Below are 65,228 nucleotides of genomic sequence, written 5' to 3' on the forward strand. Positions count from 1 at the left end.
CCAGACAAGGATGATGGGTGGTAGCATACCTTGACCAGGACTGATTAGTCAAGCATACCTCTTGCCCTCTATTTAGACCTAACCCTTACATTAGAACTCCAAAGTTGGACTTGTGGACATTGATCTCTTAGTTCCTTTCCCCAGTACGGCCATGTCAAATAAACCTCTGCATCTTCCCAATCCCTTTGTCATCTCTCTAGTTGGCCTGCTGGATTCAGGTGGCCCAGGCTGGCTTGGTCAACCACTAGGGCCCAGGCTTTAATCCTAACTGCTCCAGTAACAAGTTGACTGGACTAAGAGATGCCTAAAACTTTGGTAAGGCATATTTCTAGATGTGTCTTTGAGAGTGGTTACAGAGATGATTGGGATGAGTATGTGCGGACTGAGCTGGGGGACCCTACTGGATGTAGACCATCTCGCAGACTGGGAGCTTCCAGGGGAACAAAAAAGAAAGGGAAAGCTTAAGCTCCCATCTTTTTACTCTTAAGTAGGTTTTTTTTTCATACAAAATATTCTGATTATGGTTTCCCCTTCCCCCAATTCATTTCAGATCCTCCCCACCTACCCAAATCCACACTCTTTTTTTTTTGTTCTCTCTCATTAGAAAACAGACAACTAAAACAAAAAAAAATTAAAAAAAGAAAGACAAAACAAACAGGAAAAAAAAGAGCCAAAGAAAAAGCATGAGAAACAAACACATAATAGATGTAGAGACACACACATCGCTCACATAGAAATTCCATAAACATACAAAATCAGAACCATAATATGTTTGTGAAAGACCTGTAAGGGGGAAAAAAGAAGAAAAAAAAGAAAAAAGAAAGGCCCAGACAAAACATTGAGACAAAAACAAACAGACGAACAAATATAAAAGACTCCCAAACTACCATTGATTGAGTTCATTTTGTGTAGGCCGCCTACTGCTGGGTATGGGGACTGCCCTTAGGTGTGGTTTGTGTATCCAGTGAGACTCCCCTGGAGATAACTAATTTTTCCTTTTTTGAGTCATTGTCAGTTGGAGATAACTCTTGGGTTGGGGATGGGGGCGTGTGCCCACTTCCCCCTCTCTCAGGATCTCACTCTTGATCCTTCTTGAACAAGCTCAGTTTTTTCCTGTGGCTGTCAACTGTTCTTCAGCCTTTGAACACTGAGTTGGGCTAGAGAGGTCTTCCATCCCAGCCTGGGCCGGCATCATTGGTTCCTCTTTCCAAGGCTCCCAGCTTCTTGGCCAGGGCAGCTACTGGCTTTCCTGGCTCTGTAGCCTGTAGACATCCATTATGAGACATTCCAGCCCCTGCTTATGCAAGGCAATCTAATCAATCCCCTCTTATAATTATATACATTCCATTAGCTCTTTTCCTGTGGAGAACCATGACTAATACAGACACCAACTTTAAATTGCTTTCACCCTGAAGTGTGAATGATTTCCATTAACTCAAAATCTCGAAGCTTCAGTCAAGCCTACAACTCAAGTATGTTATAGCCGGTGGATTTCAAGAGACCATAGGACCAGGATGAGTCTGCTCAGGGGCTGTGTGTTGCAGAAAAGGATCAGGTCACAACCAAAGTGAGATGATTCCTAAACAAAAATGAGGGGCAATGTCTAATCCAGAGGTCACCAAGAAAAATACAAACCACACCTCAACCCAACCCCCTAAAAGTGAAGGGAAATTATGGGTGGTGTGAATGATGGGGGGCTAGGGTCAACTTCACCTGAAAAAAAAATTATTTTTCTTTTGAGACAAGGTCTCAGGCTAGCCTCAAATTCCTTATGGAGCCAAAGATGACTTTGAACTTCCCTTTCATCTGTCTCCACCACCTGAGTGCTGGGATTACAGGCAGGAGCCACAGCACTACATTTTATGTGATGCTGAGGATTGCAGCCAGGGCTTTGTGTAGACTAGGAAATCACTCTTCCCACTGAGTGACAGCCCCATCTGCTTTACTTGAATTTTAAAGGAAGGTATTAATTCACATGGATTTTGCATTTGAATTCTATTTCAACAAGCATGGTTTTCAATTCACAGAATCTCGTAGAACGCCAGACCTTGTGGGTGCACAATTCAACTTCTCATTTTGCGGTGGAAACCAGGGCTTTCAAAGGTGGCGCCCTTTGCCTCAACCCCAGCCTCAACTTTTCCGCAATTAAACAGGAGGTTTTTAGCTTTTCGTCTTCGAAGGCTTGACTCACATTAGAAAGACATATTAGATACATGGATTCTGCAGCGGCACAGACCACATTAAACTGCAGCACTTTCCCACACTTGACAAGTCACAGAGGGTGGGACAAGCTAAGGGGGGCAGAAACTCAGCGTGGATCATGGTAAGGGGCACTCAGCTAACAGCTTGCTAAGAACCATCTGTCTTCCTCCTGTGTTGCTCTGACTTGCTTACATGCCTGCTCCTAAGAAGTATACAGTCACTTGGGTAGGAACAACCTACCTGTTTATTAAATATTCAAAGCTTTTTTTCCTCAAAGGGGAGAGATGGTAACTTAGCAAGAGAGAAACTATTTTCTGGTTTTCAACACTTAAGTCAGAACAAAGGTAATATTAACTCAATGAACTGAGAGGATCTGCAGTTCAGCCCCAAATCTTCCCCTTATTTCATCAGACACCATTAAAATTAAAATTAAAATTAAAATCTGGAGCCTCAGCATTTGGTCAGCCAGCAATGCTGCCGAAAGACTTCTTGATTTTCTTTTCTTAATAGTAAAAGGTATGCAAAAGCACAAAAACTTCTTGTCCCTTTGTTGAGTAAACAGGAGATAGAAGGTGATGGCAAGTTAGCCGAGTAATCTAATATTCAACATTTCTCATAATGAACTGACCCAGAGCCTCTGTATGGGTTATTAAAATTCGCATTTTGTGTATAGACCCAAAAGGGAAAATTTTAAAGTGTGTAAAATTAATCACACATCTTTTTTTGTTAGAGAAAAGTGTGCTGAGCTCTCTTCCCATTCACTTAGCAACCTCATAAGTCGAGTGTCCAAAGGAAATAGGTTTTTTGTTTCAAAAGGTTTAATTTCTATTTAAATTCCTTCTGGCATCAATGGTCCCAGGCTGGGAAAGGCTTTAGTAAGAACCATGTGCACCCTCTGCTGGCCACACCAAGGTCAAGCAATGTGCTTCCACTCTGAGCCAGTAAGGACCAAAAAGTTGAGATTCTTACTTCCGTTGGAAAATACATGATGCGCCAGCGATTCCATTCACAGCAGTGTTTCTCTTTGCTATAATATTTTAAAGTGTAGTGTAGAAGCTGAACATTCTTTATAACTAAGCTGAGCTGCACAGACCTGGGCTATCCACAAGAGGCATGCACAGCTGTAAGAAAAGCCTGGTATGTCTTGTTTGGATAGACTCTCTCAAAAGAAAAAAACAAAAGGGCTGGTGATCCCTGAGGACCAAAAGATCTATTTATTATAGGATGCTGTCCCAGTTTTCTCCTGTTGTTGTAAAAACCACTCTAATCAAAAGCAACTTAGGGGAGAAAAAGCTTTATTTGGTTTCCATTTCTAGGTCACAGTCCATGACTGATGGAAGTCTGAGGAAAATCCTGAAGGAGAAATCATGGAGGAATACTGCACACTGGCTTGATCCATACCTTATCCTCACTGGTCTTTCTTATAGCATCCAGGACCACCTTAGGTGCTTAGGGAATGGTACTGCCCACAGTGGGCTGAGCCCTCCTACATCAATTAACAAGACAGACAATCCCCCACAGACATTCCTACAGGCCAGTCTGATCTAAGCAATCCTTTCCTCTCAGATGACTCTAGGCTGTGCCAAGTTGACAATTAAAACTAACTATGACATATACTTTCTAGGCACTGTGAGACTCTATAACCTCTGCCCTTCCCCAGAGATTAAAGTCCATGGAGCTAGAGACAAGATTTAGAATCTAATGAGAGCACGCCAGACATCTTCTGAGTGAATGCCTTGCTCTAAAGAAGGTTGGGTTCCAAGTGCCTACATCCAAGACTTGGATAAAAAGATAAGGCAGGTTTTGAAGATCACACTTAACTCTGTTCATTAAGAAAATCTAATGAGCGTAGCAACTTGTGTCTCAACAGCTGTTATAGAAGGAGTTAATTATACTGCAGATTTCTAATATAGCATAGCAAGTTACAGAATGGCTTTATGAGCATCTCACTTGATTTCAATCCAGTCCTGAGAGATGCTCATTGCCTCTGTTTTCGAGAAAGGTCTCCAGCTGATGAAAGTGGTGTGGCACTCTTAATGATGACCACATTTTCTGTCCTCAGTCCCCAGCCTCCCCCCCCCATATGATTTACTGATTGTCTCGAATCTCTGAGTTGGCCAAGAGACAGTCACAGCCTTCAAAGTGGAGCCTGGTAAGCCATATCATGAACATCTCCTTTGATTACTCCTGACAGCCAGATGATAGGAATTACCAAGGCTGGGCTGCATGACACTAAATGAGCTAACTATCTCTTTAATAGCTTGCTTTTTCCCTGGTCATCCCCCAAGGCATTATGCATATCCACAGAGCCTCCTACAATCACACAAGTTTGCTCAGGGTGAAACTGTCCAACACTTCCCTCAGAAAGCCCGCTGGAAGCTGGAAAAAACTGAGCAGGGTCAGCGGTCAAAGACATTTACAAGTTGGGACCAGAATGATCCTGGAGTCTGTTTGCTCATGACATGGTTGGTGTGTTTGACTTCCGAAAAGGCAAACAAAAAAGCCAGAAGCCAAATGTTTGCTTAGGTCTGGGTCTCACTGAAAGAACACACCGGTAAAGTGTGCATCTGCTACCAGCAGGAGTCATTTCAGGCATGGGCTCACATTGTCCCCTAGGCGTCTCTTCCATTCCTACCTGCCCTAAACACCCTTATTCAGCCTGCAAGACACAGAACAGGTACTGTGTTTTTATAGCACCCTCCCTACAAGCACCCAATGCTGCTAATACTCTTTCTGAGCCCTTCCTCACTCACAGTGCTACATTAGTTTGTGTGTCAGTTTCTCCAAGGGACTAAGCATTCTTTAGGAGGAAGAAGCTACATATCTTATCTCTGCCTAAAAGAAAAAAAAAAAATTCTGGTATTCATAGTCCAATCTCAGAACCCCAGAGTACAGGCAAGTTGTTTTCCAACCTTTTGGATCACAGTCACTAATAAACACATGCTATATCATAATCCAACAGCAAATGCGCCATAAAGTTGTGATGGTTGGCTTTCATTGTCAACTTGATACAACCTAGAATCACCTACAATGAGAGTCTCAGTGAAGGGTTATCTATATTGGCATGGCCTGTGAGGATGTCTGTGGGACATAGTCTTAAGAGATGTGGGAAGACCCAGCCCACTGTGGGAAGTACCACTCCCCAGGCAGAGAGTCCTAAATGACCTAAGAGTGGTGAAACTGAGCTGAGGACAAGCAAGCAACTGATCATGTGTACATCCATTTCTCTCTGCTCTTGACTGTGGATGTGGATGCTTGAAGTTTCCACCTTTACTTCCCCACAATGGTGGGCTATAATCTGGAATTGTAAGTTGAAATAAACTCCTCTCACCCATAACTTGCTTTCTGCCAGAGTATTTTACCACAGAAATGAAACTAAAACACCAGTAACAGGCATGTAATAGATATCTTTCAGATAGATCCACAGCCATGAAGCTAGCTCTGAGTGGAAGATGCCTACAGTGCTAACTCAGCTGTGCTTAAGTGCAGGCCAGCATGTAAGCAGATAAATGCGTAGATTTGTAAAACAAAACTTCATAAATGATTGTTTCATGCTTTTCTATTATCAGGGAATTTTTTTTATCCAATTTGTTCTCGGTCATTTTTTTTCTCTGTATAGATATTTTAAAAATTTATTAATTTATATTTATATTTATATTGATTTATTTTGGTTTTTCAAGACAGGGTTTCTCTGTAGCTTTGTGCCTTTTCCTGGCACTCACTTGGTAGTCCAGGCTGGCTTTGAACTCACAGAGATCCGCCTGTCTCTGCCTCAGAGTGCTGGGATTAAAGGCATGAGCCACCACCGCCTGGCTATTTTTCTATTATCAGCTTGATACAGAACAAATTCTTATGCTAATAGTGAAATGTTTCACTGAGGCTTGCCCAGTAACTGAGTAAAACCAAAACTTATTATAAGCCAAAGTTATCCTAGGGTCCCCCCTGCTATGTAGCCTCCTTGGTTCTGTGGGTTTCAGTCTGATTGTTCTTTGCTTTATATCTAGTATCCACCTTATGAGTGAGTACATACCATGTTTGTCCTTCTGGGTTTGAGTTACCTCACTCAGGATGATATTTTCTAATTCCATCCATTTGCTTGCAAATTTCAGGCTGTCATTGTTTGTCTCTGCTGACTAGTACTCCATAGTGTATATGTACCACATTTTCTTAATCCATTCTTCAGTTAACGGGCATCTAGGTTGTTTCCAGGTTCTGGCTATTATGAATAGTGCTGCTATGAACATACTTGAGCATGTATCTTTGTGGTATGATTGAGCATTCCTTGGGTATATGACCAAGAGTGTTATGGCTGGGTCTTGAGGTAGATTGATTCCCAATTTTCTGAGGAACCACCATACTGATTTCCACAATGGTTGTACAAGTTTGCATTCCCACCAACAGTGGAAGAGTGTTCCCCTTGCTCTGCATCCTCTCCAACATAGACTTTCATTAGTGTTTTTGATTATAGCCATTCTGACAGGTGTAAGGTGGTATCTCAGAGTTGTTTTGATTTGCATTTCTCTGATGATTAAGGATTGAGCATTTCTTTAGATGTCTTTCAGCCACTTGTGATTCTTCTTTTAAGAATTCTCTGTTTAGCCCATTTTTAAATTGGATTGTTCAGTATTTTGATGTCTAGTTTCTTGAGTTCTTTATTTACTTTGGAGATCAGTCCTCTGTCAGATGTGGGTTGGTGAAGGTCTTTTCCCATTCTATAGGCTGTCATTTTGTCTTATTGACCATGTCTTTTGCCCTACAAAAGCTTCTCAGTTTCAAGAGGTCCCATTTATTAATTGTTGTGCTCAGTGTCTGTGCTGCTGGTGTTATATTTAGGAAGTGATCTCCTGTGCCAATGCATTCAAGAGTACTTCCTACTTTCTCTTCTATTAAGTTTAGTGTAACTGGATTTATGTTGAGGTCTTTGATCCATTTGGACTTGAGTTTTGTGCATGGTGACAGATATGGATCTATTTGTAATCTTTTACATATTGACATCCAGTTATGCCAGCACCATTTGTTGAAGATATTTTCCTTTTTTTCCATTGTATAGTTTTGGCTTCTTTGTCAAAAATCACGTGTTCATATGTGCGTGGATTAATGTCAGGGTCTTCAATTCGATTCCATTGGTCTGTATGTTGGTTTTTATGCCAGTACCAAGCTGTTTTTATTACTATAGCTCTATAGTAGAGCTTGAGATCAGGGAAGGTGATGCCTCCAGAGGTTGCTTTATTATACAGGATTATTTTAGCTATCCTGGGTCTTTTGTTTTTCCATATGAAGTTGAGTATTTTTCTTTCTAGTCTTTGAAGAATTGTGTTGGGATTTTGATGGGGATTGCATTGAATCTGTAGATTGCTTTGGGTAAGATTACCATTTTTACTATGTTAATTCTACCTATCCATGAGCATGGGAGATCATTCCATTTTCTGATATCTTCTTCAATTTCTTTCTTTAGAGATTTAAAGTTCTTATCAAAAGGTCCTTCACTTGTTTAGTTAGTGTTATCCCAAGGTATTTTATATTATTTGTGGCAATTGTAAAGGGTTTTGTTTCCCTGACTTCTTTCTCAGCCCTTTTATCATTTGTGTATAGGAGGGCTACTGATTTTTTTTGATTTGATCTTGTATCCTGCCACTTTACTGAAGGAGTTTATCAGCTGTAGGAGTTCCCTGGTAGAATTTGGGGGGTCACTTAAGTATACTATCATATCATCTGCAAATAGTGAAAGTTTCACTTCTTCCTTTCCAATTTGTATCCCTTTGATCTCCTTTTGTTGTCTTATTGCTCTAGCTAGAACTTCAAGTACAATATTGAATAAATATGGGGAGAGTGGACAGCCTTGTCTTGTTCCTAATTTTAGTGGAATTGCTTTGAGTTTCTCTCCATTTAATTTGATGGTGGCTGTTGGCTTGCTGTAAATTGCCTTTATTACGTTTAGTTATGTTCCTTGTATTCCTGATCTTTCTAAGACCTTTATCATGAAGGGGTGTTGGATTTTGTCAAAGGCTTTTTCAGCATCTAATGAGATGATCATGTTTTTTTCCTTTCAGTTTGTTTATATGGTGTATTACATTGACAGGTTTTCGTATGTTGAACCATCCTTGCATCCCTGGGATGAAACCTACTTGGTCATGGTGGATAATTTTTTTGATGTGTTCTTGGATTTGGTTTGCCAATATTTTGTTGAGTATTTTTGCATTAATGTTCATGAGGTAGATTGGTCTGTAATTCTCTTTCTTTGTTGCATCTTTGTGTGGTTTGGGAATCAGGGTAATTATATAATCATAAAAGGAGTTTGGTAATGTTCCTTCTGTTTCTATTGTGTGGAACAATTTGAAGAGTTTTGGAATTAGTTCTTCTTTGAAAATCTGGTAGAAGTCTGCACTGAAACTATCTGGTCCTGGGCTGTTTTTTGTTGGGAGACTTTTGATGACTGTTTCTATTTTTTTAGGGGTTATTGGTCTATTTAAATAGTTTATCTGGTCTTGATTTAACTTTAGTATGTGATATCTATCCAGAAAATTGTCCATTTCTTCCAGATTTTCAAGTTTTGTAGAGTACAGGTTTTTGAAGTATGACCTGATGATCTCTGGATTTCCTCATTGTCTGTTGTTATGTCTCCCTTTTCATTTCTGATTTTGTTAATTTGGGTGTTCTCTCTCTGCCTTTTGGTTAATTTGGCTAGGGGTTTGTCTATCTTGTTGATTTTTTTTCCAGGGATAAAGACCAAACCCAGGGCCTTGTGCTTGCTAGGCAAGCGCTCTACCACTAAGCTAAGTCCCCAACCCCTATCTTGTTGATTTTTTTCAAAGAACCTACTCTTTGTTTCATTGATTATTTGTATTGTTCTCTTGGTTTCTATTTCATTGATTTAAGCCCTCAATTTGATTATTTCCTGGCATCTATTTCTCCTGGGTGAGTTTGTTTCTTTTTGTTCTAGAGCTTTCAGTTGTACTGTTAAGTCATTGGTATGATATTTCTTCATCTTCTTTATGTGTACATTTAGAGCTATGCATTTTCCTCTGAGCACTGATTTCATAGCGTCCCATAAGTTTGGGAATGTTGTATGTAGTGGATAGCCATCCCAGCATTGGCCTGGAAGTTCCAACCTCCATTGAGGCTTCAGTAATGATCACGCCCACAAGGCGGGGCAGAGGAGGGAGCAGAAAACCAAGGAGCAGGAGGAGGTGGCTCGCTTGGTTCCGGGACGCTGGACGCTGGAAGTAGACCGAGCAGAGTTCTCCAGAGAACACCGCCGGACTGCCCTATACCTTTGCCAGACCCTGCAACCTACCCCTTCATTTGTAAGTTACCCCACAAAATAAACCTCCCTTTTAACTACGTGGAGTGACCTTAATAATTTCACCAATAGTTGTACTTTAATTTCCATTGCATTCTAGGAAATCTTTAATTTCTTTCTTTATTTCTTCCTTGACCCATTGGTGTTTCAGGTGGGTATTATTCAGTTTCCATGAGATTGTAGGCTTTCTATAATTTTTGTTGTTGTTGAAATCTAACTTTAAGGCATGGTGGTCCAATACGATACAGGAGGTTATTCCAATGGGTTTGTATCTGTTGAGATTTGCTTTGCAACCAAGCATATGGTCAATTTTTGAGAAGGTTCCATGGGATGCTGAGAAGAAGGTGCATTCTTTTGTGTTAGGATGGAATGTTCTATAGATATCTATTAAGTCCACTTGAGTCATAACATCTGTTAGGTCCTTTATTTCTTTGTTAAATTTCAGTCTGGTAGATCTATCTTTTGGTGAGAGTGGTGTGTTGAACTCTCCCACTACTAATGTGTGGGGTTTGATGTGCGATTTAAGCTTTAGTAATGTTTCTTTTATGAATGTGGGTGCCTTTGTATTTGGGGCATAAATGTTCAGAATTGAGACTTCATCTTGGTGGATTTTTCCTGTGATAAATATCTAATGTCCATTCTGATCTCTTTTGATTGATTTTAATCTGAAGTCTATTTTATTAGATATTAGGATAGTTACACCAGCTTGCTTCTTAGGTCCATTTTATTGGAAAACCTTTCCCCAGCCCTTTACTCTGAGGTAGTGTCTGTCTTTGAAGTTAAGTTGTGTTTCCTGTATGCAGCAGAAGGATGGATCCTGTTTTCCTTTTTCCTTTTTTTTTTTCTTTTGGTTTTTCGAGACAGGATTTCTCTGTGTAGCTTTGTGCCTTTCCTGGATCTCTCTCTGTAGACCAGGCTGGCCTTGAACTCACAAAGATCCGCCTGGCTCTGCCTCCCAAGTGCTGGGATTAAAGGTGTGCACCACCACCACCACCACCACCACCACCACCACCGCCGCCGCCGCCGCCGCCCTGCAGATCCTGTTTTCTTATCCATTCTGTTAGTCTGTGTCTTTTTATAGGTGAGTTGAGACCATTGATATTGATGGATATTAATGACCAGTGATTGTTAATTCCTGTTATTTTTTTGTGGTAGTGTTGTGTTTTCCTTCTTTGGTATTTGTTGGTGTGGGATTATCTATTGTCTGAGTTTTCATGGGTGTGTTTAGCTTCTTGGGGTTGGATTTTTCCTTCTAGTGCTTTCTGTAGGGCTGGATTTGTAGATAGGTATTGCTTAAATCTGGGTTGTTTTTTTCTTTCTTTCTTTCTTTTTTTCTTTTCTTTTTTTTTTTTTTTTTTTTTGAGACAGGCTCTGTGTAGCTTTCCACCTTTCCTGGAACTCACTCTGTAGACTAGGCTGGCCTCGAACTCACAGAGATCCGCCTGTCTCTGACTCCCAAGTGCTGGGATTAAAGGTAGGCACCACCACCACCCGGCTTAAATCTGATTTTATCATGGAATATTTTGTTTACTCCGTCTATGGTGATTGAGAGTTTTGCTGGGTATAATAATCTGGGTTGGCATCAGTGGTCTCTTAGTGTCTGCATAACATTTGTCCAGGACTTTCTAGCTTTCATAGTCTCTATTGAAAAGTCTGGTGTTATTCTGATGGGTCTGCCTTTATATATTACTTGGTCTTTTTCCTTTGTGGCTCTTAATATTTTTTCTTTGTTCTGTATGTTTAGTGTTTTAATTATTATGTGGTAGGGGACTTTTTTTTTTCTTTTGGATCCAGCCTATTTAATGTTCTGTAAGCTTCTTGTATCTTCCTAGGTATTTCTTTCTTTAGGTTAGGAGAGTTTTCTTCTATGATTTTGTTGAATATATTTTCTGTGCCTTTGAGTTGGTATTCTTCTCCTTCTTCTATCCCTATTATTCTTAGGTTTGGTCTTTTCATGGTGTCCCAAGTTTCTTGGACGTTTTGTGTTTCAACTTTTTTGTCTTTAGTGTTTTCTTGGACTGACGATTCGATTTTCTCTATTGTGTCTTCAACATCAGAGAGTCTCTGTTCCATCTCTTGCATTCAGTTGGTTATGCTTGTTTCTGTAATTCTTGTTCGTTTAGTCAGAATTTCTATTTCCAGCATTCCCTCAGTTTGTGTTTTCTTTATTGTCTCAATTTCAATTTTCAAATCTTGAACTGTTTCCTTCATCTGTTTAATTATTTTTTCTTGTCTTTCTTTGATTTCTTCTAATTTTTTTTGTTTGTTTTTTCTTCCATTTCTTTAAGGGAATTTTTATTTCCCCTTTAAGGGAGTTTTTAATTTCTTCTTTAAGGGTCTCTATCATCCTCTTAAGGTCATTTTTAGGATTGATTTCTTCTGCTTCTTCTGCATTGGTACATTCAGGTCTTGCAGGTGTAGAATCACTAGGTTCTGATGGTGTCATATAGGTCTTTATGTTGTTGTCTGTATTTTTGCACTGGCATCTACTCATCTTTTCCTCTGCTTGGTGTAGGTGGTGTCTGTGTCTGAGGGTGCCTCTCTTGTTCTAATTGTTAGTCTTGGTCCACTAGAAGTTCTTGGTCAAATCAGAGCTGTTGGTCTCTGTTTCTTCAGGAGCAGCTTAGTCCAATCAGTGTTAGTGGGTTCTGTCTCAGGGGGCAGTTGTTCCCAATTGGTTTAGGGTGTGCTTATGGTTCCAGTGGTTGTTAGGTTCATTGGTTTTTTTGTTTTTTTGTTTTTTTTTTCTTTTTTTGGTGGAGGACCAGGGAAAGGTAGCTGTCTGGTCCCTGGGACTCCAATGGGTAGGGCCTAAGGGCTAGAGACCTGATTTTTCAGTCCAGAGATGGGGGCTTACCTGTTCCCAGTTGGTGTAGGGTAAGCTTATGATTCTGGTGATCTGGTTCGGTGGTTGGGTGGCGTCTTCTTTTGTGTTCTCAGGTTACGTTTTGCTCATTTGTCAACTCCTCAGCTGATCTTGTTTCCTCAGACTGCAGACTGTAGGATTCTGAAACCTCTCCCAAATGGATCTCAGCTGAGCAGGTTGTTTGTAGGGCAATCTCACCAACACCTCCAAGTTGTTGGGTTTCACAAGATCGGCAACTGGGCCCTGGGTTGGCCTCAGGCAGAGTGTTTGGATCCATTCTAACACAGGAGTTTCATAGCAGATTCCTAGCTCACCCTGCTTTCCTCACAGCTCACACTGAGCACATGGAACATGAGGGTCTCCCTCCCCAAGTTGTGGAGCAGTAGGTTCTCAGTCATTTTTATAAAGTGCATTGGGGTGCCCTCCATGGATTTTACGACACTCCAGTGAGTACCGTAACTTTCAGTGTGAAAATATGGGTGTAGCAGACATTTGGTTTGGCATCCCCCTGTCTCTACTTGTTTACTCATTTTCTATTTGTGTTTATGGAATGGAATGCCTTCCAACTGGGGGGTTTTGACTGAGGGGAACAGCCATAAAGAGAGAGAAAGAGTAAGGACAGCATGAGAAGAAATAGTATCCTCTGTCTTCACCTTGTATAGGGTTTGAGCTCCCTTCCAAGTAGGACTGAGTATCACAAGATAACCAAAGTGTACACAAGAAACTTGATTAAACTTGAACCACAAATAGGGCTGCTTCCAAATCAAAGGTCTATAAACCACAACCCTTGGTCCAAACCTGCCGATCTACCTGTTTCAGTAAGGGGCGTTGCAAATTCATTTACATCTCACCTGTGGCTCATTCTGCTCCAACTGTGGGGTTGAACAGCTATGATCAAAACTATATGACCAAGGCCAGGCATGTCAGAGCATGCCTTAAATCCCAGCACCTGGGAGGCAGAGGCAGGTGGATCTCTGTGAGTTCAAGGCTAACCTGGTCTACAGAGTGAGTCTCAGGACAGCCAGGACTGCATAGTGAGACACTGTCTCATTCGCTCACTCCTCACTCACTTATTCATTCACTCACTCACTCCTCAGTTAATCAATCAATAAGAAAAGACTGTATGACCCACAAAGCCAAAAAGTATTTGCCATCTGGCTCTTGGCCAACTCTAGTGTAGACAGAATGTGTTCTCTGCCTCTTGGGCAGGAAGACACACACATGGCTCCTACACACAGGCAGGGGAGTAGCTTCCTCTACATAGCCCTCCTGGGCACTGTCAGGCAGGACAACCCGAGCAGAAGATGCTGAGCAGGCGGACTCTGGGTGGGGACTGCAGAGGGAACTGACTCTGGCAGCATCTGGGGGCACTTGTCATACCACTGGGTCTACAAAGACAAGGGCTCTTGAGCCAGCTGACATTGGGGCATCATTTCCATCCCCAGGACCTGGCACCATGAATAAACATGGAGGGTGCTAAACACATGTTTGCTGGATAGCTCTTGAATCAGAAGGGAACTGGTGGCACGAGGTTTGGAAACTGTTTTCTTGTTGGATGCTCTTGACAGCCACAGCAGTGGAGAGGCCCTCTTCTACTGGGGATGGAAACATCTCTTCTCAGATGCTTTGGCAACTGAGAGCAAAAATGGGAATATGATGATTGTAGTGATAATGATGATCACGATCGTTAACATTTAGTAGATGCCCACTGAGTACCAAGCATTCCTCTGGATTCTTTCTAGCTTGTAATTCCTTTTCATTATCTTAACAAGTGGTTTTATTTCAGTCTCATTTTGCAGATGAGGAAACCGAGGCATGGAGAGGTTAGATAATTTGCCTAAGGAGTGATAGAATTTGAAAATGAGATGAGCTTTGGAAGAGAAAAAAAGTTTGGATCACTGAGATGAATTGGAAAAGATGCAGGTCAGCTGTCCTCTGGTCCCTGAAATCAGACTGGTGTTGGGGGGGAGGGTTGGGGGGGAGTCTATTAGAGACTGGCTGAGCCCAGAGCAGATTCATCAGAGGCTTGGGTGTGCCAGTCTGTCCAGGAAGAAGGCAAGTGAAGGATACAGCAACTCCCTGGCAGGTTGACAGTGGATAACTGACATCTCTGTAGGCAGGTGTGGGCTTGAGTCACACATGGTTCCCAGGTGTGGCCGTAACTGCATGTCTGTGGTGGTGAAGCTTCTTTTGTGAGTACAGGTAGAGGAGACCAGATGTCTCAGATACTCACCTGGGGGTCCCATAGCGTTCATACGTGTATGGTACAGCAAGGAATGGCCCATGAGCTCATCCTAGATTGCCCCGCCCACCCTGAACCATGGGCACCCCACCCCCAGTCAGCTTCTACACCACACAGTGAACACTGCTGTCAGAGCCAGAGTCTGAAACAAACCAGCAGGCCTTTAATTGGAATCACAGGATCATTCAGCTCTACCTGGCTTGCGCCCCACTAGGGAGAACAGTCCTTCATTGTTGGCCGTGGCAGAAGAGTAATTCTGAGAAATCACCTCAAACCGCTCGATGGTGTAACCAGCCTCCTCCACGGCGTCTCGAACGGCCTCCCATCCCAAGGGAAGGCTGGAAAACCTCTGCTCTCCAATCATGTAGTAGCTACTCTTCAGGGCGTCCACCATCACCAGGAAGCCCCCTGGCTTGAGCAGGCTGCCCAGATTCCTGAGGGCAGTGCGGTAGGTGGGAAGGTCAGGGCAGGCAGCATCCAGACACAGTGTGCTTAGCAGGCAGTCAGCAGGAGGCAGAGAGACCTCACCCAGAGGCTGGCTCTGAGTCACATCACACTTCAGCACCTGCTTAATAGCCCGCCTCAACTTCTCCTCCTTCTCAGGTCCCTTGGTCCTGAAAAACAGACACGGACCAGCATCACTCACTGCTCCAGACATGGGGACCCCAGATCTCTTTGGTCAAGGCTGAGAATGTATGTCAGTGTGGTCCATATTGCAGTCCTTTAATTCATCCTAATCTGGTATCTGAATGTTACCCTATTACCCCAAGCTGGATCAAAATTCTTTATAAAGCAAATAATGACATTCAAACAATTACAGTAGCTCCTGTCTGCTTCTGAAATGAGCTATCCTTCATGAAATTATACTTCTCCCACTCTTTTATTATTGCATATTTTTAAATTATTAGTGCTGTCCTTGACTGCTTTCTCAGACTACAAGGTGGTAGCTATAGACTCTCACACAGTAAATAACAATGGGTTTAAGTGCTGGACGATTGTTACAACTGTTAATGAGGGGATGGGAGCCGACATAGACTGATTTAGAGGCTATTGATCAGAGGGCCTGGGGATTTGGTTCAGTTGACAGAGTGCTTGTCTAACATGTATTATGTCCTGGGTTCCAGCCCTAGCTTCATAAATACGGTGTGGTGCTGCCCCAATTTCAGCACTCAGGAGGTGGAGGCAGGAGGATCAGAAGTTGGCAACTTATCGAGTTCAAGGTCAATCTGGGCTACAAGAGGCTGCAGAAAAGAAATGGCACCAAAAGATCATCTTACCACAGAGGCCAGAGTCTCACGTCAGTTTCCCCCTCCTAACTGTAGACAGCTGTCTATTTCCTAGTATCACCTTCTGGTAACCCATCAAGACACCTGTCTCTTTCTGCCAAACCAATGGAATTTCAACTAATCAATGGAGATGAGAAAACAGGGACCAGAGATGAGGTCATACATGGTTCATATATGTCCTTCAAAGGCTTGTCTTGGGCTCGGTTCTATTGAGAGGTGGTGGACCTGTTAGAGGGAGGGGCCTCGTGAGACATTTCTGTGGACATGCCTCAAAGGGGAGTGTAGGGTCCTGGTGTCTTCTTTCTCTTCTGGTGAGTGGCTTTTCTCCATCACATGTTCCTACCCTGATCTTCCACCATAGACTTATAAGCAACATGAAACTGTGAGTTGAAATGAGTCTTTCTCTTTGCAAATCAACTGTCTCAGTTATTAGCTATAGAGATGGAAAGCTGACGGACATGTGTGGTCTGTTAGGGGAGAAAAGAAGGAACAAAGTAAATAAAGGTGTAAAGCACACCATAGAATGTGAAGAGGGGAACCAGAAAAGGAAAAAAAATAGCAGAAAGCCAGAGCACAAGGGAAGAAGAAATGAGTGTGTGAAGTACCCAGGGCCCCGAGCTTCAGGAGACCTGACCACTGGTGCAGAACCCTTTGAAACTGGCTGGCAATGCGCCTGCCGAGAGCAAAGCTGTCTGACACAGACTCCAGGAGATGAGATGAGATGAGATGGCCATCTGAGGGCAAAGCTTGATGGGAACAGGAGAGGGTGGTCCAACATCAGCCACGAAAGAAGAGCTTAAATTTCTTTGAGGAATTACAAAAATATTCTAAAATTATTTGAGCTGAGGTCACACAACTCTGTGGATACACTGAAAACCACTAGGCTCCACTCTAAATGTAAATTTATTTTAGCATTTATTATTAAATAAGTTATTATTAAGTAAATTATTTAACATAAATTTTAACATACTGTTGATGGTATGGTTCTAGCTTGGTAAGCCACCCTATCTAAAAAAAAGGCCAACCAGGTATTGTGACATACACCTTTAAGCTTAGCTCTCACAAGGCTGAAGTGAAGCAGGAGGATTATGAGTTCAAGATCAGAGTGGGTGATATATGAGTCCAGGTCAACCTGGGTTCTGTAGCAAGAGTGTGGAGAAGAGAAGGGAGAAGAAGAGAGAGTAGAGGGGAGAAGACAGTGAGAAATACACAGAAAGAGGTAGGTGGAGGCTTAGCAGATGCTAAGGAAATTTCCAGAACCAGTACACTGGTATCTACATCGGGTATGAAAAACGGAGACTGGAGAAATGGCTAAGAGTACACTTTGGACCTAGGGGTCAGGGCCAAAGGAAACTCCAATTCCCCAAACTTCAAAGGGCAGTCCTATGAGCTCAAGCTGGACTACAGGAGGATTCTGGCAGTTAGATAAAACCCAGCATTCCTCTGGAACTTGTGACACTGATTCCATCTCCTAAAGGAGTCATTTCCCTTATCTCTGGCAGAAGGAACATATGGCTACCTGTGGCGTCTATTTGCATGTCAAAGCTCATGCTGACCTCCAGCCTTCCTCGGTATCACAAGTGCCTGTTTCACATTTCAAAGCCCATGCTAGCTAGCATCCTAGCCCTTCTCACCCCCAACCCTACCCTAAACTTCCCCCAGCTCATGGACTTCCCTCTCCCCAGGTACTCATTTTCCTTATAACCCTGCTATTCTCACCATGTTTGCGCTCTCTCTCTCTCTCTCTCTCTCTCTCTCTTTCTCTCTCTCTCTCTCTCCTCTCCCCTCTGTCTCTCTCTCCTCTGTTCCTGCTGCTCTCATTTTTCTCTATCCTCTGCTGTTCCCCCCTCTTTTGAAGATAGTCCTGGCCATGTCCAGTCTGCTGGCCACGTTCAGTGCACTTCTTTCTCTGCTCTGGACTCCCCCAGATGCTTCTGGCTGTTCTATCTCTCCTATCTACATTAGACCTCCTTATCCATACCATGGAATGGTCATGTCACACACCCATGCTGGGGTATGTCTTTCTGTACACTGTGAATATATGTTGTTCCCATTGGTTAATAAATAAGCTGCTTCGGCCTATGGCAAGACAGCTTACAGGCAGGTGGGAAAACCAAGGAGAAAGACAGAAGAGAGGAAAGGCAGAGGCAGAGGAGACTTGAGCAACAAGATGTCAGCAGGTAACCCCACGGCCATGTGGCAACATACAAATTTATAGAAGTGGGTTGATTTAAGATGAACGAGCCAGATGACAAGCAGCTAAAGCCATAGGCCATACAGTTTGTAAACAATATAAGCCTCTGTGTTTACTTGGGTCTGAGCGGCTGCGGACTGCAGGTGAGAGAGATTTGTCTGAACTGCAGGAGACCAGGAGGGACCCGAGCAACTTCTGGCTACACATATACATAATTTAAAATAATAAAAATAAATCTTAAAAAAAAATTACCCTTGATTGGATCTACCTGCTCCCTTATGGGGGTGAAGATGGCCCAATGGCACCCACTTTGTCATGATTTGCTTTGGATTTTTCTAGTCTAATATTTGTCCATGCTGAAATCTCCTGTTCTGGGTTCTTTCTTCAGTCCTGGCCAAAGCAAAACAACTGTCATCCTAAAAGTAGGGATGCCACCCAGCCCTGCTAGAACACAGATAAGTTGACAGAGCATGTTAAGAAGAAAATCTGATCATTAAATCTGTCTATGAAAAATGGATTTGAACAGGTAAAGAAAGTAGATCAGAAAAATTGGAATCACCTGTCTACCCATGTACATAGCAAGTGTATAGACGAGGCTAAGGAGATAGAACATGGAGATTTGGTGGTGGTGGATTTAAAATGCTACTCTAGGTCGAGGACATTGTGAGAATGTGTATTTAAGCGATTACGTCAGAAGCATAGTAGACCTTTGTGCCCTATTGTGTATTAAGCTATTTTAAAGACACAAATTACCACAGAACTACTAGCACTTGCCAGTCAGACGATGATGGAAATTGTTCCCAAACTGTGAAGCCCACTGTGAAATCTCGAAAGCTCACAGGAAATGTGCCAATTTGAGAAGGGGAATTTGTTAGGCTCTCCCACGGCTGCTGGTACCTGCTTGTCCTTGGCTGCACAGCAAACATCAGTGAACTCAGTTGCCAAGGCAGCTGTGTAAAGATTACCCCTCAGGGCTTCTTGAAGACTGCAGGTAACACCCACAGGGAAATGGACTCGCCTGGAGACCCAGGCAATTACCACTCAGCCTCACGTTTAGCTCCAGGAGAAGGTGATAAACACATAGCAGAGCAGCATGGAGCTTGGTTTACAGAAAACTAAGTACAGCATGGCTTTTGCTCTCCTTGTAAAGATTGACTCTTTCAAATAGAGGCTGCCATTTCCTGTGTATATGCTAGCTACACAAGCCTAAGAGGCATGGCAGAGAAGGGAAGAAAAGGTAAGGATTCCTGGCAAGAACCTTTGTAAGAATGTCTTTCCATACCCAGTAATTATCTTGAGATTCAGAGAGGCAAGGCAGCTGGCAAGTTAGAATCTCCACAGGAGCCCCTTCTATTACACTCCCCTGACCCACGCCCCATCCCCAGAGCCTCTACCAGACCCTCCGGTGACAAAGCCATCAAAACAGCTCAAGGACATAAAGGCAGAAGAAGCCTGGTATGGTGGCACTTGCCCTTAATCCCAGCATTCTGGAGGTAGAGGTAGGAGGATCAGGAATTCAAGGTCATTCTCAAGTACATAAGGAATTTGAGGTCAGTTGTGATGCACAAGACCCTGTCTCTAAACAAGAACAAAAAGAGAAGTCAAATAAACATGAGTATCAATGTAAGAATTGTGAGAGGCAGGAAGAATTGTCTATAACCCTTCGGCACAGTCCACACCTAAATTGGGTAGAAACTGTAAACAGGGAGTGGAGTCTGCCTGCCTGGAAGGTAGGCTACATCCATTCATTTATTTTACACTTAGATTTGAACCTCTGCTTTGTGCCAGGTACGGGGGGCCTCAAAGGCACTGGGGACTGAGGTATGAACAAAAGAGAAACAGCTCCTGTCTTCCTGGAGATTACAGAAGGGAAGAGAGAAAAATAGCTAATTTGAGTATTACTCACCAAAATGGAAGTGAAGTGGATAAATTTAAGGAGGAAAGGAACATGTGATGTTGAGATCCTGGCTTGATCTAGTCTCCAGTGGAAAGAAGAGTACTTCCAAAAGGAACCATGTAAGCAGAGATGTAGAGGAGGCATACCTAATCATTGACCAAGCCAAAGAGAGGAGCAAGGGGAGGAAAATGGCCCAGCATGAAAAGACAGAATGTGTAAAGGCCACCTGATAGAGAACATAAGAAAAGAGTGTGTCCATGGGCTGGACTGTCAGGCCAGTCTGGAGTCTGACTGACAACTCCTAACTCTGCCCAACATAGAGGGAGCAAGATGAGAATGCCATACTGAGGAAACCACATGGCTAAATACAGATAAGAATTACGGGCTAATTTAAGTGTAAGAGCTAGTTAGCAATAAGCCTGAGCTACCAGCCAAGTATTTGTAATTAATAGAAAGTCTCTGAGTCAATTATTTGGGAAGCTGCTGCTGGGTATTTGGGAGTTGCTGGTGAGACAGAAACTCCTGCCTATACTTCTGGGCCAGGAGTGGTGATGCACACCTTTGATTCCAGCACTTGGGAGACAGAGGTGGGAGGACCTCTGTGAGTTCTAGTCTACAGAATGAGTTCCAGGACATCCAGGGATACACAGAGAAACCTTGTCTTAAAAAAACCAAAAGAAAAAAAAAGAAAAAAGAAAAAGGGGGGAGGGTCCTATCAGGAGTATGTCTTGGAATGATCACTGGGGTTGTAGCAAATTGGGTGAAAGGACAATAGTGGAGATGGAGGCTACTTCAACCAGAATGGTAGCTTGGATAAAGATGATGGTAAATGGGCTGGAGAGATGGCTCAGAGGTTAAGAGCACTGACTGCTCTTCCAGAGGTCCTGAGTTCAATTCCCAACAACATGGTGGCTCACAACCATCTATAATGAGATCTGGTGCCCTCTTCTGTATACATTAAATAAATAAGTAAGTAAGTAAGTAAGTAAGTAAGTAAGTAAATTAATTAATTAATTAATCTTTTTTAAAAAAAGATGATGGTAAATATTTCAAGAAGAAAACTGAGGAAGGGGGAATGCAGGAAGAAAAATAGACAGAAGCTGGAACTGGCTTAGAAGTGGACCATGACAAAGAGGGACATGACAAGGATGACTTCCAGGCTTTGGGGTCACCCAAGTAGTTGTCTGATAATGTCATTCAAGGAGACAGGAATACTAGCCATGAAGTAGACCAGGGGTCACCACTTTACTTTGGGAACACTGAGTTTCAGGTCCTTTGAGACTTACCAACAAAGATGTTTATAATAGAACAGAAATGGCTAATTGAAGGTTTCTCAACCAATCCCATTAATCTCCCCAGAGAGACAATGACCTTGAGAGATGGGAGAGTTCCTATCTGAAAGAGAGAGACAGCTCCATAAGAAGTATCAGTCACCAAATAGTCACCATGACTATCAAGATTCCAAGATCCCAAGGAGTAGTATCAGTTAGCTTTTGTGAGTTTGAAAATCCAGAGATACTTGCAACAAAGACAGAACTGAAATAGAAGAACAAATGTGGCACAGTTGTGAATATTTCTGAACAGTGTATCAACTTCTGCTGTGGGTTTGGTGTTTGTTTTATTCTGCTTTGTGACAACCTTGCCCTTTTTTTTTTTTTTTTTGCTTTTTTTAATATAAAATACTTAATTTTAGTGAACTCACCAAGAAAACCACCAAACAGCTAGATTAATTAATACTGTAATGAAAACAAACAAGTGCCTTGTGGTCCTGGCTAGACTAGAATCCACTCTAGTTCAGGCTGACCTTGAACTTAATATCCTGTTGCTACCTCTGCCTCCTGAGTGCTGAGATAACCAAAATGCACCACCATGCCCAACCCTTACCAACCTCTTTGTCGGGAGCTCTGACTTCAGAGAACAGCCACTTTTCTTGTGTTCCAGCTATTTCCTGGCAGGCGCAGGGGCCACTGCTCTCTAGAGGGCCACCCACAAGTCTCTGTCCTCACCAAACCCCTACTGCCTGTATAATGGAGAAAAAGAGCTTGGACAGCATACTCTAACTATCTCCCTTCTCCTGTGTATCCCGGTGGGTCTGCAGGAATCTTGGCTCTAGACTCAGATCCCATCCCACTGTCACGGTCACCTCAGCAGATCTCATGAAAGTAAGAACTCAAGGCCTGTGCACCGTCAGTGAGGCTGGAAAGTCTACATCTCTTCTTCCTAAAAACAAAACATGGATGGGTGTTTTGCTTCGTGTATGTCTGTGCACCAACAATGAGTGTGCCTAGTGCCTTTAGAGGCCAGAAGAGGGGGTCAGATCCCCTAGAACTGGATTTACAGATAGTTATCAGCTGCCTTGTGGGTGCTGGGAATTGAACCCAGGTTCTCTGAAAGAGCAGCCAGTACTCTCAACTATAGAGACACCACTCCATCCCCAGGGGCTGCATTTCTAACATGCTACTTCATGATATATTAGAGCTGCTTGTCCAGGGATCCCAAGGCTAAGCAATGTGTTACTCAAGGGGCCAAAGGCTAACTCACCTTATTTCTACGATTTATTTTTCTAAGTTTTCTTTTTTTCCTTTATGTGTATGCATGTGGGGAAGGGTACTCTTAGAATCCAGAAGAGGGATTCCCTTAAACTAGAGTTACAGGCAGTTGTGAGCTACCCAAATGTGGGTGCTTGAAACTGAACTCCAGTCTCCTGCAACAGCAGCAAGGCCTCTTAAAAGCTCCCAATGACCAGGTCAGCTCCTGTTTCCAGAATTTCTTAAGGAGAGAGTTTACTTTCCTTGCTCATGACAGATCTAGGGTAGTTACACTAATATCTCATGATGTGAGACAAGGATTTGGTCCTGGTGTCTTGGAAACTTTCAAATAGTAGTGAAATGAGTGATTTTTTTAAATGTCTGAGTTGTACTCCCAAAGCAGCAGAGGAAAGCAGCTAGCTTATATTGTCCTCGGAAGCCAACAGCACAAGAAATATCTTCAGATAAAGAAGAAATAATCTTGGGGAAAATGGACTGTAGGCTGATAGAGGTACTGGAACGAAGATGTGAGAGAGACACAAGGAAAATGGGATCACTATCGTTCTCAAAATAGTTGAAGCCACTGGATCTGGTGTGAGGATAAGGAAGGATGCAGGCACTTTCTGCCAAAAGTACAGTTCCTCATCCAGGCCAAGTGATGGGGACGGGGAGGACGTCTTAAGAGGCAATTGTTCTGAGCTGACGATTCTGCAGGGAGATAAGGAATTCTTTTAGTGTCCTGCTAGACTGAAGGGCTCATTTTTGAATGAGACGTAGGCTGCGATGTCTAGGCAAAGTAGCTCCCGGAGCTTTCTGGTCACGTGCTTTGGATTTTAGAAAGATGTGTTGTCGCACAGTGGCAGAAGACTTCTGTTTAGTAAATTTTCTTTGGAATTCTGTCAAGCCTGATAAATTCCTTCTTTGCTTAACAAGTTTTGATAGTGTTCAAACTCTGACAGCAAGTTTTTCCAGTTCCGTCCTGGGGAATCACATCCTTCATATAAAAAAGAGTTGTAAGATTCACCTTTTTTTGTTTGTTTGTTTGTTTGTTTTTTCGAGACAGGGTTTGTCTGTGTAGCTTTGCACCTTTCCTGGAACTCACTTGGTAGCCCAGTCTGGCTTCGAACTCACAGAGATCCACCTGCCTCTGCCTCCCAAGTGCTGAGATTAAAGGTGTGCGCCACCACCGCCCGGCTTCACCTTCATTTTTAAGAATGTGTCTTCACTTATGCTAAATGTGTAAGAGGTTTCTGAGTTAAATGGGCATTTGAAAACAGCCTTTCAATTTGTTACTAAATACTATAATCTTTAACTCTGCCTTGAAGACCCTAAATGACCTGACATTTATCAACCATCCTTGATAGGACCTATAAGACGTAGGGGCTTCTTCTGTCTCATTCACTGCTCTGGCCTAAGAGCATCAGAGTTGTTCATCTAGGTTTGTTGGATGGACGGATGGATGGATGGATGGATGAATGGATGGATGGAGGGAGGGATGGGTGCTAGCTCCTTTAACCATGCACCAAGAAGTACAAACCTTTCAGAACCCTCATCTGAATATCTATGCCCCAATGTTGGATTATTTGAAACAGAAATCAAGAAGTCAATCCTATTACAATATCTACAATAAATAAAATAGTAAGTAACATAGAAATAAAATTGACAAAAACAAGCCAGCAGTCTCTAAAACGAAAATATCAACGTAGAAGAATAGTGAAGACACCAAGAAGATGGAAAGGTCTGTCTGCAGTTCGGGAGAACTAAGATCATGAACATGTCTGTATGACCCAAGGCAATTCGCGGAGTCAGTGTCGTCCCTATTAAAACACTAATGTCAGGGTTGGAAAAAAACCTAAAATTTGTATGCAACCATAGACACACAAAGCCCAAATAGCACCAAGAAAAAAAATCAGGCATCATACACTACCTCACTTAACAACAACAACAAAGCTATAGTCACCAAACAGCACAGTATTTAGAAAACAAACAAACAAACAAATAGAAAACAGAGTGAAGAACAATGGAAGAAAATAGACAGCCCAGGACTAAGCCCAGGCATCTCTAACCAGCTGGTTTTCAATAACGATGGTAAGAAGACACACTGGAGGAAGGACAGCTCTTGAAAGAAACAGGAGGGATGTGAACTCAGGTCCTTGTTGTTCCATGACAAGCACTTTACCCACTGACCATCCCCAGTCCTCTTTAGGCTCTAATATTATGGATGGTGAGTAATGGATCCTTTTCGAATAATTGCTGCATATTGCTTCTATCGGTTAAAAAGCCTGGTCAATGTTTTGCTGTTTCTGGTAGTGTCAGCATTAGGCACATGCAGAGCCACCAGCTTTGGTTGGAGGACTGACAATAAAATAGTATTCAGGTGGTGTGGATGGCTCCCAATCTAGTCTCCTGGGTGCTTATTCTCCATTTGGAGTTCCCTTTGGTCTCTGTCTTTGAGTTTCTTTTGTGTTTTTCAACTGAATTTTAATGGTGTTTCCTGGCTAATAGAAACATCAGGTCTCCAGAGAAAGCTGAAGAGAAGACACTCATCGTCCTACCTGTTCCCTTCAAGATCACACACATAGGTGACCACTGGAGACCAGTCAAAGGCCCCTGGCTCCTTCTTCAGCCACTTCTGCAGTTCCCGAAGGTTCTGGTCTGTGTAGTCACTGACAATGATCTCCTTGAAGGACTCACAGGCAGAGAGAAGCTGGTAGATGGTGGGGCCAGAGCCAATGTCAATCAGGAGGTCTCCCTTCACGCCACCTGGTACAGAGGAAGCAGGGATGGGGGCATCATAAGAGGACAGGCTGAGCTGAAGTTGCACTGTCTTTGCTGTGATTGTGCCACAGCGCTAACCACTCTCCATTAACATCATTTGGTAAGATATCTTTCTACTTTCTATCCCTACCTCATGCCTAGTCCTGAATGGAGGCATGTTTTGATGGGCTATTTTGCTGTCTAGGGATGGGCAAGCTCTACATCTGGTATACAGATCACCGATCCCAAAAGATGGTGACATAGACAATGTAAAAACTTTTTTTCATTAAGAAATTTTTTATTCACTCTACATTCCATTCACAGATCCCCCTCTTCCCTACTCCTGCCCTTCCAGCCTCGCCCCCCCTCAACACACCCCCCATTCACTCCTACAAGAAGGTAAGGACTCTCATGGGGAGTCAGCAGAGCCTGGAACATTCAGTAGAGGCAGGTCCAAGTCCCTCCCCCTGCCTCAAGGCTGTGTGAGGTGTCCCACCATAGTTAGTGGGCCTCAGCTCATGTACCAGGATTGGATCCTGATCCTACTGCCAGGGACCCCTTAGGCAGATCCAGCTACACAACTGTTTCGCTCATGCAGAGGGCCTAGTCCAGTCCCATGGAGGCTCCACGAGTGTTGGTCTTAATTTCATGAGTTTCCACTAGTTTGGTTTGGTTGTCTCTGTAGGTTTCCCCATCATGATCTTGATGCCCCTTGCTCATAGAATCCCTCTTCTCTCTCTTTGACTGGACTCCTGGAGCTCAGCCTGGTGCTTGGCTGTGGATCTCTGCATCTGCTTCCATCAGTTACTGGAGAAAAGCTCTATGATGACAGTTAGGGTATTCACCAATCTGATCACTGGGGTAGGCCAGTTCAGTTAAGGCTCACTCTCCACTATTGCTAGTAGTCTAAGCTGGGATCATCCTTGTGGATTCCTGGGAACTTCTCTAGCACCCAGTTTCTCCCTATCCCCATGAAGTCTCCCTCTATCATGGTATCTTTTTTGACAATGTAAAAACTTTTAAGGAGTACTTTGGTAGAAAGTTAATTTGTTGTTGTTGTTTAACAATTGAATTTAGGGACTAGAGAGATGTCCCAGCAGTTAGGAGTACTCACTCCACAGTGATGATTGCCAAACATCCCACAAATGTCTGTAATCCCATCTCTGAGTAGAGAGGAGAGGCTCTCTGGGGCTTACTGGTTTCCAGCCTAGCCAAGACACAACCCCAGGTTTAAGAAGAGACCCTGCTCCAAAGGAATAGGTGGAGAGAGTGATGGAGGAGGACACCTAATGCCCTCTTCTGTTCCCATGCATGCACAGGCATGCAACATGGGCACATACACTTACACAGACATACATAAATAAAAAATTAAAGCATGAGATTAAGTTATGTTCAAAGAACTAGGTTTTTAACATTTGAGGAGGTCTTTACCTCATGGGGAAATATTCCTTTCAATTAAGAATAGAATCAAGCCGGGGGTGGTGGACACACCTTTAATACCAGCACTCAGGAGGCAGAGCCAGGTGGATCTCTGTAAGTTCGAGGCCAGGCTGGTCTACAGAGTGAGATCCAGGAAAGGCACCAAAATTACACAGAGAAACCCTGTCTCGAAAAACCAAATAAGTAAATAAATAAACAAACAAACAAACAAACAAATAAAAAGAATAGAATCAAACTTTCAGTTAATTAATTTTTTTGAGACAGAGTCTCACTCTGTAGCCCAGGTTATCCAGAAAAGGCAATATGTAGTCCAGGCTGACCTCAGATTCACAGAAATCTTCCTGCCTCAACCTCTTGAGTCCTATGCCCCAACACCCAGCTCTCTGCTCTCTTGGACTCTCTAAAGTGTCCCGCTAGTGTCTCCTTCGAGCCACCTGGAAAGTCACTGTGGGTGCAAGGCCAGCACTCAGGCCCTCTTGCTTCATTTTTCAAGACCATATAAAAGACAATGGATAGAAAAGAACTGTGTAAACTGTAAAATAGCTAAGCCAACATTAATTTTTATTCTCATTAAACAAATGAGTGATGCCAACAGACTAGGAGTAATGGCTAGACACAAGTCCAGTCATCCCCTAGGATGCAGTATGACTCATATTTAGATGGACAAACTTACCCAAGCAGAATATCTTAAAAAGATCTTCCAGAAGATGTCTGAGGATCACGCTTTCAGCACAGTGTCTGGACCCAAAGCTGTAATATTTTTCCAAGTAATCCTGGGGATTAAAATGACTTAGATAAGTGTCCTTGGAGGTAAAGCCAGATTCCATTTCGTCTCAGCTCTGTGTCAGCAGCCCACTGCTGTCCTGCCCCCTCCTCCAGAAGCCGGGGATCACACTGGGACGTTGGCTTTTGGAATCTTGAGCTATCAATCTTCCTTCAGCTTACCCCACCCCTTCGAGGCTGATGTTTGTTCAACACTAAGGGTAAAATGGACCTCAGATGTTCTGGCTGTTCCAAGAAGTGACGCAATTACTGGAGAAGGGAGTTTAGGAGAAGAGGAGTGGCAAAGGGAGGGAGGGTCACGAACTGTATGCCACCCTCTGCCCCATGTCCAAGGTCAGCTGCAAAGGCTGCAGTTGGGAGAAATGGCCTGGCTCACCCCGGAGATTGCTTAACTCCTGGAAGAAGCCCCAAGTTCAGAGGAATGGGTCGTCTCCAAACAATCCAGTCAGTCTTCTTATTCTCGCAAGGATTCTTCCCAGGCCAAAAAAAAAAAATCACAAAGAACAATTCCAGTCTAAACATATGAAAGAAAGAGAAGAGAATGTGGAGTAAGGAAATGTGCTTGTGGCTAAGGAACACTGGCTAAAGAAAAAAATCACAGATGAAGTCTGGAAAGATTAATTTTTAAAACGTGGGCAAGTGTCTTGTTGGATAGAGCACGGCCACTGCACTCATGAGCCCACTGTAGTTATGGTTCCCTGCACAAGACCTGCACAGGGTCAAGCCAACACGATCAGGCATCACTCCGGCAGGCAGCACTAACTGGACCCAATGGGGTCGTGAATTTGGGAGGGGATGTGTAAGAGGTGGTAAGAAGCAGTTGAGGATGGGTATAATCAAGATACATTATGAGGATATATGAAGTTGTCAAAGAATAAATAAAAGATATTCTTAAAATGTTTGAACATCAAATCAATGAAAAATGGTTAAGGGCTGAACATGTAACTCAGTTGGTAAAGCGCTTGCCTGTCACACATTAGTCCTGAGGCTTGATCCTCAGCACGGCATAAATCTGGCATGATGTGCATGTTTGCAATTCCAGCACTTTGGAGGCAGAGCCAGGAGTTCAGGTTCATCCTCGGCTGCGAAACAAGTTCAAGACCAGCATCTGTGGCTTCCCCTCCGCCCTGCCCCTGCTCAGCCTCCCCAAGCCTCCCTGCTGCTTCTAAGAATTCAAATCCTGATAGTTATTTCCAAGTAAGCCTGAAACCTCAATTTCCTTAAAGAATTACTTCAGTTTCCATTCTAGGGCTCACATTACCAATTAGAATTCACCCTGCCTAGCCGAGCACTTGATTTTAGCATATATTTGCTCCTGGTTTTGTCTATCAATTATTTCTCCCCAAACTATTATAGAAGTGGAAAACGAAGTGACCAGTAGACTAAGGACTGTGCTTCTGGGCTTTATAGTTCGTGCTCTGCATCATGAGTTGCTTCACGGAGTAGCTGCTCAAAATAGTGTCTGATTAATCAGCCCAAGTAGTTGCGCCAAATGCAATAGCAGCAAGTGCCTGGTACCCCATGGGTCATGATTAAGCCAGGGCTCTTTGGGCACAAGGCACAGAAATTCACTCAAAGAATCTCCACTAAGGCTTCGGGCATGGAGGGTGGCCCACAGGTTGCATAGTTAGACCCCATCTCAAAAGAAAAAAAATGGCTGATAATATAAAATGAAAACAAATTTCAGGAAATCTAACTGGTCAATGTGAACCAACCAGGCAGCTCAGTTATCTTCCCTTTTTTCTATGTCCTTCTGCCTGTTTTTTTTTGGGGGGGGGCGGGGGGAGGTCTCTGTTCTCTGCACATCAGCTTCTTTTGCTTGTCTGCTGAATGCAGCTTCATTCTTGCCTTCCTAAATGGTCAAGGGGATAGAAAGAGCCAAGTTCCCTACATCCATTGTCAGGAAGGAGAAGAAGATTCTGCCATCACATTTACTCATTAAAGGAGAAATGCCTCCGGATTCATCAGATACGCAGATATTTAAATGATAATAAGAAGATTCTACAACTAATTTTAGGCCAATACATTACAGAAATTAGATTTTTAAATTCCTAACTGAAGGTATAACACTTACAAATTTTAAACAATGCTGTAACTCTTAAATAATTCAAACTGAAAATTACATTCCATCCTGGTGCCATGCCTCACTAGGTCAGCTTGCCTCCAACACTAACAATCTGAGATCGACCCCCAGAGCCCACGAAGGAAGATGAGAACCAACTCCTCCAATTTGTCTTCTGGCTGCTATACATGTGCCATGGCATGAGCATTCATACACACACACACACACACACACACACAAATGGAAGGAAAGAAGGAAGAAAAGAGGGAGGGAGGGAAGGAGGGAAGGAAATAAAAAAGGAAGGAAGGGAAGGTGAAATTATATTCACACAAAATTCTTCAACAACTATGCTTATAAGTTTGTAAGTTTAGAAATAATCCAAATACCAAGGTGATTTATGAAAAGGAAAAATTACAAACTAAAAATTACTCATCTCAATGATTATAAATATAATTGTCTAGTCAGGAAAAACACTAAAACATCCATGGTGCTTAATATATCACAGGAACTTCTGGAGCATTTTGCACACGTTACTAAACCTTACCACAGCTCTGTGAGCTGGGACTGTTGTCTCCATGTCAGCATGGAGGATACTGAGCACTAGAGGGTGGGTCAGTTGCTTGCCTGGGCCACAGCCCTGTTTTAGAGTAGGCCCAATTCAAAGGTCTGTTGACAGCTACACTATACAACCAAAGCAGTTTATTTCTGTGACACACAATAGTCTAACAATTAAAAATTCAATGAGTACTAGCCATTACATTTCCACATTACAGGAGAAATCACTAGATTTATTCAATAGATGCAGAAGAAATAAGAAAGCTCAAATTTAATATCCAACCACAATATTAACTCTTCTTTAATCTACTGATAAAGGTTATGTACAAACATTTTGCTGGATGATCATGCATTTGAAAGCTTTCTCTTCAACATGAGGTCAGAGACACCCTTGTTAACAGTTATCAGGGGTTTTAGTTAGTTTTTTTTTTTCTGTTTTTGAGTCAGGGTCACTCTATGTATCCCTGGCCATGCTGGAACTTGCTATGTAGGCTATACTGGCCTTGAACTCATAGAGATCCACCTGCTACTGCCTCCTGTTGTCCTGAGATGAGAGGTGTGAACAACCACACCCTGCAACAGTTACTAATTTTAACAAAAATTCTACCAGAAGTACTGGAAATATAGGAGATAAGGAAAATAAAGGAAGAAATAAAAGGATTAGAAAGAGAGGGGAAGATCCATTGTCAACATGGTGTTCTGTATGAGAAATGAAAAGCAACTACACATTTGCCAGGATGAATACAAGAAGCCAAACTTCTGGGCACAAAATCAACTGATAAAATTCAATTCCTTTTCAGTTAGCAACAGTTATAAAATGAAGTTCAAAATCAGCTTTTCCCGTGGTGACATTAAAAACTATAAAGTACCTGCAACAAAATATATACAGGATGTTAATGGAGCAAATTATCAAGTTTTATTGAGAGACATTAAAGAAGACCTAAATAAATGGAGAAAAACAGCGCTCTATGAAGTAGACAGCTTAACATTGTAAAGATGTCATTTCCCTCCAAATTGATTTATAGACTCAGTAAAATCCCAATTAAAATCCCAATACGTTTTTTTCCTAGAACTTGACAAGCTGGCTTTAAAATTTATATAGCAGTGCCAAGGGCCAAGAGTGGGTACTCTTGGAGAAGAAGGATAAGGTGGGAGGACTTGCTGTACCAGAAATAAATACTTATTAGAGAGCTATCACCATTAAGGCTGAGTGGTATTGGCACTGTGCTTGATGAATAGACCCATCCATGGGCCAGAGTAGAGGGGCTGTGGACAGACCCATTCTGTGTACATTTGATGTATGCACGGGTGGTGGCTCAGATCAGCAGGGAGAGAGAGAGACTTGCAATAAAGAGCCCTGGGATAGCTGAGTATCTGTAGGAGGAGAACGGAATGAGAGCCCCACCTCACACTGTGAGCAAGAAACAATTAAGTCTTATTAACCAGCTATACCTAAAGAGCAAAAGTCTGAAGATTCAAAGGGTGACATAGAAGAATATCTTCATAGCCTTGGGTGTTGGGGAGAATTTCTTAAACCAGATTCAAAAGCCATTAATAATAAGTAAAAGATTTATACATTTGAGTATGTGACAGTTAAAAATGTCTGTTCCAAACATATGTTAAGAGACAGGAGCACCAGTTCACAGACAGAAAAGCTAGGCACACAAGGATGACCATGATGGGATTTCATTTACTTACTTACTTTTGGATTTTTGAGACCTGGTCTAATGATGTAGAAAAGGCTGGCCTCTGCCTCCCAGGTGCTGGGATTAAAGCATGCACCACCAGGCCTGGTCAGGATACAGAGTTTATAAGACACTTTTGAAACCCAAAAGAAGATAAAGACAAAAAGAGAAGACTCAAACAGACTTTTTATCACAAAGGAATGGCCCACAAACCTATGGAATGTAATTTAAACCATAGTAAGATATTACTACACATCCTTTAATCTGGTACAAGTGACATGTGACCAGAACAAGGACCTTGCCAAACCACATTACCCTGCATCTTCGGGGAACAAAATAATGAATGAATCATTCACATTAACAATAGACATGAATGTGTGCATAGAGCAGATCCAGAGAGGACACTCCAAGGTGCACACCCAGAGAAGAACTGGGGCATACCCACAGTGTCCTTTACAGCGTTGTCTGGAATGGCCCCTTGATGTTACTTTTTGTTGTTGTTGTGAATGAATACCTGACAGAAGCAGCTTATGGAAGGGGGTGTTTATTCTGGCTCACAGTTTGAGAGGAAACAGTCCCTCACTGAAGGAAGGCGTGGTGGTAGGAATGTGATGTGATTGGTCACATTGTGTCCACAGACAGGAAGCAGAGAGAGATGAATGGTGGTGTTCCACTCACTTTCTCCCTTTCTTTGTTTATTCACCCCAGGACACCAGCCAATGGGGTGTGGCTGCCCACACCCAAGGTTCTTCTTGGCTTTTGTTAAACCTCTCAGGAATTGTCCTCAAGGACGTACTGGGACGCATGTCTCATGGGTGATTCCAAATCCAATTAAATGGAAAATGAAGATGAACTGTGACAGCCCCGGCTAGAAACAGTATAACCATCCAGCAACCGTAGAGGAAATCAACTAGGAATGCGCCACAGTGGAAGGAGTTAATGACAGCTACGGGCATCAGCTGGGGGTTCTCCAAATGACATGGGTGAAAGCAGCCAATCACAAGAAGACCTTTTAGATTCAGCCAATCACAAAAAGGCCTTGTAGCAGCGGAAAGCAAACTGTACTGTTTAGCGGGGGTGGGGATAGGGTGGGGGAGAAAGGCTGCAAGAAGAAGCCAGGGGAGTTTCCTGTTGCCTGGGACATAGTGGATAACTCCTGAATACCAGCTGGAGGAGGGAGGGACGGTGCCCCACCAGAAGAGCGTGCAGGAAAAAAGGAGACTCCTAGGTCCTTCAGTGTTAACCAGTGTCCATCCCATAGCCATTCATGTGGAAGTGGTGTGGAATTTTCAGTCTCATGCTCTGTATTTTATAGGGTTTTGTTGTTTGTTTAGGTATCCTGCGTTCAGTTACTTGCAGGTCTTCGCAGCCAAACCTGCCTGCTTTTCTGAGATCAGCCTGCGAAGTGTTAACTTTTCTTTTTCTGTCTCTTCTTCAGAGACCGAGGAAAATCATAGGCATGCTGGCCCTGGTTCTCTCAGGCTTTCTCACTTGAGGGTTCTCTGTAGAACCCTCCCGGCACACCCCACCTTCCTCCATACAGCTGCTTTCAGATTTCCCTCACTGACTCTAAGTCAACACTATGACTTTCTCTTTTCTCCTCTTTCTAGCAGCCACTGGGATTTACAGCTTACCTGCCCTGTAGCGTTTCTCTCAAACTCTAATCAAACGGTCCCCGTGCATTAAGAACAAGCAAACTACCACTGCCAAGATCCACCGTGTTCAAACGCAGCAATCCCAAACAAACAGGGTTAGAGTTTCCTCTTCTTTTTGCTGTTTGATCCAATGGGGCCAAACCACTCAGCAGCATGGAATAACCATCTCAACAAACGTGGGGCCATTGGGCTGGAAAGATGGCTCAGTTGTTACAAACTTGCACTATTCTTGCAAAGGAACGCAGTTTATTTCCCAAAATCCACCTTGCCAGTTCACAACCCCCTCTATCTCCAGTTCTGGGGTATCTAGCATCCTCTTCTGGTCTCTTTCTGTAGGCACCAGAACATACCCACACACAGACACACACATGTACATACAAATAAAAGTAAAATAAATCTTTAAAAACGTGGCCAGGATGGAGGGGAAAGTCACAGAAAATGCAGCTCAGGCAGAGAGAACCAATGCCTACTTCAGACTAGAGGTCCTAGAGGGTGTCAGGGAAGATGCAGGCCCCAGGGGAATGAGTTTTCTTTGGAAACTTCCCACTTATTTAAAAAAAAAAAATCCACACCTCATGCACACCCCAGCAACTGTGAGCCAGCTTGATGGAGGCAGGGGATCATTTACACTGCAGACATGTGTCAACTGAAACTTCTTCTAGTTCTCTGTATAAACTATGTATGGGCCCAGGTCAGAATTCCAAACTAGAACGAGATTAAAAACGCCTGAAATCAGAAAGAAGAAGCAATCTGGGAGCCTGTCAGAAGAGCCAGCACTCCAGGAGCCTTTCATGCTCTTAATATTTACTAATAAATAACGTTACAGGAATGATAAGTCATCAAATGTGTGGTGGCACCTCAAGGCCTGACGCAGATTTTGATGGATACATTTGGTGAGAGTAGAGTCTTCCTTGCAGGAAGCCATGTTTTTGCAGTCCACAAGGGGGTGCTCCATCAGACACGGGGAGCCATTGTGTGACTTCTCATGGCTCCGACAGTGTACATGCTCACAGCTCAGGTCGAGGATGCACAGCCACAGAGGTTCAGCTAGAAACTCTACATATCTGATCAATAATCACTTGTCTCGAAGTTTTAAACCGGCTACAAAATCCACTGAACTGGTTTCCGTAAGCACTGGAAACGATGCCTTGGGGAAGAGGCGGAGGACCGCTGTAAGTGAGAGCTGCTTGGCTTGGGAGTGAGACAGCTGAGGGCTACTTGAAAAAGACAGCTGAGCTAAACCAGGCCAGCTTTCAGCTCCACTCTCCTTACATGGTTTGTGACCTGTAGAGAGGACAGTTGGGGTCAGGGCTTTTGGCAGAGGCTGGTACCAGCACCGTGCCGTGGATGGTGGCCAGGGAACCACATGTGCCTGAGAGATGCAAAGTCCAGAGCAACAGGGGGGGGGGGGGGGGGGGGAGAGCCTCCTCGGTTCACAGAAGGCAGAAGCTGAGGTTCTGGCCCTCTCCCTTTCCTCCTTTGCCTCCCAGTGTGACAGCTGCCCCAGGCTTACACAACACCCTGTCTTCAGCTGCCTCCTCTGTTCTAATGATGTCTTCCCGCCCCTCCCTTTCTCTCTCTGCTTTCTCCTTTCTTTTCTTCCTCCTTCCTTCATTCTGAGACAGGGTCTCACGTAGCTCAAGCTGACCTCAAACCTGCACGTAGCTAATGCTGGCTGGCATGCACTCCTCTCCACGACTGTGCTTCCGAAGTGCTGGGATCAAAGGTGACCATCACATCACTTACTCTCTGCTCCGGATGGACCCAGGGCTTCTTGTATGCTAGATGGGCACTCTACCAGGCTCCGTTCCAATGATTTCTGTCCTAGTCTTGCTAATTACTACAGTGGTAAAATACCTATCGGGGCATCAGTCCATTGCATAAACACAATACTATTTCAGTGTGTTCTCCCTCTATGCGTTGTCTGTGTCAAAAGCAAACAGTTTTCTATTCTGAGGAGAAGATGTCAGGACCAAGGTTGGATTTTATCTTGCTGCTCCTCTTTTCTTGTTTTGTTTCTGAAAACAGACAACAACAAAAAATGAGGTCAGATGATTAAAAGAAAATGTCTATTAAATCAGAAAAGGCACTAACGGCTGAACACAGATGTAAAAAAAAAAAAAAATAAAGACAGAAAGTAATAACTTGTTGGAAATCAGATTCTTTGAAGAAAACCAAACCTCAAAGATGGATACCTGTGATTGCCAGTTCAAATAAACTCTCATCAGAACTAAGAAACTGCAGAGTAGAGGAACACCCAGCCATTTGATTTCTTTCTTTCTTCCCATCCCAGTTCCATTCTGATCCACATAGGCAGTCATTCTGAGATGTTTAATGTACATATTTATAAAATTTTATTACATCATTCAGTGGTGTGTGTGTGTGTGTGTGTGTGTGTGTGTGTGTGTGTGCGCGCGCGCGCTACTGTGGGGGTCAGAGGGGAACTTGATGAAGTCATTTCTCTCCTTCCACCATGTGGACCCCAGAAGTCAAACTCAGATTATCATGCTTGGCTGCAAGCACCCTTACCTACTGGGCCATCTTGTAGGCGCCTACATTATTTAATGGCTCTCTGTACACAAGGACCATTGTTTCTCATCACTATACAGCTCTCCATATTTGTACCCTCCATCCATTTATCCAGTCCTTCAGTGATGGCCACTCAGATTGTTTCCCATGCCCCCAAATGACGATTCCACAGACTTCCATGCCTCCCATAGACCTGCATGGGAATTTACATAGGACAGGCTAATGGGAGGGGAAACACTGAATCCTAATATGTCCACCAATGCCCCAGTAAGACTACCCCCAATCAACACCCTCATCAGGTCACTTCTCCCAACCTCCTCGGTCTTTATTCTTAAAACAATCTACTAATTTTTGCTAATATAAGAATAAAAGAAAGTCATATACTTTAAAATATTTTGCTTTTCTCTGAGACGTTTAACTACAGCTAAGTCTGCATGTCAGTGAGTTAAGGTGAACAGTACATTGAGCTCTACAGGTCACTGGCTTGACAAAGTAACTGCTTATTTTTTTCCTCATCACAGACCAGTGAGTGGGTGGAGGCTTGGTAGGTAGCTTGTGGTCCTTAGGCATTCAGATTTCTTCTTTTATGTGGCTTTGACAGCTAGATCCCAGAGTTAGGGCCATGGAAAGGGGGGAAATGTGGTGGACCAGGAGCTTGCAGAATCTGGCCCAACTGGTGTAATCCACTGATCCCTTGAGACAAGGAGGCTGAGAAATAGTCTGGCCATGCACCCCCTCCCTCCAGTCCCTTCTCAAAACATGAAGGAAACTGGTGAAAGTTAAACACTCTCTGCCAAAAACCAAAACAGAGCCACCCACTCTCGCTAGCTGTCAAAATTTCCTCTGTAAATTCCCCAGTCATACACTCATTCTTTTGGTCTTTGAGATCTCGCTGTTGCTGGGTCTCACGCTTCTCTGTGTCTTCCGGCTGTTATCAAGTCACTGGGTCTCATCTATTGCAGATACTTCTTTTGCCCTGCCTGCCTGCTCAGTTTGCCTCCATCCAAATGATAACTTCAGGAACCTAATTCTGATGTAACCTAATTAAGCACGTTTTTGTCCTGCAGTTTTTGCTTCTGAGACCATGTTTCTTTTGAATGAGGTGCAGGTGTCTCTAGTCAGTAAAGCCTCCTTTGTCAGTTTTGCTGTCGGTCCGCGGGTTGCAAAAGAGTCACTTATTTGGGCACAGGGAAAAGAAGCATCACACCCACACACAAGGAAGAGGACCACTCTAAAATCCATTTCCCGGCCTCCCACTCTCCCTCCCAACTTTCCCCAGCCCTGCTGGCCCTTGCCTGCACAGTCAGCTCCCCAAAGCATGCATGGAAATGTACCAAGCTGTTTGGAAAGACCTTTCAACTGAAGAGGCACATAGCCAACTCACGGAGCGAACATTGAACGCGAGTCTATTTTTGCTTACAACACTAAGGACTTGACTCTTGAACTGGAACTCTCTTAACACCCACGTGGTTTCTTGACTTTGATCTCTTACTCATACTGCCTAGCCCCTTCCCTGAAAAGACCCCCCCCTTTGCTTAGCTTATCCTTTAAACTTAGCCTAGGCATTAATTCCAGGAAGCCTCTGGCATCCCGCTACTCCACCTTTGGGCTCCCCACTGTCCGGAACATCTTTCTCATTGAACTTACCATATTGTATTGCAATGGTCAATTGCCTACCAAATAAACTTTTGGAGGGGCCTGTCTTTCAGTACCTCACAAAGGACAGCACACACAGCCTTAATAACTACAGAATAGATCTAATGAACTGGTTACGCCCTACCCACTCACTGTGCTTGGCTCTCTCGGCCCAACTTCATGGTCTTTGGGGAGGTTTGAGGGCTGGGAAAATTTTCTCCTGCAAAGGGCAGCTGGTGTAACTCTGCTCTGGTATGTCGTCTTGGGACACATTCCCAGCAGGGGATGATGAGCTTTCCTGGGCCTTAGCTTCTGCTGTGGAGGCAGGGGAATAAATACAGCATATGCTCAAGTGCAGGTCATGATGTTCTGTGGCATCTGCAGCCTTCCTCTTCCTGATTACCCTGTTCAGAGGTTGGGATCTAGGAGGACAGGAGGCTGGCTGCAGGCAAGTAAGCAAGCAGTGACCTAGCAGAAGAGGGACAAGACTCCTCCAGCCCACAGCGCCCCTGCAGCCTGCTACACTCAGAGCTCTGCTGCCCCCTTGTGTCCACAGAAAGAACAAAGAAAAGCCCAGATCAGGTCCCGACAGTCTGAGAACCATCCTGCAGGGACACAACTCGGCCACCCAAGGGAATTCTGTCTTCATAGCTTTTCCTGGAAAAATGTAAACACACATCCAGGCACCCTAGAAAGCACCGATGACAGATCAAAAATATGATTTCATCAAAATCCAACTTGGTGAGATCAGTGCAGTTTTTGTTGTTGCTGTTGTTTGGTTTTGGCCTTTCATACAGAGCACAGGCGAGGGGTCACTTACAGCAGCACAGGTGGCCCCAAACAGCTGCACCACCACCATGCCCCACCCCATCATGGACAGTGACCTTGCGGAATCCATTTCACTTCCATATTCTCTAGCATCTCCCAAGATTACTTGCAGCCAGGGGAGAGAGTAATAGCTGGACTACCGGGGGAGGGTCCCCTGACCCTCTCCAGGGAGCATCAGTGGTGTCATTATCATCACCAGAGACCTGGTTACCACTGTATTGTACTGCTCTGGTTGCCATGGCTACGGGGCAAAGTCCAAACGGCATCTTGTTATGACCAGAATAGAAAGCACCTTATAGCCCAGTATCCACAATTAGAGACAGATATTCAAGAGGTGACCTGAAGGGAAGAAGGAAGGCTTTGAAGAGTTAAAAGGCAACTCCTCTGTGGGAGGCCCTCAGAGTGGTCCGTTCTGGGAGCGGCTCCATTCTGCCTGTAGATTCTACTTCTAGAAGCATTTTTCCCCTTTCTTTTTAAAATTTATGTGTATGTGTGTGTGTGCTTTCATGGGTTTACTTGCACCCCATGTGTACAGGTGTCTATGGAGGCCAGAGATGGTGTCCGATCCTCCAGAACTGGAGTTACACTTGTGAGTCCTTTGATGCGGGTGCTGGGACCTGGACCCAGGTTATCTGCAAGAACAGAAGGCTTTCTAAACCACCAAGCCAGCTCTCTAGGGCCCCTCCCCACCCTCTTTGACAGAGCCTCACACTGCAACCCAGGTTGGTCTGGTACTTGCTATGTAGCCAAGAAGCAGGCTTCAAAATCATGGAAATCCTTTTGCCTCAGCTTCTTCAATGTTGGGATTGCAGGCGTGAGCCAACACATCTGGCTTCCAGGAGTGATTTCTGTTGTCCTCTTGAGGAGCTCTGTTACAGAGTGAGGAGGGCTTGGGCTCAGCACCAGGCACTCCCTGCTTTCATGTCCTCCACTGTACACATTCAAGCTCAGATGTGTCTGTACTAATTCCCAGTTCACAGCCTTCCCCAGCCTCTCTGCCTCCGTTATTCCCTGTGGTACCATTCTGCTTATTCTTTTTCATGGATTTTCACATAAAAGTATCCCCCCCCCTTTTTTTTTTTGAGCTGAGGATTGAACCCAGGGCCTTGTGCTTGCCAGGCAAGCACTCTACCATTTCGCTAAATCCCCAACCCAAAAGTATCTGTTTTTATCCGGCCCCATTTCCTTGTCACTCTGCTTCTGGACTGTGACACCGTGTGACCTGCTGACCTCTTGCTCTGACATCACCGTGGCTTCCTTTCTTGCTGCCTTCCCTGGCCATGATGCAGGACGATCCCCTCAAACTGTGAGCCAGAGCAAACTCTTCTTCCTTTAAACTGTCTTATCACAGCAACAAGGAAAACCACTAAGACACAAGGTCTCCTTAGTTCTTTATTCAGACGTATCTACAAGGCAGGCCTTGATCTTTATATATAACGTTGCATATGGATCTACCGCCTATATGCCATTGGGGGTGTGGGAAGGTCAGTCCTTCCTTACACACAGGTTTAAAGGTTGTGCACCTGCTTCCTCACTTCCCCTCCTACCACTGAGTCCCTTTGTTCTCCTTGTAGCCCCACTTTCCAAATTAGCCAATTGGGAGTAGACTATGAAGTTGAACCTCACCCAATGATTAACAGCCAAGTAAGATAGAGGTCATCTTTTCCATGCATGCTTGCTAGCCTGGTTTGAGTCATGGCTCAACCTTTCTGTAAAAATAAATTGCCTTAATGGGTTATGTTCAATTTGTGTGTTTCTTTGTCCGACACTGAGTTCATTCATTTTCAGTAAGGTATTTTAATACCCTAGATCGCTGTTGTCATTGCCGTGATCAAACACCATGCCCAAAAGCAACTTGGGGAGGAAAGGGTTTATTTTTCTTACACTTCCACATCATAGTCCATCATTGAAGGAAGTCAGGGCAGGAACCTGATCCATGGAGGGGTGCTGATTTCTAGCTTTCTATTCATGGCTTGTGCAGCCTACTTTCTTATAGCACCCACAACCACCAGGCCAGGGGTGGCTCCACCCACAGTGGGCTGACCCTCCCTTATCACTAAGAAAAATGCTCTACAGGCTTGTCTACAGCTTGATCGTATGGAGGCAACTTCTCAGTCAAGGTTCCCTCCCCTCAGATAACTACAGCATGTGTCAAGCTGACATAAAACTAGCCAGCACAGCAGTTGTTTCCATTTTAAAGTTGAGGAAACTGGGGTTCTGAGATATTAATGTCACACCAGAGATCACAGAGCGGAGGAGAAAAGCTAAAGGTGAAAATTCACATCTCCCTGTCCTGGAGCCTACCAGCAGGTGAGCTTTCAGCCTCAGAAGAGGTGACCACCGAGGGCATGGTGCATGGCCCCAGAAACTGTGCAGATGCCAGCTGGGCCTGGTGGTGCAGACCTGCAATCCCAGCTACCCAGCTACGTGGGAGCCTGAGACAAGAGAACCAAGGGCCCAAGCCTTTCTGGGCCTCTCAAGAAAGTGGGTTCAAGGTCAGCCTGAACAACTTAGTGAGACCCTGTCTCAAAGTGGGAAGTAAAGGAGGAGAGACTGGGGACATAGTTCAGTGGTACAGCATCCCTAGCCTTGTAGGGTCCTAGACTCAATCCCCAGGACCATTAAAAACAGAGTGCAGATCCCAAATTACCTTTAAAAGGAGATGGTGGGAGCTCTCCCCTTTTTACCCCATGCAATCCTGTAGAGCCCTCCAAATAGGCAAGTGCAGTTTTATGCCTTAGGTCCAACTCCTTTCTCCATCCCAGACCATTAGTGGAGTATATTATAAATTTCCCTGTTTGAACTAAACATCCCTGTTTACCTGGCAATCATATATAATAACACGGAAAGTCTTTGCTGTGAGGGCTCTGAATAAAACAGGTTAATGGAGAGGAAAGCGAGCGAGGTGGTCAAGTGATGGGTGGGAAGTCGATTTCTTGGGGTCCATTGTTCCAATAGTTTGATAGCCAAAGTGAGGGGCACAAGTGTCCCTTACAATACCCTCATTTCTGCCAGGCCATTTACAATACCCAAGTACCTGGCTGTGGTGCTCTCTCTGGGGGAAAAAAAGAAGAGTGTCCCACTGGGTCATGCTCAGCTCACGGGACACACCTATGTTCATTGCCATTTGCTCACTCTCATAAACTCCCAGCATCCCCATTACACCTCTTACAGATAGAGAAAGCAAAACCTACAGGGAGACTTGGTCACAAAGCCAATTATTGGCCAAGCCCAGGGCCCACTGATGCCACATCATATTCATTCTGTGTATGTATTCTCTCTGCAGTAGATGCCTGATAGCCCATTTGCCCTCTGTCTTGTCACTGTCCCCAGCTACACACCCTACTCAGCCAACATGTGGTCATGTACATTAACTTCTTACCGACATCCTTCTCAGGATGGCATTTGTGTTGTATAAAGAAAGCAGGTGCTTAAAAAATCTTCCCAGTTCTGTATTTTCTTTTGAAGTTGTAGCCGTCAGCTAAAGGCATCAGGATCTGAGATCAACTCCAAGTGTCTTATGTTATTGGGAGATATGTATCCAGGGAGTGGAGGCACCAGAATGGCTCTTCTTCATTCTCTGAAATTATATGAGGTCAGTGTGGTTGTCCAAATGAAAATGGCCCCTATAGACTCATAGGGAATGGCATTATTGGAGGTGTGGCCTTAGAGTAGGTGTGGCTTTGTAGAGTAGGTGTGGCCTTGGAGGAAGTATGTCACTAGGGGGTGGGCTTTGAGGTTTCAGAAGCTCAAGCCTGGCCTGGTGGCTCACTCTCTCTTCCTGCTGCCTTTGGATCCAGATACTGAACTCTCAGCTACTTCTCCAGCACCATCTTTGCCTGCATGCTGCCATGGTTCCTGTCATGATGACAATGGACTAGACATCTGAACTGTAAGTCAGCCCCCAATCAAATGTTTTCCTTTATAAGAGTTGCTGAGGTCGTGGTGTCTCTTCACAGCAACAGAACCAGTAATAAAGACAGTAAATTCTATTCTGCCCACATGTATGTAGGATTAGTCATGATTCTATCCCCTCAAAGACGGGCTTCTCTGTGTCTTACAAATCTCCACAGTGAAAGGTCACTTTGTGAGGCCCACAGAGATTCCTTGGGTTTGTTGTGAAGGTTCTGGAGTTTGCTGTTGGAATATCAGTGATGTTGACCTAGCAAGGCTGAAAGCTCATTCATGATGAGCTGGCTGCCACCCTGCCATATCTGCTCTGGCCTGACCATGGACCTGGGGCAGTTCCTTTGTGGCTCTGGGCTTGTTTTCTAGCCACCTACTTCTTTCTGCTCCTTCCTTTGCTCAGGAGCCAGGCTCATCCCTCTGCCCTCCTATCTGCCCCACTGTTTCCCTTCTTTCCTAATCTCCATCTTCCTGGACAGTTCTATGTAGTCCTTCCGGTAAGTACTTGGATGTGAGCTACCCTGGAGATTCAACCCACATCCTCTCCCTGTTCCCTGGAATATGCACATTTCATCCCTGGACACCCAACACCCAACATCTTCCTCAGCTGTGTTCTCAGTGTCAAGAAGTTCTTGTCTGTGTAGACAGTCACCAAGACCTCCCAGAAAGCCCACAGGCAGAGAGGAGCTGAATGAATAAATTAGTCATAGCTGATGTTGACAAGAGCATCCCTTTACATTCACCTGCTCTAGAACATTCTGTGTTAATTACTTTTCTCCTCACCAAATCCCTGACAAGATGTCACCTAAAGGGAGATTTCTTTTGCCTCATGGATTGAGTGCACACAGTCCATCGTGGTAGGAAGGGTACCCACAATGGGAGCGTCTTGGGACTGTGGCAGCAAGAATATGAGGTGTTTGTTCACCTTATATCTCAGAAGACCAGGAAGCATAGGATACATGTAAGCAAGGCCAGAAGATAAGCCCCAATAATCCATTTCCTCTACATGGGTCCTACCTCCCAAAGGGTCCACAGCTTCCTCACACAATGTCACTAGCTCCAAGGATGCAATATTCAAACACAAGAACCTATGGGGAAGATTTCATATTCAAACTACAACAGATCCAAACTCTCCGAATCGAAGCCAGGCTCTGGGAAACACACATCCCAAATGGCCCTAGGCCTTCTAACCCAGCTAGAGACTTGCTAAAGTTGGCAGCAGAGCGGGAACCACTTGGAAATGTCAACTCTGGAATGAGGGATTTCATCTGCACTCACAGCCTTAGGCACCACTCAGCCAGCATTGCTCAGGCCTTGGCATGGACACTGAGGGCAGGAAGGTGTGTAGAGCAGGAATCTTCCAGAGGAGGGAACAGGCTTGCTCTCGTGGGCCACTAGATTCCCTACTCTGGTCACTCTTCACTGCCAAATGGCCCCTTGGAGATCATCTAATGCTCCCCAAACCCATTAACAAACATGCATTAAGCACCGACGTTATTTCCAGAACTTTCCTCGGAGGGGTGGGACCCAGAAGGAAAAATGTGCTGATTAAACAGCACTTTCCAGCAATCAGCATGGACACAAAACTGCAGCAGCATTTGGACCCCGGTAAGAGACTTGTAAGATTAAAAAGGGCAGTGAGGAGAGAAGACTGCCTGGCCCCAGGGGTCCTGTTATAATCCTGCCTCTAGCCCAGCCTCTAACCTATTGTTCAGTGGGCAGCGATTCTCTTGCCTGAACCCATCTGCCTACCTGTGGGCTTTTGCCATCTGATGCCTGAGCAATTAACTGCTTCTTAAACGTCTTCAGATGGCAGAGCACCTGGAAGTCTTGGTCCTTTTTGGAGCACACCAGGAACTACTTGTCTCTGTAGTTCTAATCAACAAATTATGAATAGTTTTGCAAGCAGGAAGTGGGCTACTGCTCTGCTCAGATGTACATGTGGTTCAGAATCAGAGCTGCATGCCCACAGATCCAAGGAGGAAAATGGGCTATTGAACGTAGCATGCCAGTAGTTGCTCCTGTCTCCCTGTTCATTTGTTTCATCTGGGGTATGTGGGGGTGTGGAGGTACGGTGACAAATAAGTTGCTGCAGGCATCAAAGATTTAAGAAAATTTGATGGCAGGAAAATTTTAATTGGAGAATTATGTTAGATTTTTTTTCTACTTCTTCTGAGAACTGTGGAAGACACCTGTCATTTCCTCACTGTTGCTGTGGTGAAACACTCCAGCCAAAAGCAACTTAGGGGAAGAAAGGACTGACTTCAGCCTACTCTCCTAGGCCACAGTCCATCACTGAGAGAGGACAAGACAGGAACCACAGAAGACCACTGCTCGCTGGCTCAATTCTCTGGCTTGCTGTCCAGCTTGTGTTTAGCTAGCTTCCTTATATAGCCCTGGACCACATGCCTAGGGGCGATGCTGCTCACAGTGAGCTAGGCCTTCCTACATCAATTAAAGATCAAAACAGTCTCGCACAGATATGCCCACGGGTCAATCTGGTCAGCAACTCCCCAATCCAGCCTTCCCTCCCCAATGATTCTAGACTGTGTCAAGCTGACCATTTAAGCTGACCAGGCCAGTGTCCATTGTTTGATTTTAATGCTCTATCTTGCTTAGTCTATTCCTCTTCCAGGGACAAATGTGAAAGCCACTCACTGTGAGTCTCTCACAAGTCACAGGGACAACCAGGCAGAACAATAAAGGGCTCACTGTGTTTGGAAGGAGGCTCCCAACACTTCCTGAAGCATCCCGTAGCTAGGGATGGACAGAAGAGAAGCCCACTCAGGACCATCAAAGACTGCAGCTTAGATTAGATGAAGGAAGATCTTGACTTTAGAAACTTAGAGATGTTCAGAGTCTCCCACCACACACCACATGTCAGGAGCAGCAATTGTCTTCCTTTGGGGAACAGCTACACTCTGAAGGTGACCAGTTCCTGCCTGTAACTTAACTTTGTTTCCTGTAACTGTAATAAAATACCAGACAAAAGCATCTCAAGAGGCAGACGGGGGGGGGGGGGGGGGGCTCATTTTAGTTCACAGTTCCAGGTTCCAGTCCATCACTGCAGGAAGTCAGGCGGCAGGGACTAGAAGCAGCTACTCACATCATACCCACAATCAAGAGCGGAAAGTGATGAAAGAAGGCATGCACACTCATTCTCAGCCTGATTTCTCCTATCACAGACAACCCGGAATTCCCACCCCATAGAACAGTGCCACACACAGGGAGCTGCTCTTCCATACCAATGACATAATTAAGATGATCCCTCATGGACATTCTCAAAGCCCTTTCTCTTGAATGACTCTAGATTGTATCAAGTTGACAATCAAAACAAACCATCACACTTTCCCAGCCCCACACCCCAGTCTGTGCTAGTTGAAGGGAATGAACAGCTTCTTTGAAAGTGGCATGGTCCTCTGCTAGCTCCCAGACCTTTCCCAGGGCTGAGAAGGACCCACACCTGATTTACAGGAAGACATGAAGGAATCTGTCTTGCAAGCTTTCTGGCCAAGCATGGAATCCAAGTAGCTATCTACTGAGACTTCAAAGATGCAAGACATCAGGTACCATATGAGACTTTATGGATTCCCAAAGAGCTAGGGAAAGCAGTGAGCCTTCCCAGAAGGACCAGCCTGATCTCCTGGATTCTTCCCAATCAAACTACTCTCAGGATCCCCTACCCTCAACCACAGCACCACCCTTAAACACTTGAATGAAGGACAGAACAGCCAATGAAGGGATTTTCCTGAGCCCTCCACCTTGTTCTGCTTGCCCCATCACCTCTCCTGTCTATCATCTCCAATAGATCCCAATGCTTCCCTCCCCAGCCCCCAGACTCTTCAGTCACTTGGGCTTATAGGTCAGAGCCCTGATCTCATCTCCTCTCCTTAACGCTCTTCTGTAGGAAGCCTGGACTGGATTTTGTTTACTTTTGAGATGAGGTTTCCTGTACCTTAGGCTGGCTTCAAACTTGTTATATGGCTTAGGATGCCCCCACCACCCCCACCAATCCACCTGAGAGTACAGATGTGCACCGCTACACCAGATATCTCTGTGATGCTGGAGACCGGACCCAGGCCTTGCACCTGCTAAGCAAGCACTCTACTAACTGAGCCTCCAGGTAGATTTAATATTTAGTGTTTACTGAACCAGACCTCCCTAACAACACTTTAGTTTCTGCCCCAGACCACTGCCAGATGCTGATAGGACTGCAGACCCAGACAAATAGACTTACAGGGTGTGTGGGCGGGGGTGTGAGAGGGTGAGAAGTGATGAGTTTGGTTCTGAGCATGCTCAGCTCGAGGCTAAAGAACCCACATAGAAATCTGATGGCTAGGACTCACAGAGAGCTCTGGGTTGGACAAGGATGCTGTGTAAGGACTACTTGTCAGGTGACTGAAATGAATTTGTTCCTCAAGTGCCCATTTAAACAGATGGAGATGTGAAATCTAATTTAGAGCCCCCCCCCCCTTGGCGAGAAGCTTACCTGGTGCCGGATAAGAGGGAAGGCATCACCCCTCTCCTTCTCTGCTTCTGATTTCCACCCCTGTTATTACAGACTGAATTGTATTGCCCCCAGATTTATCCATTGAAGCTCAAACCACAAAGATTTATCCATTGGAGCTCAAACCACAAATGTTAATATTTAGAGTCTCTTGCCCTAAGGATGGGACCCTGATCTAATAGGACCAGCTCCATTGTAAGGAGGAGAGACACCTGGGATTTACACATGCAGAGGTGGAGAAGGGGGAGAGAACGAGGGAGAGAGAGAGAGGGGGGGGGCATGAGAGGACACAGTGACAAGGCAGCCACCCACAAGTCAAGGAGAGATGCCATGGAAGAAAGCCAGGCAACCACGATCTTGCTTGGTCTTGGACTTGCAACCTCCAGACTGTGAGAAAACAAAATTTGATTGCTACAAGTGCCCAGGTGGGGCTTGTTGTTATGTTGGCACTGATACACTTACAGGAACAGGTGAATGGTTCTCCCATCCTCTCCTCCTGCTATCCTGGGCTATGAAATAATCATAAAGACATCTCTTTTGCCCTGACACTAAATAGAGAGGAACAACAAACTGGGGGGGGGGTCAATCTAGAGAAAAAGACAGACGTTTCCTTTGCTCATGCTTCCCTAAGTTATTGTGGATATAGGAAACAAAAACATGCAAGGAGATGGCTCAGTGGGTAAGAGCTCATGTTCTACAAGCATGAGGACTTGAGTTCAAAAATCCCTAACACCCACATTAAATTAAACAAAATTACAGGCACAGCTACACAGGTCTATAACTCTAGCACCAGCAGACTAAGACAGATAGATTTTGAGAGCTCACGGGCTAGCCAGACTGACCAAAATGGCAAGCTACAGTTAGATAGGGAGCTTGTCTCGGGGCAGTAAAGGAAGAAGGGCAGAAGTAGAGGAAGGCTCTCGGGTGCCCTGCACTGGTCTCTGCATGGGTGTCCAGGTATTCCTGCACCTGCACACTCATGTGACTGGAACACATGCATGTTTGTGTACACACACACCACCACCAACAACAACAACAATAATAACAACAAAACATGTAGTTAATAATACAAATTTAGCTAATTAATGCAGGGAGCTTTGGAACATGGAAGTAGAATATCCTTTCTCTTCAAGCTACCAGTGGAATAGTCATGGCACTTGACTGTACAGAAAGCCACAGAGAAATTCCAAAAATCCCCTAAATAAAAATAATCCAGTATCTCCTCAGACCAAAGTGCCACAGAATAAATATTGATGGCAAAACCGTGAAACAAGAGATCCTGCTACCCAGAAATGTTTTAATGTTCACCTGAACACTCAGGCCAAAGAGGAAACAAAACTAAACAAATGGGCAGTATCTATGAGGGTCAGCGAGGGGGGTCTGGCATGAATTAGAGAGAGGAAAATTCACAGCCTTAAACACTCAGTAAACAGGAAAAGACACTAACCGATGAGTTAAGCATCCAAATGAAGATGTTACTAAAAGAGTAAACAGACTTCAGGAGCACAAGGACAGAATTAATCAGGATCAAAGGCGACAGTCAGACATGGGCAAAGCCAGCAAACAGAAGCCAGATTATGGCGCTGGAGTGAGCTGAGGTGAGAGGAAGAACAGACAGGGAGCGAAAACAAGCTTGCAGAAAAAACTGGCTGTCAAAGACACGGGGTAGTAGCTAAAAGTGGATGAGGCTTTGACAGAGAAACACTAAATATTTTGACAGGAAAGGGAAAAGCAAGGACGGGTGCCAAAACAAGTCACATTTATGAGGCGACGCAGGAAACGGCATTCACAGTTGGAAATGATGTTTTTCCTGAAAGTCGGAACGGAAAGGGGCAGGTACACAAGATGTGAGGTGAGAACCCTAGGGCAAGTGAGTGGCAAGGAGACACAGTGCAGCCTTCTGTATCTAGACCCATAGGTGTTAGAAACATTTGCAGGGGAAGGTGTTGGACTGAATGTGTGTAGACCTTTCTGCTTGTCACTATGTGCACTATTGTACAGCATTTACCTTATGTCACTGAATGTACTCCAGAGAGTATTTAGAGTGCAGCTGAGAGTTCTGAAGGGATGGCTCAGTGGTTAAGAGTAAGTACTGAGGTCCCAAGTTTGGTCCCTAGAATCCACTCTGGGTGATTCACAACCACTTGTACCTCTAGTTCTAGGAATTTAAACGCCCTCTGCTGGCCTCCATGGGCACCTGCACCCATGTGCACATACCCACATGCAGACAAGCAGGCACATACACATATTTAAAAATTCTTTTTAAAAATTAAAAAACATTCTGGAGGATGTCTGGGTTCTGTGCAAACAGCCATTTTACATAAGGGACTTGAGTATCCATGGAGTGTGGGATCCTGGGAGGCTCTCCTGAAATCCATGACCCACAGGCAAAAAAGGAACAAATGCGTCAGATATTGATGGTCCGGGTAACTCAGCAGGAACCCAGTCAACCAAGGGTCATTTTCTTCAGTGTGCTGTACAGTCCAGGCGAGGGAGAGAAAACCTTCCAGATCAATGTAAACTTGGTGTTTGCTCAAACAGATGCAGCAGGTTAAGGGGTACAGAACTTACTCTTCATTGTTAACTTACCCAGGAGAGAGACCCTGGACTGAGACTGTGGGGTGTTTCCCAGGAAGACCGAGGAGGGAAGATTCACCCTGGATGTGTCCTGTGCCATTCTGTGAATTAGGGTCCTGGACCAAAAAAAAAAGGAGAGAGAAAGGGAAACCATCATCCATCCTTGTGAGCTTCCTGTCTCTGTACAATGTGGCCAGCTGTCTCCCACTCTTGCTTCCCTGCCCTCTCCACCATGACGTGCTGCACCCTCAAACTGTGAGCTGAAATAACCCCTTCCTTTCCCATGTTGCTTCTGTCTGGCATTTTGTTATGGTAACAACAAAAGAGTACCTAATACAATAGGCATCAAAGGCAGAAGAGATGAGAGAGCATTCTCCACACCCGTCTAAAATCAACCCCACTGCTGTAAGATACATAAGAAGGCACAGTCTGTGGCTGAACTGCCTAGATTCAAAATCTGGTTTGACCGTCTACAAGATATGGGTGTTCGCACAAATGATTTGGTCTCTTTTTGTCTCCGTTTTTTCTTCCTATTTGTAAAACATGAGAATCAAACCTATCTTTTAGTGTTGCAAAGCTGTAGTATGGATCCTGGATATGCCCCAAAGGTCATGTATTGAAGGCTTTGTTCCCAGCCTGTGGTACTATGGAGAGGTGGCAAAGCCTCTAGGAGGTAGGACCTCATGGGAAGGACGTCAGCTCATAAAGGATGTGCCCTTGAAGGGAGAACTGGGTTGCCAGTCTCTTCCTATCTCTCTCTGCTTCCCAGATCCATGAGGTAGCAGCTTTTTGCTACCACACTCTCTGCCTCTGATATGCAGCCTTGCCTTGGACCCCAAAGCTATGGAGCCAACTCATCATGGAATAAACTCTTGTGAGCAGCTGTTAAGAGAAGAGGATCTGAGTGTGTGTGTGTACACCCGTGAATTCATATGGAGGTCAGAAAAGAATTGTGTCTCTGTCATGCTCAGCCTCTTTCTCCTGAGACAAGGTCTCTCCCTGAATGTGAAGCTTGGTATTTTTCGCTTAGGCTGGCAGCCAGCACACCATGCAGCACTAAGGGTTACAGATACAAGCAGTCATGCCTGGGTTTTTATGTGATTCTGGAAACCTGAATTCAGGTCTTTATGTTTGCACATGGTGCTGGTTAGCTTTTGTCAACTTGGCACAAATTAGAGTCCTCTGGGAAGAGGGGACCTCGGGTAGGGAATTCACTCCATCAAACTGGCCTACGGGCTTGATTAATGGTAGATGTAATGGTGGAGGACCCATCACATTGCAAGCAGTACCGCCACTGAGCAGGCAGTCCTGGGCTGTATAAGAAAGCAGGCTGACTAAGTCATGGAAAGCAAGCCAATAAGCAGTGTTCCTTCATGGTCTCTACTTCAGATCCTGCATCGAGTTCCTGCCTTGGCCTCCCTCCATGACAGACTGTAACTTGTAAACCAAACACATTCTTTATTCCCCCAAGTTGCTTTTGGTCATGGTGCTTTAGCCCAGCAACAGAAACCGAATGAAAACACATGTTGAATGCTTTTGCCCAGCCAGCTGTCGCCTCGGCTCCTATGTGCTAGTTGGTTTTCTGTTGCTGTGAAGAAAACACTGACCCAAAACGACCTGGGAAATGAAAGAGGTTATTACACCTCGGGGGTTAACAGAACAACCCATATCACTGGCAATTCCCAGCCTCCAGGGAAAAATGCCAAATATGGCAAGAAATAAGAAAATGTTGTCTGTAAAATGACAAGGTGTCAATGGAAACAGACTTGTAGATGCTAAAATTAATGGACCAGGACTCTAAAGCCATGTGAATGTGTTCAAGGAGTTAAAGAAAAGGCGACTTAATGAGCTACAAAAAGAAAATCTTGACAGAAAAGGTTTTTTTGTTTTTTGTTTTTTATTTTATTTTAAAGGAGTTAGGAATGAAAACTCGGTGTCTGAAAGGAAGAGTTTGCAATATGGCATTAACAGCAGGCTGAGGTTTCAAAAATAAGAATCCATAAACTTGGAAACAGAGATATAGAAATTATCCAATCAGAAGGATAAAAAAATGTGAAATATACAGCTATGGACCTTTTACTCGGTTATATTGAAGATAGAAATGGTACCATTTGCTGAGAAAGAAGGAGAGTAGAGATCATCATATTTAGCCAATAAGCCAGACTCAAAAAATATATAAATATCCTGTTTTCTCTCCTACATGGAATCTAGACTTTAAAACACACATGATATCAGAGTAGAAAGGGGGTGTGGAGAGTGGGAGTAAACAGCAGGGAGATGAGGACAGAGCAAGAGCATGTGATGGAGGAAGAGACAAATATTACATCATTTCACTCATATGAAACCTAGATTTAAATACATATTTTCAGATGTATTAAATATGCATGGGCATATGTGATATAAAAGCAGAAAGAGGACCACTGGAAGGAGAGAGAGGAGACAAGAGAAGGAAAATGGGGGATAAATGTTGTGAGCCAAATATGATGATCATGTATGAAATGTAATGCCATGTGCTAAAAGGATTAATAACAAAAGAAAGTATCTCATCAGTGAAGAGAGAAAAATCACACCAAAATATAATGAGCAGAGTGTTAGTCACCTGTGGGAAAATATAAAAGTGGATAGCATACTTAGAAATAGACTCCCTGAAGTAAAGGAGCAGGGGAGGGGCAGAAAAAACACAAGACAAAATTATCAGAAGTCCCTAAGATTTGATGGGATACCTGAACCACCCACAGAAGCTCAGTCAGACTCCAACTAAAGAAGCTCATACCTGAGCACTTCAGACTTAAACTTTTGAAAACATGTGAACTCAGCCTGTAGGCAGGAGTTTCTGTCCCACCAGCAGGCTCCCAAATAGCCATACAGAGACCTATTTTAATTATAAATGCTCAGCCAACAGCTTAGGCTTGTTACTAACTAGCTCTTACATTTTAAATTAACCCATATTTCTTATCTACACTCTACACATGGCAGTACATTTTTTCCAGTACAGCATGTTCTTCTTGCTTCTCTCTGTGTCTCCTGGTGATTCTGACCTCCTTCTTCCCCAAACTCTCTTTTTGTCCACAAGTTCTGCCTAACCACTACCTGCCCAGCTATCTCTTTACTAACCAATGAGAGTAATATATATTCACAGTGTACAAAAAGATTGCTCCACAGCATTCAACCAGAGAGGAAGGACATGGTCTTGTGGAGGAGAATAATGACAGGAATCGTGGCTGAGTTCCCATCAGACACAGTGGAATCTGGGAGACAAAGGTGGACACTCTAGACAAAATCAAACAACAACAACGAAAATATGTCAGCTCAGAATTCCATATCCAATAAGAACACCCTTCAAAGTTGAGAGAAAAATTAATTTTCAGGTAAGTAAAAGCTGAGACTCTGTGTTCTGGATAAACCTTCATGACGGGGAATCCTAAAGGAATCGTTCCCAGATTGGGAGAGAAGTACCAGGTGGAGGCGCAGATCTCCAGGAAGGAATGAAGAGTCCCAGGGAGACGCTACACTGTGGTGTCCAGCCTTCCTTACCTGAGTTCATGGATGCTTTCTCCAGACCCTGGATCTCCTCTTCTCCCCTTGTCAACTTAGTACACCTATTAGGAAATCCCTGCATCCTGAGCCCAAAGATCTAAGATAGGAAAACATGGTCCTCAAGCCACTCTGCCTGCCAAAGTCACCTGCTTGCCTTCTCAATAGTTAATTTAGGAAAGTTTCAGTGCAGGTCACAGAATAAGAGTTCAATCCATCCATGAGAGTTGCTCTTTGTTGTCAACTCAGACAAATGTAGACTCGCCAAGTAAACGTATCTCTGAGTCCCTCTGTGAGGATGTTTCCAGAAATGTTTGGCTGGGAAGGGAAGACCCATCCTGAATGTAGGCAGCACTATTCCATGGACTGGAGCCCCAGACTGACTGGGAAGTGAGCTAAGTACCTTGTTCATCTCCCTCTGCTTCCTGACTGTAGATACAATGTGTCCATGTTTCTGCCTCCATGCCTTCCCCACCATAATGAATCATACCCCCCAAACTATAAGCCAAAAACTTCCTTCTTTGAGTTGCTTTTGTAGGTATTCTGTGAGAAGAGTAACTAAGACAGGGACATAAAAATGTGCTCTGGCGTGTTTTGAACCAATATGACAGAACTCCATGAGCTTTGTAGCACAGCTGGTCTGGGAACCATAGTAAATGGTGCATGGAGGCTGACCTTCTCCCAGCATGCTCCAAAGGATGCAAGCCACAGAGGCACATTGTAAACAAGTGGGAGGATTGTACAGATGTTCTGGCCATCTGGGGGAAGCTAGCCAAAAGACTGAGACAAGAGGTGCAATTAGCTGTCCTGTGAGGTTGCTCTCAGCTAGGGCCTCAGTGACACCATAAAGGAAGCTAGGCCGCTGGTTTCAAAGCTTCTAATGTCTCACAGAGGCCAGCAGTCCCCACTCTGCTCACCTAAAGCTGGGTAACCAGATGACTGTGTTCCGCAGGCTCTCCTCAGATTCCATTTCCCTAACCCAGCCCTGGTGCAGACTTTCATAGTCTCATACCTGCCCTCAGCAAGTCAGCAGCTCAGGAAACAAGACTTCAAGAAAAGCACAAACCAATGCAATGTGTAGGCCTATTTTGGTTCTTTAACAAAACAAATAAACTTCAAAAAGTTATTTTTAAGATAACCTTGAAAATCTGAACAGAGTCTGGGTAATGTTGTTGAGGAGTCTTTCCTAATCTTTTTCTTTTTTTAAGATTTAGTTACATTTCTTTTATGTATGTGAACATTTGTCTGCAGGTATGAATGTATACCCTGAGTATGCAGTGCCCACAGAGGCCAGAAGAGGGCATCAGATCACTTGGAACTGGAGTTACAGACAGGTGTAGGCCACCATGTGGACACCAAGAGTTAAAGCCAGATTCTCAATCCAGCGCTCTTGTCCATCTCTTCAGCACCTCATTCCTAATCTTTAAAAGCATCTGAACAACATTGCCATTATAGAAGAAAGCTTTTCTTTCTTTCTTTCTTTCTTTCTTTCTTTCTTTCTTTCTTTTTCTTTTTCTTTCAGACAGAGTCTCACTACGTGGCTGTGAACCAAGCTGAATTTGAACTCCCAGAGATCCATTTGCCTCTGCTTCCCCAGTGCTGAGATGAAAGGCGTGTGCCCCCATGTCCAGATGAAAACTCATTCTAAAAAAATGAATATATGGAAGTACATGGAAGCAAAATGACCCGGTGACCAGGATAGTCAATACATATATACATAGACAGAACAGAGTCGACAAAACCAGAGAAACGGAGCTTGACAGGGTCTTTGGAATTTTGAATCTAGGTGATGGTTTTTATGAAGTGTTTGTTCTTTTATTCTCTTAGCTTCTGAGTATCGTTGAAGGTTTTTATTTTAAAATGCTGCCAATAGAGGCCTAAAGCCGGAGAAGGCAATGGGACGGGGGATATGATCAAAGGATGTGATGGTGACATCTTCATTGCCGGTTTAATGAGCTTTGGAATCACCATGGAAACGCACCTCCTGGTCTGTGTTTAGGAGGCGTTTTCATAGAGGTTTAGCCGAGCAGGGAAGACTTAACCTGAATCCAGGCAGCACCACTGTCTCATGGGCCCTGGGCCTGGACTGAGTAACAAGAAGAAAGCAAGCTGAGCACCTCATTCATCTGCCGCTGCTCCTTGACGACAGTTGCCATGTGGCCATCTGTCTCACACACCTGCCGTCGAGACTTCCTCACCGGGATGGACTGCACCCTCAAACCAGGACCCAAAATAAACTCTTCCTTTCTTTAAAAAAAAGTTGCTTTTTTGGGCATTTTGTCATAGCAAGAAAAATAAGTAACACAAACTATAATATACACATGCAGAACTGGCCTAAGAAAACCCGTTGTTTTTTTTTTATATAATTATGTTTTTTTTCCATTTATTTATTTGTGTACTTACTGTGTGGGGTGGAGTCAAAGAGCGTCTTGTGGGAGTAGGTTCTCTTTTCTCACCTGTGGGTCCAAGGGACTAAACTCAGGTCATCAGGCTTGGCAGCAGGCACCTTTATCTGATGAGCTTTCTCTCTTTCTCTGGCCCCCACTTTGTACAATTAACAATTAACATATAGTACTCTGATGAGAAGCATTCAAAGATCTAAGACAACATATGACACACAATGGTCTAAAATGAATATTAGCATTGGTTGTAATAACAACTATGTGGCAAGCACAATTTGTAACTAAGCATATGGTGGCAAATAAGGCCAGCAGGGCTGCAAACACATACAAGAAGATCGTGCCAAGTGGTTGTGTATGTTATGAAGAGCAAGTTTGGGATGGGATGGTCAGGCATAGGTGTGCTGAGACCTGAACTGAAATGAAGGAGGGAGCCATACATAGATCTGTGGGGCCAAGGAAATATTGGCAAAAGGAAAAAAGGAAAAAGGAAAAAAAAAAAGCCTTCATACAAAGGCTTGCCCTCTCCTTGGAACAGGTGGGAGGCAGTGGAGCTGGGCACCAAGGTGATGGGATAAGGGAAGGAAGTGTTTCAGAGAGGTAGACATGGCCACGTTGTTTGGGGCCTTTCCTAGCATCCTATGCATGGTTTAAGAAAGGCTATGATCTTCATCGCAAGGAAGACACAGGGATGGGAACAGGAAGCAAAGGTTTACATTAAGGCTGCAGTCAAGAAGTGGAGAGTGAATGGGCAGTGGGGCTGGAATATAGTATCTCAAAGCCTTCTTTGTGATTCACTTCCTTCAGCAAGGCTCCACCTCCTAAAGGTTCCACAACCTTCTAAAACAGTTCCACCAGCTGGCGACCCAGTGTTCAAACATGTGAGTCTGGGAGGGGCACTTTGCATTCAAACATCTTTCAAACCACAAGTGAGAAAGATGCAGTCCTGTGGTAGCCAGGAGCTAAAACATTCAGTATTACTCTTGCATGGGATAACAAGAAAGGCAGGCCACGCTCAGTCCAGACCCAGTCTACAGGAGTACAGGTAAAGTGGAGAAACCCAGGATCAGTATATGTGTGTAGCCATTGCCAGTAAGACATGAATTCTCAGGGTCTAACAATTTGCCAAGAAGAAAGAAAATCCAGATGTTTAGATTTTCTTAGATATAAGAGAACTAACTGATCCTTTATTTTAAGCTGCAGAAAGACTGGTTTACACAGTTATGGGAATGTTGGTTCCCCCAGAAAGAAGTGCATGAGCCAGGAGTTTAGGAAGACTATAGAGAAGGATGTGGAGCCCAAGAGGAGGAGTTGACCCTGGACAGGGCATAGACACCTCGCCTGCCATACTTCCCGTACCCTGGAATCCCGCAGCACTTGGAGAGCTTCCCCCGTAGAGTTTGTTTGTGGTGGGAATTAGTGGTAGCCCCAAGTCCCCAAAGGTAGATGGAACCTGTGGGGAGGAGTGCTTTGGCCCTCGGGGACCTGTGACCCATCATGCCAAGCTGTTCTTGTGCTTCTTGGGACCAGAGAAATCTAGTTTAGGCAGCCCAGCCTGGCCCCCGCTGTTCTGGAGAGAATTAAAGGGAAGATCAGGTGTTGGTGGGTGAGATGGGGGCGAAGCAGGGAGGCTACTTGTTAAGAGAGTTCTGAGGGCCAGGGCAGCATCTTTCAGGCCAGGCTTGGGAGGTCCCCTGTGCCCTTCTACCTCTGTCACAGGCTGACTTCCTCCTTCCTTCCCAAGAGGCTAGTGGTTAGGGAAAACCTTCTCATTAGCCTGACAGCCACGGGTACAGTTCCCCATTCTGTCCACCTGGTGTCGCTACAAGCTCACTGTATCCTGAAGACGTCCCCATCAGGTAGTGAGTTAAAAACCCAATTGCTGTTTGTTTGGTTTGTTTGTTTGGTTGGTTTGGGTTTTTTTTTGTTTTGTTTTTTTTTTTTTTGGGGGGGGTTGATATGGAGCCAGTGATTTCTGTGAAGCTGTGTAGAGCCAACCAGAGCCTTAGGATGTTAGAAATGTGGTGCTGGGAAGTGTCCTCTAACCCATTCTAATGCAATTACTTGAGGTGTCCAGAGGTGCCACGCGACAAAGGGAAAGAGACATGGTGGCCCATCATCTGAGGATTCAGGTATCCACATGAGGGAGAGACGCTGTCCTGGAGAACTGAGGTCTACCCAGCCAGAGATGGGCAGGGGAAGGATGGGGTAACGCACCAGGCGTATCCACTGCCCTGGAAGGACAGTCCTGTCAAGGCAGCGGCCACTTCACTTTTTTAGGGGGGGAGGTCGGTTTCGAGACAGGGTTTCTCTGTGTAGCTTTGCGCCTTTCCTGGAATTCGATTTGGAGACCAGGCTGGCCTCAAACTCACAGAGATCTGCCTGGCTCTGTCTCCCGAGTGCTGGGATTAAAGGCGTGTGCCACCACCACCCGGCTGGCCACTTCACTTTTATTCTGTGTTTTCTGAAGGTTCTGGAACACAGGACATGGGTTGCTGTGCCCATACACAATTTCCTGTCACCACTTCTTATCAGCTGCCTGGGCTTTTCCTGATAGGAAACCTCTAAGAAGCTAAAGTCCATCTGAGTCTGGTCTCCCCTTCTGTGTGAGGTGAGGGTTAAATGTGAATTAATGTTTGAGGCATGAGAAGAGTGGGGTCTACCGGGCCAAGAGGTCAGTGGGAGGGAAGATGGGGGTCTGGGGGAGCGGGTCAAGAGTGAAGAAATAGTGACTCAGGATGACTCCCAGGAAGATCCCTCTGACCACCCCTTACCTACTTATGTTCCTTCCCTGGCATGAGTGTGAATCATAGTTCCTGTTTATCCATCCTCCATCCTCCCTCATGCCCTATATATCAGGAGACCCACAGAAACCAGGACAGGTTCAATAATACCCCAGTTACTTTCCAGATCGCCTGAGCAGGAGACGCCACTTCACACACTGTCCACTAGGTGGAGACAGAGGCCTGGTTATGCCAGGGGTGGGGTTCAGGCCACTCAGCACCAGGGTCTTCTGGTTCGGGAAGAAACACCTAGGCCTCCAGCCCCTCTTCCAGGCCATCCCATGTCTTCCCTGTCCCCTTATAGTTTACACTGTCATAGGTGTCTTTAGAAAGCTTACTCCAGTTGACATAATGCATGAGTGCCCTGAGGGTAGATGGGCTAAAACTTGCTGTCCCATCCCACAGTTGAAAAGAGAGGACCTTAGAGAGTCTTCATATGCAATCAAAGCTATACAGTGCATGGCGGAGCTGGCCTGAATCACGGGGTCCTTTTGAACCTGAATCCCAGGTTCTTCTTGCCAAACTCCACTGTCGCTTCTCCTCAGAGGTGCCCAGTGTGAGCCACCAAGCTAGTCTGAATCAAAGTGAAGGCTAGACGTTTGGTTCCATAGGGCCTGTTGGGGGCCAGCCTGCTCTTCAGAATACTGCTGTGTCTCGTGAGTAGGACCCAGTATTGCCTTGAGGTCTTGAGGGGGCATCAGAGAAGCTGACAGGGACTGTGGCGCAGCTGTGGGCCCTCTGAGCCACAGAACAGGAAAGAGGCAAGGCATCCTGTCACAGGTACTGCAGCTGTCTTTGCTGCACTTCCGCAGGCATGTGAGTCATCAGGGTAGTGAGACTTGACTCAGGCCTGCCCTGGAATGTCTCCTGGGAATGGTCCCTGGTTTCCAGCAAAATTCTGGCCAAGTACATGAATGAGGCAGCAAACACTGAGAGTCTGTGGCTTTTAATTCATTTTCCTTCCTGGTGACAAGGGGTGGGTGCTGTGGGAATAGGCAACAGAGTGAAGCTTGTCAGCCCTGAGAGAGTGAGGCTAGAGAGGAAGCTACGCCCTTCACAGGACACACTGGAAAAAAGAGAGGAAAAGCATCTCCTGTAAAAGGAAACCAATGGCAGGTACCTCTTCACGAGCGTTGTGAGGCTGAATGGAAGCCTGTATTTATTACAGGTCCTGTAAATGAAAGGTGCCGCCACACCCTGCCCCACTCACCCCTCCAGATGGTGACCTCTGGTTGTTGTCTCTCCCACTGCCCGAGAGTCGGACAGAGAAGGAGCCCAGCATGCCAGGAGTAGAGTATGGACAAACCATGATTTCTCGTTACAGTCTGGCCCAGAGGATTGGCTCCGGGTGGTGAGTTTGAGGGCTCTGTGTCAGGCATAGAGAAGCAGGCCCGCAGGGGACTGCCTGCAGTGTACAGTGAGGAGCAGCTGAAAGCCGCCTGCCTGCCTTTGCTATTAATGTAGTCAGTAAATAAATAAAGGAGGGCTTAAGCTTAGTGTACAGCAATCAGTTTGGAACTACAGGGTAATTAGCTCTGCAGGGGGCTGCAGGGCTGCAGAGTCAGGTTTAAATGAGCGAGTTCACTTTCACTGAGGCACCCCCTGGGGTGTAAAAAAAAGCAACCCAGGGGAGTCGGTCCTCTGGGTCGGGAGTGGCTAGAACTGGAAGTCGGGGGAGCTTCTGTTCTGGGGCCTGAAGGCAGAGAGAGAGAGAGAGAGAGAGAGAGAGAGAGAGAGAGAGAGCGCGCGAGAGCGCACTGGGGCCTCCCAATGGGGCCAAGAGCTGGTGTCTGCATGGGAACAGGCCCACCCTGGACAGGCCCAAGCCAGGTAGTCCCTGGCTATAAAATGCTACCATCCTGAGTTTACCACACCCTCTTGTTTTCTGGTGACCTTAGGAACAAATACAGGCACAAGAGCGTGGAAACAGGAGCCCACACTCAGCCCCGCCTAACATACCTACTGGTCCTCGATGTCATGGGGAGGTGCCTAGATGGGCACATGAGGGGCTTCTTCCTACTTAGCTCTTTTTTCCTCATCCTTGACAACTGCGTCCTCAGTTCCAGAGAGCTAAGTGCCTCTCTTCTTCCCTCCATCTTTTTTCCATCCATGTATTCAACAGAGATTTATTGGGCACCTGCCAAGTGCAGTGTTAGGCTCCAGGAACACCACAATCCAGAACACGCGGTTCCTAACCTCAAGGAAGTTGATATGTGAAGAAGAGGACAATGGAGAGCTTAGGTGACTGTAATGTGCTATGACAAATGGTAGGGTGTGTGTGTGGGGGGTGTGTGTGTGTGCACAACAGGGCACCTAATTCAGTCTCAGGCAGCTAGGGAAGGTTTCCTGAGTTAGGTAGTGTTTGAGACGGAAGAAGAACTTGGGGAAGCCAAGAGGACCAGGTGGGGAACAGGGAGCTTGCTCTGTGATGTTTTCAGCAGGGCACAAGACCCTCAAGCCATCCTCATGGTCAAGTTGACTGCAGGGGTGGACCTGGAGAACAGACTGGGGTGTCCGGCAGGGACTGCCATTGAGGGTCTCACTGGGAAGCGTGGACCCTATCGGAGGAGTAATGAAGGACCACCAGGGACTCTTCAAAGCAAAGGTATGTTATCTGTATGGGGGGGGGGGCAGGATACTCCACTACAGGCGAAGTACAGGATGGAAGTGGGGGGAGGGGAGATGCAGAAGGCACAGGTAGACATGTGCAGTCTCTTCCCCTTCCAGATTCTGGGGCCATGGGGCTTTGGGACAGCCAGGTGGAAGGGAGTGTGGCTGTGGAAAGCCAGGTGGAAAGGTGGGTGCTGACTGGATGGGGAAGTCCTTGGATTTGTCCTTCTGTATTTCACCTGCCACACTCCTGTGGGTCATCTGCAGGCTTCTGTTAGCTATGGGCTTCAGCTCTGCCCCCCCCCGGGGGGGGGCACATCCAGAGCCACTGGAAAGAGACCCATCAAGGGTGGACCAGAACCTAGGCAGTAGTGACAGAGAGTGCTGGACAGAGAAGGTATAGCAGGGGTGGTGTGTGTGTGTGTGTGTGTGTGTGTGTGTGTGTGTGTGTGTATGTGTGTGTGTGTAGGGGACTTCCAGCCAACCACCTCAGAGAACACAAGTAAGAAGATCCCTATCCACTCAACCTGGAGCCGGATCTCTCCAGCCCATCTGCCTGTCCCCTCTTCTGACCTCAGCCTCGTGCCCCACCCCACCCCCACCGCGGGTGAGGCCTGCCCCGGAGGAGGTTGCCCATGCTGCGGGCTGGGGCAGAGGGCAGCTGCGGCCCGCTGCCCAGGGAGGGAGGAGGGGTACAGCAGGCCTTGGAGGAGCGAGCGTTCTCAGGCTGGCCTGGCCGGGCCCCTTTCTCTCCATGAGATCATATCTGGGTCAAAGAGCACGTAAAGCAGGCAGACCCCGGCAGTCACACAAAGCCCATTCAGCCAGTCTCTATTCACTCACCTCCTCTCCCCCAGAGCCCGCGCCGCCAGGACCCCAGCGCAGTGCCTAAGCCCCAGCTTTGATGTCCAAGAACAGAAAACGGCGATTAAATGTTGTTTTAAAGAGGGGAGTGCCCACTGCCCTCCCATCTGTCAAGAGAAAGCTGAGGCCTGAGGGAGGGGCGGGGTGCAGGGGGGAGGGGAGGGGCGCAGGGGGGGAGGGGAGGGGTGCAGGGGGGAGGGGCGAGGGGTTGGCCAAGAGGGGCAAGGGTTGAGGGGGCAGATCCCAATCCAAACATGCACATCTTTGGCCAAGGACTGTTCTTCCTAGAGAGGGAAACCGTGAAGTGGGACCGAGGTCCAGGGCAAAAGAAATCTCCCAGAAATGAGAGAGTGAGGGATGGGGAGGAAAGGAAGGAGAAGAGGGGAAAGAGGAGGGAAGGAAGGCAGGGCAGAGCAGAGGACTGAAGTGCTCTGGAAGATGGCAGGCTGCCTGTCCTGGGCTGGGCCTCTTCCTGGGAGGGTTAGGGTTAGTGTGACGTAAGTGTCTCTCAGGTCAGCAACTCCAGAGCCAGCAGGACCTGGGAGAATAGGAGCTGGAACACACACACACACACACACACACACACACACACACACACACACACACACAGAAGCTTTCTTTAAATTGCATGGCAGCGGAAGTGCAGGGACATGGGCTGGTGACTCGAAGTCAGCTGTGGGCCTGGTGGACACTCAGCATTGTTAACACTGCAGTGACCCATGGTGGTGGCCATGATCTGAGTCTCATCTGGGTCTGAGTGGGAAGGCTGCAAGTCCTGGTGTATGCATCCAGGACTTGAGCAGACCTGGGTGTCGGGCTGAAGATGAGCTGGATGATGCTGCCACCTGCAGCAGAGGAAGGGAACGGAACCCCAGGCTTTGCACATGTCAGGCAGGCACCATACCACGGAGTAAAAGCTCCAGCTTTGCAACAGGTCCTGGCTGCCACGGAACAGAACTGAGGACCTTCAGCCGGGGTGGGGTGGAGGAGAAGCTTTGGGCTGAGGCAACTCTGAAGTACACTTAACTTCGAGGAAGAAAGGAGATCCTTCCTCTGGAGCCTGGAAAAGCAACCTGCTTTGGTATCTGATCTGGATGTGAGGTTTGATCACCAAGTACCAGTTCATGATCCGAAGCAGTCACCACATACTTTGAAACTCCATGTGTGCTGCTTCCTGAATTCCCAGTGCTTCTTGAACCCCACCCCACCAAAAAGCAAGGCAGTTGGGCTGGTAAGAGAGCTCAGTGGGTAAAGACACTTGCTGCCAAGCTTGATGACCAGAGTTCAAGTCCCGGAACTCACTTGGTAAACAGAAAATTGACTCCCAAAAGTTGCCTTCAGGGATGGACAAATGGCTAAATGATTAAGGGCACTTGTTGCTCTTGCTGAGGACCCAAGTTGGCTCCCAACCATTTCTAACCCTGGATTCAGGGGTTCTGAGGCCCCCTTCTCACCTCAGAGGGTGCCAGGCATATGTATGGTGCACACACAGACAAAACACTCATACATAAAATAAAGTAATTCTTCAACCGTTTTAGATTGTCTTCTGACCTCTACACATGTGCTTGGCATGTGTGCATACAGACTCACAATAAATAAAATATAACAAAAAAATTTTAAGGCAAGAATGGGGGCAAGATGGCACAGTGGGTAGAGGCACTTGCTGCCAGGCCTGATGGCCTGTGTTAGAACCCTGGGTATGTGATTTATAAATGTAGCATTAAAGTGTCATGAAAAAAAGGCTGGGGGTGGGGTTGCTGAGATGGCTGAGTGGTAAAGGAACTTGCCTCCCAAAGATTTGAGTGTGATCCCCAGGTCCTATATGGTGGAAGGAGAGAACTGACTTCTAGAAGTTGTGCTCTGACCTCCGTATGTGCACCATGGCATGGCACCCTATGTCCCTGTGTGTACTCATGTCCACATGCATGCACAGACACACTAAATCATAGCAATGCAAAAGACATCAAGTCTTAATGTTAACACATAGCTTTCTGTTCCTCTCCAGGCAGAAATCCCCATCCCTCCAGTGAGTTCCCACCCAAGAAAGAAAAGGGGGGGGGGCACATTTTTAAAAAGAACACTTGGAGCCAGAGACAACTGAATTAACTTTATTCTCTTCTAACTGCAGATTCAAGGTATACAACTGAACATCGCTATTTTTCTTATGAGACTTATAAATAAAAATACAAAAAATGTTCACTACAAAAAAATCTACTGTTAGTAGGATGTAAAAAATATTCTCTTTGCTATAGAAGGCACAAACTTCACTTCGTGACACATGGGGAAACCTGCAGCAGTAAATTCATTTTTTTCCTTATTTTTTTTTCTTTTTAATCTTGTCAGAAACACTGAAGTTACGAAGAAACGCATCCATCTACACGAAACGAAGGCAGGTGTGGATAAGCGGCAATCAGGAGCGCGCGCACTTCGAGGGGACAGAAAGAACTGGCGATCTGGATTGGAGGACAGTGAGGCAAGCCGGGGAGGGGCGGGGGGGGGGGACACCCAAGGGAGGAAGAGTGTGAGTGAGGGGAGGGGGGGGAGAAGGAGAAAGAGACAAGGGCGGGGAGGTTGATTTGTACAACAACAACAAAAAGAACCGATACAATTGAAGAAACCAAATTGGGCAACCTCCGAGAATTAGGCTACGAGGAGGTGCTGAGGTAGACATTAACTAGAACATCGATGAATTAAAAAACACTGTTCTGTGATACAAAGCAATCAGACTGGCACTTGTGCTCGGACAACATCAGACAAGCCAAAACAAAACAAAACAAAAGAAAAAAATGTAACACCCCAACCGAAAGGCTTAGTTTTGCTTGGTCCAGCAGGGCCATGGGGCCTCAGTGCTTTAACTTACATACATATATATATATATATATATCTTTATCTTTATATATAGGGCAATGGCATGGTGCATCATGACGGTTCTTCACCTTACAAGGATTCATGCATAACACTATGTGAACAAATACTATGATACACGTGGGGAGGTGGGACCCTGTCTGCAAAGTGGGCCACCCAGGAGCCGAGGACTCAGAGCTGCTGGCAGGCAGGCTTGCGGGGGCTTTTCCTCCTTTCTCCTCACCCTTTCCTCTGATCTCGTCTATTCTGTTTGACCTGCACTCTTCCTTTGGACATCTCTCCCCCACTTCATTAGTTTTGCTGTTAGTCCTGCTAGAGGCATCTCCAGTAAGTGCAGCCACAGGAACGAAGCCGGAAGTTCCAGGAGACAAGGAGACCACCAGTTGGAAGGTGTGGGGAGGGGGCAAACAAGCAGAAGGAAAAATAAACCAACAGAACCCCAGCTCTTTGTGCATCTGTCTCACACATCAGTGTCCCCACTGTCCACCCTAGTCTGGCTTGCCAGGGGATTGGCCAAAAGTCTACCCACTCTACTCCCCCTACCCATGGCCCAAAACCAAAAGTGCTTCCTGCTGGCTCTCCTCCAAGGAGGGACCCTGGCCCTCTCATCTGGGTCGCACCCATCACATCTGGAAGCGTACCATACACTTGTCAAATTTGCAGCAGGTTTTTTTTTTTTTCTCAACATGAAAAATTGTTCAGGCACAGAGATTTAAATTAAGCCCGTTTGGCATCCCTG

At 45.2% G+C, this 65,228-nt stretch overlaps 2 protein-coding genes across 3 annotated transcripts in view; both read right to left on the reverse strand.

The window, feature by feature from the left end:
* Positions 1–14,740: 14,740 nt before the first annotated feature.
* Nnmt (nicotinamide N-methyltransferase) lies at positions 14,741–27,702 on the reverse strand. Of its 2 annotated transcripts, XM_036191814.1 has the most exons (4): positions 27,386–27,702; positions 25,071–25,278; positions 15,176–15,224; positions 14,741–15,044 (listed from the first exon to the last, which is right to left on the reverse strand). In XM_036191814.1, the coding sequence occupies exons 1-4, from the start codon at positions 27,537–27,539 to the stop codon at positions 14,982–14,984; spliced, it is 474 nt and encodes a 157-aa protein (XP_036047707.1). In that variant the 5' UTR covers positions 27,540–27,702; the 3' UTR covers positions 14,741–14,981. The 2 variants fall into 2 exon arrangements, with proteins under 2 accessions (XP_036047707.1, XP_036047706.1); XM_036191813.1 differs by having other exon boundaries at positions 14,741–15,224.
* Positions 27,703–63,712: 36,010 nt separating this feature from the next.
* LOC118587233 (zinc finger and BTB domain-containing protein 16) overlaps positions 63,713–65,228 on the reverse strand; it is a 12,821-nt gene continuing 11,305 nt past the window's right edge. Inside the window, exon 3 of the mRNA XM_036193020.1 lies at positions 63,713–65,228. This exon is cut by the window's right edge and continues 3,860 nt beyond it. The gene's annotated coding sequence lies outside the window, so the exon portion shown is untranslated.

Source organism: Onychomys torridus, chromosome 7 (assembly GCF_903995425.1).
Source record: "Onychomys torridus chromosome 7, mOncTor1.1, whole genome shotgun sequence".
In the NCBI taxonomy this organism is placed as follows: domain Eukaryota; kingdom Metazoa; phylum Chordata; class Mammalia; order Rodentia; family Cricetidae; genus Onychomys; species Onychomys torridus.

What these genes read in the sequence shown, in the direction of transcription:
- Nnmt (XM_036191813.1), bottom strand. Translation starts at nt 27,539, where the DNA reads ATGGAATCTGGCTTTACCTCCAAGGACACTTATCTAAGTCATTTTAAT. An exon ending in TTTTAAGATATTCTGCTTGG is followed by an intron (nt 25,279 to 27,385) that starts GTAAGTTTGTCC and finishes CCTCTGTACCAG; the next exon opens with GTGGCGTGAAGGGAGACCTC. An exon ending in TGTGATCTTGAAGGGAACAG is followed by an intron (nt 15,225 to 25,070) that starts GTAGGACGATGA and finishes TCTGTTTTTCAG; the next exon opens with GACCAAGGGACCTGAGAAGG.